The 63,839-nt window shown below is 39.4% G+C and overlaps 2 pseudogenes; both read left to right on the top strand.

Moving 5' to 3' along the window:
* The first annotated feature begins 17,551 nt into the window (after positions 1-17,551).
* On the top strand, positions 17,552-17,915 carry LOC115300440 (annotated as a pseudogene).
* Positions 17,916-54,223: 36,308 nt separating this feature from the next.
* Positions 54,224-54,595, top strand: LOC115300453 (annotated as a pseudogene).
* The last annotated feature ends 9,244 nt before the right edge of the window (positions 54,596-63,839 follow it).

Consider the following 63,839-nt stretch of genomic DNA (forward strand, 5'->3'; position numbering starts at 1 on the left):
TAAGGCTAATAAAGATTCATAATGCTATCAAATAACTTCATCAATTGTCAACATAATACACAAATTTTATTTCATTCACATATAGTACATTCACCAGGAAGAGCCATATGCTGGCACTCAAATATCAACAAGTTTAAAAGAATTAGTATCATGCAATGAAGTTTCTGACTAGAATTAAAAATAAACCAAAAGTATATTTAAATTTTCTAAATATTTAAAAACTAACACATTTCTAAGTAAGTCACAAGGCAGAAGTTAAAGGATTGTAAGAAAAGCTAGAAAATAATAAAATCTTTAAGTTAAAATTATTTTAATAATAATAAAACCACTTATACTTAATAGTAAACTCAAAAATACAAAATTTGTGGAATGTACCCAAGCAGTACTTCAAGCATCATGTATATTTTTAGACACTTCTATTTAAAAGAAGGCCTAAAATCAACTAAGCTACCACCTTAAAAAAAGGAGCTAACTAAACCCAAAATAAGAAGAAGAAAGAAAAGAAAACAGAAAAGAAATCAGAGATACACAAAACAAAAACAACAGAACAGGGGGGCCTGGTTGGCTCAGGCAAGTAAGTGTCCAACTTGAGCTTAAGTCATGATCTTATGATTTATGAGTTCTAATTCTGTGTCAGGCTCTGTGCTGACAGCTTGGAACCTGGAGCCTGCTTCAGATTCTGTGTCTCCCTCTCTCTCTCTGCCCCTCCACCCCAGTCATGCTCTATGTCTGTGTCTCAAAACTAATAAATGTTAAAAAAAAAAAAAGGGGGGGGGCAGAACAAAGCTGGTTCTCTTAAAAGATCAATAAAATTGCAAACCTTTAGTCAGACTCATCTGGGGGGAAAAGCAAAGGAGGCACAAATTTTCAAATTGGATAAAAGATAGGACATCATCAAGGCTACAGAGTTTTACTAGTTAATAAAGAAATATTTTGAACTTTTTGACAACAAATTCAACAATGATAATACAAATTCCTTCAAGACACCTAAATAAAACATGGGCAGGGCTTGAACAGACACTCCACCAAGAGAAACCTCCAAATGGCTAATAACTACATGAAAAGTTTCTCTGTGTTATTAGTCTTCAGAGAACGTTGTATTTAAATTAAACCACTTCACACCCACTAAAATAATTAAAATTACAAAGAATGAAGATAACGAGTAGTGAGGAAGTGGACAGAATTGAAAAACTCATACTTGGCAAACTGGCAGAATGACTTTGGACCACAGTTAATTTGCTAGGTTCTTATAAAGTTAAAAATACCAAATGACCCTGCAACTCCATTCCTTAGGCATTTATCCAAGAATATAAAGTCATGTCTATACAAGGACCAGGACCAGAATATTCACATCGGATACATTCCTAAAGCTAGTAACTGGACACAATCCAAATGTCCATCGACAGGTGAACTGCGGTAAAGCTGTTACTCAGCAGTGAAAGAAACCAAATAAAGTAAGAAGGAACAAACTACTGATGTATGCCACAACTTGGATAAATCTCAGAAACCTTATGTTTAACAAAGGAGGCCACACACAAGACTCATACTGTCGGAGTCCAAATACACTAAATTCTAGAATAGGTAAAGTGAAATGAAACTGACATAAAACAACTCAGTAGCTGCCCGGGGCTGGTGATAAAGTTCAAAGTAACATGAAGGAACTTTCTTAAGGGGCAGGAAATGTTCTCTACCTTGACTGTGGTGGTGATTACCCAGATATATACAATTGTCAGAATTAATTGAGCTATACCCTTAAAATTGGTGTTTTAATATATGCAAATCATGCTTTAATAAAGTTGACATATAAAAACACTTAAAACTAAGCTCATGAATGCTCAAATTCTATAGAACTCTTATAAACTCCAATGTAGTATGTTTAGTTCCAGTAAATACCGTATTTCAACATTACCCATTATAGAAATTTTAACCTTATTCTTTAAAGACCACAAATGTATTAAAATGTTAGTAACTCTCATATACCTACATATCATAGATACATTTCTATAGATAGAGAAATAGATCTTAATCTACATTTATAGATAGATTTGTATCCCCTAGCCTAACTAAAGAGAAAGGACAATTATATCTCTCAGTGAATAGAAAGAGTTCTTTCCATGGTGTTCAAATGAGTCCACACAGAGTCCTCTCTTCTGTCTCCACTACAGGAGACCTGATGTCCCTTCAAATAATTTACAGACTGAAAAAGAGTCCAGGAGGAAAGGTTGCAGGGGTCACAACTGGGGATGAGGAAGTGAAATAAGAGTGTGAAATGGTACACTGAAAACTGTGACAATTAACATCCACGTACTCTTTCATCACTGTTAGAATTTACAAACATATTGAAAAGTCCCCATCAATTGAGGAAATATTTAGGAGAGAGCATTACAGATTACCCAAAAGGACTAGTACTCAGCAGTAACAACAAAGAAATTTAGAAGTTTTAACATTAATAAGCGGTCTCAGAATACCTACCTTTGGTGTATTTAAACATAGGCTGGAAAACAGAGCATGAAGTGAAGGAACCAACACCTGCTGCCTCTGTATGTTTCCATGAGGACCAGGCAAATGGAGTCCCATTTAAGTTTTATGTTTTTCTGACTCACATTAACCTAAGTACCTTCTCAAAACTAGAGTCTGAGATAACAGCCTGAGTGCAAGGAGTTTAGTTTGTAATTAATTCCTCAGAATAAGAGTGAGGTCTTAGAAGACTGACGCAGGGAAATAACTTCAAAGGTACATTACATGACTTAGCACCACCGGGGGTAACTGAGGCTCTATCCCAGTGGGAAACTGAAGAGTTCATGTACAATGAGTCATTTGTGTAGAATTCTCTGAGAAATTTCCACACAAGAGATCTATGTTTACCAGTTCTATCTACCATTGGTCAAGAGTAGACAGCCATACACAACAATTCTCAACCCTGGCTGCTTATCAGAATGACTGGGGGAGTTTTTGAATACCCTGATTCTGGTTGCAAAGTAAAGCGATTAAGTCAAAGTATCTGCAGCTGGTACCTAAGACTCTAGTTTTCAATTATCCCCAGATGATTCCAATGTTAGTCATTCTTGAGAACCATTGCTTTAGAGGATAATGCCATTATACTTCCAGATGTCTGCATGCATGTCAGGAGGTTCCCTGCAAGTGTTCCACACCAGAGCATCAGAGGGGGCCCAGGGCATTCAGGGAAAAAGTAACCTTGGTGCAGCTAAGGTGAAGTGCTTTCAGACTGCACCTGTAAAAAATGGGCACTGCAAATGAGTCAGGGCACAAGATGGTTGACACACTGGCCCCACTGTGGCTGTCTACCCACTTCTAGTTCCCAAATGTAACAGACAGTTGGGTTGAGAAAAAAAGATAATAGGCAACACTCTAAAAAAGGCAAATGTGAGCTGTTAAGAGCTCAGAACCATCCTTCATTTTCCTTGATGACTTTATGACTCCTATCAGTCGTATGCATTGCACACAATTGATACTGCATGAATGTTTGTTCAATGGAACTAAAGAATTCTTAAAGATGCCAGTGATGCAGCCTCAAGGCAGGAAGGAATACATATCTGGAGCCACCTGTTAATTCTGCCACCTACCCAACATCAACACATTGGTGTTACTTATGTGCAGTATCCCATAATATATCCCATAACCCCCAAAATACCTCAGTATTGTGAATAAGTCTTGGGTTAAATGAAAAACTTTATTTTGCAATGATATTTGATGGGAATATTTTAATACAGTATCACTAGCACTGGATTCCACAAAGCCTGGGGGGGTTTCCTAGTGACCTGGGGAGAAGAGAGATTGCCACCATCACCCCTCTCCCATTTATTTCCAGAAGAAATGTCAGTAATACCTTTCTGGAAACAAAGGAAGGCTAAAGAACTTGGCTTCAATGCCTCTGACATGCTGTGTGACCTTGCTGTAGGTATGAATATTCTATATTCTTTATCTTCAAATTAAAGCACTGGATTATATAATCTTAAATAATCTTTCCATCTGAAAAATTATATTCTAAATTTCCTTTAAGTATTAATCTAAGGAAAGAGTTACTGTTACTCTTAAACATCTCAATTAGTAAAGTCTTTCCAAAATAAGTTTGGCCAATACACAGATTGCTCTCATGTATTTTTAATTTACTCCTCACTGGGAGTTTTTACAAACTTTATAGTCTGTCCAAGTCTAGCCCATGCTTTATACATAGAGTTCTTTTTACCAATTAGTCTGAAAACTACTTGAACATAAAGCTGTGTCTCAAACATATTTCCTATCCTATAGAACATCCTTTCTACTCTGGAGGTATTTATTACTACTAAATTGAAGAGCATTTAAAATGACTTTCCCAAAACATACAGCAAATTGATGCAAAAAGAGAACAGAACAGTAAGCCTATCAAGTTTTCCTCTTGCACTATTCAATTCCATATTCCAGTCAACAAATTTACTAATCAAAGTTGGATACAGGGCATCAAAAAGTATTTACCACCAGAGTTTGTAAACTGTGTGAAAGAAACATAACAAATGTGGCATTAGAATTATAAGCTTCAATATTCTTAAATACTTATTTAGGGGGAAAGAGCACCGAGGGGGAAAGAGAGAGTGAGAGAGAATCCCAAGAAGGTTCCACACTGCCAATACAGTGTCCAATGTCAGGTTCAATTTCACAAACCCTGAGATCATGACCTCAGCTGAAATCAGGAGTCAGACACTTAACTGAGCCTCCCAGGCACCCCTCAGTATTTTTTAATGTCTTGAGTTAAATGACAAAACTACAAGTTGCAATTATATTTGATGGGAAAACTAAAAAGTAATTATATTGATCATAATACATTGAGAATTCAAGAGATGTGCCAATCCTAATTCTTCGCAGCAACATTAAAGAAGGTTGAAGATTCTGTTTGGGTAGTCTAAGACAAAAAACAATTATTAGAGATCAACCAGAGAAGAAGTGCTTCAAGTTTAAAACTATGCATGCTGTATTTTCTTGTTAGAATTTTTTTTAATTTTTAATGTTTATTTATTTTTGAGAGACAGAGAGTGAGCAGGAGAAGGGCAGAGGAGGAGACACAAAATCTGAAGTAAGCTCCAGGCTCTGAGCTGTCAGTATAGAGCCCAACATGGGGTTCAAACCCACAAACTGTGAGCCGAAGTCTGACACTGATTGAGCCACCCAGGTGCCCCCCACCCCATCTTGTTACAATTCTTCTTTATGATTACTCTCATTCAAGGAGAAATGAGTGTGGCTTGGTTTATTACAAATGTACTGTTTTCTTTCTTTTTCTTTATTGTTGTTGTTGTTTTTACCTCCCAGGAAAGCACTCAAATAATAGTTAAGCATGAAATTGGCCCCATGAGATATAGCTCGGTAATAACTACAAAGTTTAGAAAAGATGTTTGTGATGGGAAACAGTATTTGCTCATTGGGCTTTAGAATATGGTAAGGAATTCAACTTTCTCACTCATGGCATTAATCAGTTTATCAGCTTTGCTGCAACTGACACTCTTTAAGCAAATTCACCAACTTTGTGCTAACTAATTTGTCCCAATCTTTTTTCATAGTGAATTTTTTTTGGCCCAGGTTTATCCTTGAAGAGCTACTTAAAATAAAGGTTACCTGGAGCTTATCCTGATTCAAATAAAACATAAAGGGGTTTTTTTCTTCTATAGAAAGAGTGGCCCCAAATTTTGTAATTGAGGTTCATACTAGAGTCTTCTTCCAAAGCAAATAAAATGTCTCCTTCAGGTGATTTTAATAAAAACAGTATTTTTAATGTTTTTTTATGTTTTTTATTTATTTTTGAGAGACAGAGACAGCATGAACAGGGGAGGTCACAGAGAGAGGGAGACACCGTATCCGAAGTAGGCTCCAGGCTCTGAGCTAGCAGGCAGCACATAGCCTGACATGGGGCTCAAACCCTCGAACCGTGAGATCATAACCTGAGCCGAAGCCGGAAGCCGGACACTTAACCAACTGAGCCACCCAGGCGCCCCCAAACAGTATTTTTTTTACCTTGAAGTCTTCAAAGTGCTTTCAAGTTCATTATCTTATTTGACTTATATTCATATTATGAGCTAAGTATTTCCCAATTTTATAAATGTAGAAACAACGAAGAGGGTAATGACTTGCCAAAGTTTGTTCAACTTGCAAATCAGGTCTTCCGTGTTCAGAACCTGATTCTGAACTTGCCTCCAGGATCCAGAGAGGCTCAGGGCTGCATATGCTGATCATCTGTATCTTACATGCTGCCCACGATGACACCTTAAATCCCCCTTCTCCTTAGTCCAATTTCTAACCTTGGTCTCCTTTGTCCACTTTACCTGGTGCTTTCCCAGCCAGCCAAGCAAAATGGAAAAAAAATCATCTAAATGAATAGTAATTTATGATTTAACAGCCCACATTCATTCAGTAAATATTTGAGCATCATCCACTGTATCAGGCCAATTTCTAGGAGCTCCTGATATAGGTGTTACCAAGACAGACAACATTCTTAGAAGTCCGTGAAAGTATTGATTCTTACCTCTCTACCATTTCAATGATTTTCTTTCTTTCTTTTACTCAAACCTCGCAAATCCTTTCCAAGGCAGAGTTGTAGGGAAGATATAATTTGAGGGGCACCTGGGTGGCTCAAGGAGTTAAGCGTCTGACTTTAGATCAGCTTGCAGTTCGTGAGTTCAAGCTCCGTGTGGGGCTCTGTGCTGACAGCTCAGAGCCTGGAGCCTGCTTCAGATTCTGTGTCTCCCTCTCTGTCTGACCTTCCTCTGCTCATGCTGTCTGTCTCTTTGTCCCTCTTTCTCTCTCTCTCTCTCTCTCTTGCTCTCAAAAATAAGTAAAAACATTAAAAAAATTTTTTTAAAAAGAAAAAATATTGATAGGGATGGCAATCTACAGGATTCTGGCTTTTCTATTTATACCACTTTGATTGGCAGTATAATACTTAAAAGAGGTAAGGAGGCTTGGAAAAAAATCACAAGTGGCCTTTTTGCTTAAATAAAACTGTATCCAAAACAAACAAAAATCCCAGACTTTTTTGTAATCGTCTCCTACTGTGGAAATCTGTCAATATACATTTTACATGTTCTTTGGTTATTTGGTTGGTTAGATTTCCACTACTTAACATGCTTTTCTCCCCTCAAATCTTGCGGTAGGTGGAGGTTTCCCTTGCAAATGCCTTCTATCCCTTTGTTACCAAATTCCCAAATAGAAGGATTCCATTTCTCTCCCTGGCAACCTCCAGATTTTATTGATGTTTCTTTCAGTATATATCAGTAATGTAACACAGGGTCCCTGATGTGCTCAGCTGTTTTCATCTTAACATGTCTAGCCACTGCCAAGCATAAATGGGAATAAACAATTATCTGTTGAATTGATATATCCCAGATACAAGTTACTTGATGTTTTTATTAACCCTCAGAATGGCAATGTTATTCAGTCCCCAAGCCCAGTGAATACTCCATGTAAAACTCAGCTACTACATTTACACAATCACCATTTTAAAACTAAAGGGAAAAAATTAAAATGTCTCTTTGGCCAAAGACACCTTTTAACAAGCCCCTTTTTAAGATTCTGTCATAAAATATAGATCTAAAACAAATTTTAGTTCACGTACGGAGGAAGAAAGCTGTTTTAAAATCTGATGCCAAATAGAAGTGATTAGAGATAAATCTAGCCAACTTAATCAAAATGAAATTCTATAGGAATTAGGCATGATGAGTATCCAAATAGAAACCTTCGCTTACTCTGTATAGAAATACCCTATAAATATACTGGATGGGAACAATCCTGTTTCAGCCTTTCTCAAGAGCACACTGAAACCATTCATGTTGCTCATCATTTCAAGTACAAACAAAAATATACTCCCAAAACTGTGTGAATCAGAGCGGGCACAGCAAATTTTCAATCTTGACTTTACCAGCCACTCTCTGGCTACCATTACTGAAATGTCTCCGCCAGCAGCTAGAACAGCCTAAGGTACCAGGAGGCAGTGGACAGATACTGGTTGGACAGCTCAAATTACACCCCCACCTAGCACCTAACCAAATGCTGCCAGAGCAAGTCCCCTTCCATCATCTTCCTTGCTTTGTGCAGTCCTGCTGCCCAAGTGACCTCTCCACCCCTCTGCTCTCGAGCCTTACTGCTTCCTCAAGCCTCTCCCAGGCCAGCCGCCACCTTCCCAGCCTAGAACCAGCCTTATCCTGGTAGAGGTCAGGGCAGTAGCAGATGAAGCAGGATACGGCAGATGAGGTCCAGGACTTGGATCAGAGCATAACCACAGATGACTTGCCTGGTGTTTTAACATGTTGAAAACATGATGTCTGACCACTCAGGGAGAAAACCTAGCACCTATGGATCTTCTGCGCACAGAGTCTAAGCACAGCCATCAAACTGAGGGCGTGATCCATTATTTGGCCACTGGATGCTAGCTTCCCCTCCCCCACCCCATAATGCAGCATGTCATCTCGGGTCTTTCCTCACTACCCTCATGCTGTCCTATCACTCCTTCCTAGTTCTCAAGATAGACTATGTCTCTCCAAAGAGAAAAATAAAGTCTTAACTGACCCTGCATCTTGCTTTTTATCAGTGGTTCTCAAACAGACACAGGAGGGAAGAGACTGCTGCTGGCATTAGGGGTAGAAGCCAGGGACGCTGCTAAACATCCGGCAATGCACAGGGCAGCCCCCGCGGCACTGTCATGTGGCCCAAGATGTGCACAGTGTTGGAGTTGGGAAGTCTTGCTTCGGGCACCCCTCTACACTTGACGGCTCAACTTCCTGCCATGTCATCTACCGTGAGCAGTTTCTACCATCCCCCTTCCAACTCACTGCTGAACCCACGAGAACTTGCTCTCTGCCTTCTCTGTTCCACTCACACCGCTCCTGCAAAGGTCACAAACAATTCTCCTAGAGAAAAACTCAGCAGATATTTTAGTCTCTCTTTCTCTTCTTTACTCTGCTTTTCAACCAAGATGACCTTTTCAAAACTGTTCTCTTCTGGTTTCTGCAACCCCCTCACTTCATGGGCTTCTCCACTGGTCCTGGCAGGAGGAAATCTGAATCCCTCTGCCTGGCTGCCACATCTAGCATTGAATCCCATGGGTCTCCCATTCATATCTGGCTTTCCAGCCATGCCAACAACTATTGTGGGTTCCCAAAGAGGCCTCTACCCTCTTCTTTCCTGCACATGACACTTACTTTGCCCATACGTCCTTCCCACTGACCTACCTACTGAGTCCTTACCCAGCCTTCACAATTCAGAAAGAAATCTGTGCTGTGTGGGTGCCTCCTGCTTGCATGAGATTAACTCAAAGTATTATAACCTCTAGATCTAGTTGCTCACGTCTCTCATTCCTACTCCCCAAGAAAACAGGAGCCCCTGAATCCAGGTTCTCTGTATTTTTGTATAACACCTGGCAAATGGCTGGTGCTAAATAATAGAAGTTTATAAAATGAGTAAGTCATTTCAAAGCAAACAACCTAATTGTCATCTCAGCAAATCCTCTAGCTATATCCCACTACCTTTAACCTCTCTCTGTTCTTCCCTCTCTTCCCCGCCCCTTGCCAGTGCAAAGATCCATGATCTCTAAACCATCCTGTCAAGGCCTGGGGTGGCCAGGAGTTAATTTAAAGAATCAGCTTGTTCCAGAGATGAAGGAGCTGAGACACAGAGATGCTAAAGGACAGAGCCTTGTGCCCAGAGCGGACTCTTATGAGATCCTTGGAAGACAGTGAGTGGGGAAGCCAGCTCCATTACAGCAGGAAAAAAAGAAGCAGGAGCAATGCCGCCTTAAGCTATTTACCCAAACTGACTTTAGTTGGTTTCTGCTCTTGCGTTTTTCGACGAGGGCTGTTGACTAATAGGCATCACTGAACGTGACCTGGCTCTACTCTCTACAAGTAACCCCGTCAAATGTTCCCTAGTGTGCAATGGCACAGCTGACCCGACACTGTCCCCAAACACAATTCCCTGGTTTTTCTTAATTTTTCCTGACAGATCTGCCTCTGACAACCTTCCCAATTAGGCAAGGTCATTCTTGAGGCGGAATTCCCAGCTCAAAAGTGAAGAAAAGACAAAACCCCAAGTTGGTCTAATTCAAAATTAAATTCCTGCTAAGGTATCTGTGTTGGTTAGAACACTAAATGTTTTCAACTAAACCAGCTCAATGGAAAACAAAAGGGCAAAGTAGTCCAAATTTGTTTGTCCAAAGGGCTGTATCATGTCTTAAGGGTAAATTCTAGTCAAAAGGTACAGTTTACATAAAATTCCAACAAAACAAAATGGCATTCTGCTTGAAAAAGCAGTTTCTATAAAATAATGTATACTGATACATAAAACATATTATATATCATACTTCAAAATATATACAGTCTGTGTATCAATATTTTACAAGGAGTGCTATGCTGACATGGTGTAATTTTGTTGTAATTTTGAAAATCACAACAGTATGTTTGAACAATTTGTTTCAACATTATGTTTAAAATGTGGAACTAAACAGCAATTGAAGCATTAATGCCATTTTCTCTCCCCAAAACAAACATTTAGCATTTGATATTTATATATATATATATATATATATATATATATCCCCAAGTAAATGAACTTGGTTTCTCACTTGCCAGCAGTTTCTTAGAAAAATAAACCTAAAAGAAATAACTTCTGTTTAAACATGTTTGATCTTAGAGGCGCCTGGGTGGCTTAAGTCCGTTAAGCGTTAAGTGGTTCAAGTCAGTTAAGTGTCTGACTTCAGCTTAGGTCATGCTCTTGCAGTCCGTCATTTCGAGCCCCGCACTGGGCCCTGTGCTAAGAGCTCAGAGACAGCTCAGAGCCTGGAGCCTGCTTTGATTCTGTGTCTCCCCCTCTCTCTGCCTCTCTCCCACTCACGCTGTCTGTCTCTCTGTGTCTCTCTCTGTAAGACAAAAAAAATTTTTAAGATGTTTCAAAAACTTCAGACAACTTATCTAATGTAAAAGAAATTACCATAATCTATAAAGATAAATTAGCGTGTGAATGTTGAATTCTACTTTTAATGACTACTAAAAATTAACTTCCTTTACCATTTTTCTTAAACTAAAAATCAATTAATAACAATGGTTAATATTGTAGCTCTCTTTTGGGTATACCCAGGGGGCTATGTGAATTCTTCTTAACGGAGTTGTATAAGCACAGTATAAAGTTCCTCTGAGAAATAATTAGGCTTTTGAAACTGAGTTGTTGTTATATTAGGTCAGAGAGATCTACAGCTAAGTTTATCCTTTTCATATGTCTCTTTTCATATGCTAAATATAATTACCTTGTTATTTGCCTTTTTTAACCATAAAATTCAGTGAACAAATAAAAACTCAATGCAGCTCAACACATAAAAGTTGTTTTTACAGTGATTCAAAATCAAAGCCATGCTTTCCCATCCTGGTCTCACTGAAAATGGTTTCAGTTAAAGTAAAAAGGTGCTGATGGGTAATAGCCAATCTGCAGTGAAAGAAACCCCGATGATGATGAGCTAGAAGGCACCCGTGTTCAAAGCCTAATTGCCCAGATGTCACAAGTACAAAATTACATGCTTTTATAATGTTAAAATAAGTAAAAAAAAGCTCACAAAGTTTTTCCCAGTGAGTTTTAAAATTGAGTTAATCCCAGTGGTCTGTAAAAGAACCTTATTTCAGTGGCACTTTCCTTAATGTCCTAAAAATGCACATTGAGACCCCAGACCTCTACCTCTGAGCAGAGATGGGCAAGACTCAATACTACAAACTTGGTTTTGGGGGAAGCAGGAGAGGGGACAGAAAATACTCACCTGCTGCATGTTTACCACTGTGCTGGGTATTTTCATAGACATTTAGCCTCATACTTGAACCCTTTTGGGCGCAGGTAAGGATGTGAGGACCCAGAGTCTGACATAACTTGACCAAGCCAGTGGCAAGGCTGGGAGTTTTACCAACGACTATTGATCTACAAGACATTTTCTCAAAACTTCATTATACAAATCAAATTTAAAGATATGGACACAGAAAGGACACAGATGAACACATCGATTCTGGTCACATCCTCTTAACTATGTATTTGAATAATTCAACTGAAAAGGAGCAATATTATATTAATAACTAACACATTACATTAGCTGTCTTGGAAGAAGCTTCCCCCCGCCCCATTATATTCCTAATGACAAATGGTTTCAAGCATTTATTCAAAATGCCCAACATGCCATCATTAAAAACATGTGCTAAAATTTTAACAATCACCCTCTCATATTAATCCTCCCCACATGAAGACTGGCCCATCCTACAAAATGTATTGTCACCAGCTATAAATAAAACAGTCATTAGAGCTGACATAAAGTTGTAACAGCTAGGATTCAATCATTCCCTGTCATGATTTCAAGTTTTTCCAAAGTGAGCGAGTCTAAGTACATAAAGGCACTTCACTGGATCACATTTTGTCTTTCAGACTCCAAAGTTTCATAGAAGAAAACCCAGTTGAACTTAGTTCACTGTATCACACACAGGACCACACAGCCCTTGTCACAGAATCAAAGAAGTGGGTGTGGCAGTGAGTCTGGAGGTTTTTCCAAGAGCATGAACGTGGGTATTTCTCAAGGACTGAGAGAGGAAGTGAGAGAGAGAGCACAATGTGGAGTTCAGGAAGAGCCCCCGTGACACCGTCAGCTCTTGCTCAATCCTCAACACTTCAGGGATTAGAGTTGTGCAGCTAGTGTGCTGGCCACTGACCACATGGGCATACTGACCACTGGAAATGGGCTAGTTCATTAAGATATGCTAGAAATACAGAATATACCGGAGATTTCAGACTTAGTATGAAAAAAAGAATGTAAAATATTAAAAATTATATATACTGATCTACATTGTTATTAGGATTCTGTTTTTCTTTTTCAATGTGGCTATTAAGAATTTAAAAAAAAAAAAAACTCCTACTAACCCTCCAGAAGAAGTGAAAGCGGGATCTCAGAGCATTATTTGCGTACCAGAGTTTGTAACAGCATGATGTAGAATAGCCAAAGGTGGCAATTACCCAGATAGCCATCAAAAGATAAAAACAAGATATGACGTAGCTATATAATGGAAACTTATTAAGTCATAAAAAAAATAAAGTACTATTCCATCTTACAACATGGTTAAACCTTAAGAACATTATGTTAAGGCACAGCCAGTCGCAAAGGCTACATAGTAAACAATTCCAATCATACAAATGTCCATCATAGAGAAACATAAAGAGACACAAAGTAGATTCCTGGATGCTCAGCTCTGGAAGCAAGTGGATGGGGGACTAAAGGGTAATAGTTAAAGAGTACAAATGTTTCCTTTAAAGTTATGAAAACATCCTGAAATAGACTGTGGTGAGGTATACACATATTTGTGAATACGCTAAAAACTATTGTATGTATGTGAATTAAATTTCAATAAAGCTATTTAAAAAAAAAGAAAACAGTAAGGGAAAAAGCCATTTTAAAAAAATGGAATCTAGGTGGAGAGAAGAAGAGAATTCCATGTAGAGGGCGTGGCACCTGCCAAGAGACAAAGTTAACAAGATGGGTTCTCTCCCCTCGACGATTACCCCACATCCTTCCAGATTCAATCCAGAGTTTCCAATGGCCCCATGGCACCAGAGCAGAATCCTTACCAGGCAAAGCTCTCCAGGTCTGCCCTGACCACAGCATGCCTGACCGCTGCCCTAAATGTGTGACTGTGCATTCAACCCCACTGAAACTTCTCCACTTCCTATACAGACATGGCCAGGCATAAAGACTGCACAGCAGGGAAAGGGGGGGGCGATGCTCACATTATCCATTAACCATTTACTTGTTGGCAAAGCTATATAATCAGCATTGTTGCTAAGAGTCAGAGTAGTTGCTGTCAGACACAGGGACAATGTAACTTCTCAAAATAAGAAAGAATGGATGCATTTATAAAAATGAAAACCATGGAAGAGGTTTTTTCCTTCTAAATTGCATTAAGTATGTTGTATTTGAAACAAAGGAAAACGTTTCTCCCCAACACAATTTTAAAAGCCAGAAATACGACTAATGCCATTTCATTAAAGTGCTGAGACATTTTGCATTATTGCTTAACAGTCCTCTGTAAAGCTGTATCCTCACAACTAAATAAAAATAAATAAAAAGAGATGGCAAAACTGCTACAGTGAAATGGAACTTTTGACCTGTGTTTCATTTAACTGGCAGAATGTTCCAAGTGCTGACCTGCTTAGCCTGCAGATGAAGGAAGGAAGTCCAGGCCCTTCTATAAAAAGGAAACTGTTTAGCAGCCCATTCGCTCTGTATTTCCAACAGGATGAAGACAACAGGATTCACCCCAAAATTAAGCAAACACTAATGCTATTTTCCCAAATAGAAGCAGAAGGCTACATGACACATATGGTGCCTGTCACATCACGCAAAAAACATGAAGAGAATTGTATGGGATTTTCAATCATTTTTTAAGTCACCTATCTGTGGATTCATAACTAAGCTTTGTTAACTAATCTCTCCAGTAGTAAGAAATTCATGAAAAAATCTGAACTTAATTATACAGCCTTGGGGTGCCTGAGTGGCTCAGTCGGTTAAGCCTCCGACTTCGGCTCAGGTCAGATCTCACGTTCGTGGGTTCGAGCCCCGCATCAGGCTCTGTGCTGACAGCTAGCTCAGAGCCTGGAGCCTGCTTCCAGTTCTGTGCCTCCTTCTCTCTCTGCACCTCCCCCTCTCATGCTCTGTCTCTCTCTGTATCAAAAATAAATAAAAAACATTAAAAAAAATTTTTTTTAAATAAATAAATAAAATTATACAGCCTTTTCTTTACTTTCAAAATGTATATGAGGGCTGGTCTGGGTGGCTCAGTCAGTTAAGCATGTGACTTTTGATTTCAGCTCAGGTCATGATCTGACAATTCATGAGACTGAGCCCCATGTTGGGGCTCTGTGCTGACAGTGCAGAGCCTGCTCAGGATTCTCTCCCTCTCTCGCTACTCCCTCCTTGGCTCATCCTCACACACACTCTTTCTTAGAATAAATAAACTTAAAAAAAAAAGTATTATCTTAGTCCTGGCCAGAAATACTTTTAGTTTCTAAATGCTGACACAGGTGATCCCATTAAGTGGTATAAGAACAGCATGCAATTAGCATCAGTTCCAAACCAGAACTGAGGACCCACAGTGTACTATTTAGGACCCTGAAAGGGAGAACTTACTTCTCTTTCATATCACTTTCCAGTGATGTGAATCAAACAGAGATAAACAATGTACCTGTTAAGAGTTCAAAGTAAGGGTCATAAAGGTGTTCATGGACGAAGAATGGAGAAGAATGGAGAAACACAGTGAGAGCATCAGAAGAGATAAAATATAAGACAGTACCAATCAGAGTTGAAAAACACAATAACTGAAATGATAGATACACTAGAAGGAATCAACAGCAAACTGTAATATGCAGAAGAACTGGGGCACCTGGGTGGCTCAGTGGGTTAAGCATCTGACTTCGGCTCAGGTTATGATCTCACTGTCCATGGGCTTGAGCCCCACATCTGTCTCTGTGCAGGCAGCTCAGAGCCTAGAGCCTACTTAAAATTCTGTGTCTTCCTCTCTCTCTAGCCCTGTCTGACTCACACGGTGTTTCTGTCTCTCAAAAATGAATAATCATTTGAAAATTTTTAAAAAGGAGTATGCAGAAGAATAAATCAGTGATCTGGAAGAGAGGGTGGTGGGAATCACCCAAGCTGAACATCGAAGAAAAAAATTAAAGTGGAGACAGTTTAAGAGAAACTTCAGACAACATGAAGTGTGCTAACATTCACATTACAAGGCACCTAGAAGAAGAAGAGGGAGAGAAAAAGGCAGAAAAACTATTTGAAATAATGGCTAAAAACTTCCCTAAGCTGGGGAAGGAAACCAGATCCAGGAAACACAGAAAGCCCCAAACAAGAGGAATCCAAAGAGATCCACACTGAGACATATTATAATTAAAATGGCAAACAGTAAAGATAAAAAGAGAGAATCTTAAAAGCAGAAAAAACCAAAATAAATAGTTAAGTAACAAGGGGACCACCTAATTTTTCAATAGAAATTTTGCAAGCCTGAACAAAGTGGCAGAATATATTTAAAGGGCTGAAAGAACTAACTTTCTCAAAGAATATTCTACCTAGCAAGGTTATCCTATAGAAGACAAAGAGTTAAAATTTCCCACAGGGGAAAAAAAAACCAAAAGGACTTCATTACCACTGAATTGGCTTTATAAGAAATATTAAATGATCACTATTAGTGGAAGAAAAAAAGGCCATAACTAGAAATAAGAAAAGACATGAAAGAAAATATTTTGTTCTCGTAAAGACAGTAAAGCAGCTGCTTAAAAAGCTAGTATCAAAGTCAAAAGACAAAAGTAGTAAAATCAACTAAAAGTAATTAAGAAGATGAGGGATGCACAAAATAATAAATGGACATCAAAAGCATAAAAAGGGGGGAATAAAAATGTAGTACTTTTAGCATGTATTTGAACTTGAGCAATTACCAGCTTAAAAGGGAGAGATCTCTATCAGTGGATATATATGAACCTCATGGTAACTACAAACCCAAAACTATGATAGACACACACACAAAAAAAATAAATATAAAGAGAAAGGAACCCAAGCATAATGCTAAAGAAAACCACCAAACCACAAGAGAAGAGATGAAGAAAGGAAAGAACTACAAAAACAACCACAAAATAATTAACAAAAGGTCAGTTTAAGTACATACCTAATAATAATTATTTTGCATGGGTGGTTCAGTGGTAGAATTCTCACCTGCCTAATAATAATTATTTTAAGCTTAAAAGAACTAAATGCTTCAGTAAAAAGTCTAAGGTCAATGAATGGATTAAGAAAAAAGAAGACCCATCTATACGCTGCCTACAAGAGACTCACTTCAGACCAAAACATACTGAGAGATTGAAAGTGAAAGGTATCAAAAGATATTCCATACCAATGAAAATATAAAGAAATCTGGGGTAGCTATCCCTATATTAAAATGAAATGTACTTTCAAACACAGAGTGTAACCACAGGGAAGTATATTATATAATGATAAGAAGTCAATCCAAGAAGATCTTACATTAACAAATATTTATCCACACAACATAGGAGCATCTAAATATCTAAAATTTAAACAGACATAAAGACATTTAAAGCAATGCCATGGTAGTTGGAGACTTTAATGTGCCATTCCATTAATAATCATTCAGAGAGAAAATCAATAAACAAGCACTGGACTTAAACAACACATCAGACCAGATGGACTGAAGAGAAACATACACAACATTCCACCCCAAAACTGCAGAACACATTCTTTTACAGAGCACTTTAAACATTCGCCAGGACAGATCACATGTCTCAATAAATTCAAGATGACTAAAATCCTATCAAACATCTTTTCTAACCACAATGGTGTGAAACTATAAAACAATAAGAAGAATAAAACTGAGGGGGGAGGACACAAAACTCAAACACACAGAGATTAGACAACATGCTATTCAACAACCAATGAATCCACGAAGATAGCAAAGAGAAAATTAAAAAGTACCATGAGACAGTGCGTGTAGACGGCGTCACCTGGAACTTGAGTTGCTGTACAAGGTTTTCGAAGACAATGGCCAAGAGCAAACCAAGAGGACAGAGGTCCAGAAATGTATTTCATATAGCCAGCCAAAAACACTCCAAGACTGAAAGCAAAGCAAAACCAGTTACCACTAATCTTAAGAAGATAAACATTTTGAATGATGAAAAAGTTAACAAAGTGAATACAGCTTTTGTAGGAACTTGCTCATTTCTCCAAAGGACATGCCCTTGAACCTCTGCAGAAACAGCTGATTCCTCAGCAGTGTCATGAAAATGAACCAGCTGATGTTGATGAAGCAACAAGATTAATGGCTCAATTTAATACATCAAAAAGACCAATAAATTAAATGTTTTATACGGTTTTATTTAAAAAAAATAAAAAAACAAAAAGTACCATGAGGCAAATGAAAATGGAAAGACAACTTTCTAAAATCTACGGGAGGCAGCAAAGGCAGTTCTAAGGGTAAGTTCAGGGCAATACAAGCTACCTCAATAAACACTAAAAATCTCAAATAAGCAATCTAATTTTACACCAAAAGTAACTAGATAAAGACCTAACTTAGTAGAATAATAAAGATCTGAGCAAAAACAGAAGAAAGAGACTAAAAACATAATAGAAAAGATGAAGCTAAAAGCTGGTTCCTTGAAAAAATAAGCAATCCCAATGAAGCTCTAGCCAGACTCATCAAGAAAAAAAGAGCTCAAACAAAATCAGAAATGAAAGAGAAGTTACAATTTACACCACAGAAAAACAGAGGATCATAACGGACTATTAAAAACAACTACATGGACCAAATTAGACAACGTCGAAGAAATGAATTCCCAGAAATACAATCTTCCAATATTGAATCACAAAGAAAAAGAAAATCTGAACAGACTGATTACAAGTAATGAAACTAAATCAGTAATGTAAGAACTCCCAACAAACCAAAGTCCAGGACAAGACGGCTTCACAAGTGAAGTCTACCAAACAGTTCAAGAGTTGGCAGTTATCCTTCTCAAATTATGCCCCCTTAAAAAAATACTGAAGAGAAATTAATACTTCTAGACCCATTTTAAGAAAGCCAAGAGATGGGTACTTGGAGGGGTTAGTGTGGTTACCTTGGTTCAACAAATCATTTTCATGCTTCTTAAAGCAGAAGTCTGGATACTCTGAAACTGCGATTTATGGAACTATTTGACAGGTAGCTGTTTTTTTAAGTCATCCCCTAACTTTTCTATATTTTCTATAATTTCCCACCCACACTCATCCTGCCTTTAGAAGTGTACTATCTACACCAGCTCTCTAAATTCTCTCTTGGCTCAAGTTCCACTCTGAAAATTCCCTCCACTGCCTACCCATCGGTGAAGACTACTTTTCCCAGAATTCCTTCTCAATATGATAAAGATTTCTCTTCCTCCACCTATCAAATAAGCAATGGTCTGCAAGCTGCACAGACACCCTCCTTGCTCCCATTAATAGGCATAAACTATTTCTCCTTCAGAAGCCACAGATCCTGTGAAGCACATGTCACTGGTCTAGACCACCCTGTGATCATCTTCAGACCCCCATGCTCTTTCCTGTATCCACCAGAGAATTTAGCACCTGCTTCTGTCTCTCCTGTTACACTACTCTTGTTATCATTTTCTGTGACTTAAGCTTCCATATGGATAATGCCCCAAGCAGTGAATTCCCAAATCCTTAGCCTCCTCACTTGCAACTCTTCCCTTGGTACGCCACGGGGCCACTGCCATGATCATGCGTTAGGTCTTGTCATAGAACAATTAATGCACTGCCCCCAAGATAGCAATTTTAACATCTGACTCCACTCTCTTACTCATCCTATTTATCTTCCCAGCACATTTACTTTAGCTTACTACTCCAACAGCTTTCCAACAATGTAAACCACAAACCCACTGATCTTATGTTTTCATCATCCATCATCTATTCCTGTTCTTACTTCGCTCTTTCCCACCATAGAGTACAGAGCCCATCATTATATGATATTATTCAATCATATAAATTATGACCATCAGTATTTGCTCCATTATATTCACACAGCAAAGCAATATTGCTGGTTAGACCAAACTCTTCCTACTTAGCACCGACACTGAGTAGCTGCAGAAAATCACACATCTGCAATGACTGTTCACACTGTAAGTTCATGGCTGGAGATCTAAAACACAAACTTCTTACTGCCAAGCTGTTCGGCTACATGTCCTCTCTAAACAATATCGCAATATCCATGACCTCTAAGGATGTCACCCCGCCCAGCTGTGGAATAAAAACGCTCCTGGGACACCTGGGTGGCTCAGTCAGTTGAGGGTCTGACTTCAACCCAGGTCATGGTCTCATCGTTCATGAGTTCAAGCCACACATTGGGCTCACTGACATCAGCCTGTCAGTGCAGAGACCACTTGGGATACTCTGTTCCCCCCTCTCTCTACCCCTCCTTGACTTATGCCATCTCTCTCAAAAAATACAACATGAACAAATTTTTTAAAAAGCAATGTTGCAGAACTCCCTCATCTTTCAACCACCAACTCCCATCTACCAGTGGCTTTGCATTTATGAGCAGTCCTCTTCCAACAGCATCGAGATGTCCCTGTTTCTATCTTAAAGCAATAATTTTACTTGCACTCTGGACTGCATCTCTCACCAGCTTAAGGACTTGGCCTCAGCAGTCACCCCCTCTCACTGCATCATCTTATCTACTAGATAATTCCTAGTAGCATACGAACCAACTGAAGATATGCTGAAAACCCCTTCCCTGACCCACTGCCTCTCTCCAGCTCTTTCCCTCACAATCTACTCCCTTGCTCTGTACTCTCTCTTCCCCTCATTCCAGTCCAGCCCCTTCGCTTCCATAAAGCTCTTTTATCAACCTCACTAACCACCTCCATATTTCCCAATACAGTGATTGCTTTTCATTCTACATCTCACTCTACTACCCAGCAGGGTTTGACGGATCTGACATTCTTGTTGAAACTTTTCCTTCAGGTGGCTTCCATGACAATGTATTCTGTTGGTTTTCCTCCCCTCTGGCTACTCTGCAGTTTTTCTGGATGACCTCTCTTCCTCTACCAGGGTTCTAAACCCCTGAGCCTTCTTCCCTCATCTACCTCTCCTCTCTTCTTTTCAGGACAACTCAGGTCCATGCTATTAAGTACTATCGCTAAGGTAAGGATTCCACATTTACATTTCCTAGTCCTGAGATCCATACTGATATGTCTAGCTGCCCTCTCAATATTTCCACTTAAAAGTCTAATAAGCCTCTGAAACTTACATACAAGACAAGACTCTTGACTTTCAATCCAAGTAAATGGTACTGTCCACCCAGGTCTACAGGCCAAAAGTCTGGAAGTGCCATCCCTTTCACCTTATTCCCCACAATCAGCCTGCCAGCAGAATACTCCGTGTTGTGTTCTCCCTAATGTAATTACACCATCCTAAGCCTGTGCATTATCAATTGTCCAACTATTGGAATGACCTCATAACCCATCTCCTGTTTTAATTCTTGCATCTTATATAATCCCTTATCCACAAAGGGATAGCAATCATCTTCTTTTTAATGTGTATTTTGAGAGAGAAAGAGAGAGTGAGTTCAGAATTTAGAAAATAGTTTGATTCGAACATGATGTACTGTTTTATTATGATTTGTACATAAATACTCTTGTATATGGTTCAGAATGAAAACATTTAACAAATTCTTCTATATAAGCAACTTTTCTAATTTATGTAAGTGAAGCTAATTTTCTTTATCATAAAAATTTCTCAAAGAAATATATTCTAGTAATGGGAGATGGGCAATAAAAAAGGGATGTATGGGTAATAATGTCTGATAATGATAAAGTGCTGTAAAAATTTAACAGTGTAAAGTGACATCCAATGGTTGGGGAGTGGACCTGATTTAGACAGCAGAGCAAGGAGGATTCCTTGAGAGGACACTGGAAGTAAGTTCTTAAGTACAGATAACTGTGTTGTAAAATGATATATTCAAATCTTCAAGTGACTTGAATACCTGATATTTATTCACCATATAATTAGTAGTAAGCTTGGGGGGAAAAAATAAGAATTTAAATGAGACCATGTAAGAATAAAAGATAACCCTACCTCAAGCCATCCTTAAAATACAATTGTGAATATTTAAATAATTTAAACTAAATAAAAATAAATTCTTATGGTCAGGAAAAAAATACATGATTGTGAAGACTTCTCTATTCAAAGAAGTACAAAGTTCCTTTGATTAATACATTTTTTAACACCCGCATAAAACAGAGTAGCCATCCCATAGAGAAGCCTCCTCATTTAGTTTCTGCTGCTTCTCATATTATTCCAACACCACTGTCCTGGACCTTAGAGGAGCAGCATCTTTCCTCCGAGACAAGGACCATTCATCTTTGTCTTCCAATAGCCCTGCACAGCATATCATAGCCATTCAATAACCATTTAATCAACTCCATCAGTCAATCTTCTTATCCTCCCATATCAAGCTAACCCAGTTCCTAACATACAGGAGGCACTAAATCAATCTGTTTGTTGAAGTAACATGTCACCAATACATCATTCATCTAAATCCCTGAGGTTGGGTACCAGCAAAATAAAAAAAATTGGCTTCAGAAAAAGACAGGTCTAGAGTCCATGGAGCCCAGCCCCCTCCTCAGTATCTATCTGAACTTAGACAAGCTGAGTAACCTTTTTGGACTGTAGAGCCTTCATCTGTTAGAAAAAGATAATAGCTTGCAAGGTGCTATAAGGATTAAAAGAACAATGTGTAAGGTTCCTGCTAGAGTTTCTAACCCAAAGTAAGCTCTGTAACAGTAAGCATAGAGATCACCATGGTTTTATCATTGTCTTACTAAGAACACAGTCATGCCTTGGGTACCCACAGATACAATTAACAACTATTTTCATCACTGTGGGCACCAGAAGTATTTCTGAGGCTTTTACCCAAAGAGAGCAGAAAACAAAGAACAAACCATAATACTCCAAGCACACTCAGTCTCGGGACTGAGCAGAGCGAGACCTGAGAGTCCCAGCCCTCTTTCCGGAGATGTGTCTCTGCTGGAATCAAGCAGATGGAACGCACATGCAGTAAGGCCTCTACCAGAGAATCAGACATTGTAAATGGTTTTTATATGAGGTTATTTTTCTCGGACCAGAAGAGTCACTCCGTTGGCATTTCCAAAGTATAGTATGAAATTATAATACAAAGACAGGGGTGGCTGTTATACATAATATTTTCTTCTTCTAACTTCTGTTTGTTAAGAATTTCTACTAATGCACGACTCAGACCAAAAACCTTATCATCCTCAAATCTTCTCTCACATCCCATGTCCAATCCCTCAGGAAACCCTGCTGGCCCTCTTTCAACACACAACCAGCATCTGACATTTCTCACCACCTCCAGAGCTGCAAGTTGGTTCAGGCAGCCATCATTTTCACCTGGATATTCCTGAAGTTTCCACTCTAGCTGCTTCTACCATTGACTCCTTCAATCCCTTCTGGGCATGACAGTCAGAAGTATCCTTTTAAAAGGAATGTTTTACGTTGTCACTCCTCCGCTCAACACTCTGCATGGCTCCCCACTACACTCTGTAAAAACCAACATCCTCAGTGTGACCTTTGAGGCCGTCCTTGGTTTGGTCCCTTACCTGTCCAACCTCCTCTCCTACAACCACACCCTCACTCACTGGTGCAACCACACTGGCCTCCTTGCTTGCTCAGGAATGAAAAGTCGGTGTTTACATTATGATCTTTGTTCTACCTGCTCCCTCTACCTAGAAAGCTCTTGTCCCAAAGACCCTTTGTATATTCTCTCATTTTTTAAAGCCTTTGCTCAAGTCTTATCTCAATGAAGCTTGCCCTGAGCACCCTACTTAATAGTAAAACCCCCGTCTCCATCGATCTCTCTCCCGTGCGCGCGCACACACATGCACACACAGTACAGTACTCACCATTCCCCACTACTCTACTTCTTTAATGTTCAGTAAATATATAACCAATGACTATAAACCAAGAAAACTAAAATGCCTCATCATTAGTAGAAAAATGACTTTTATTGCAGGAGGCAAGCAAATCTTTGCATGTGAAAAACTCAGGGTCCTTCTTCCTGGTTTCGAGCCACCATTTCTGCTCCTTTATGGCTGCATCAACAGGACATGAGCTAATATTTAGTAGAGAATATAATCACTTTAGTTCTCAGAACTGGTAATATTCAAAGATTCTACTCATGTGAAACTTGAGATGTTGAGCTTAAGAGTTAGAGAATTTAGACAAAATCAACATAAAGGACACAGAAAAAAATTTAAATCAGCAATTAGTACCTATCCTCATTTTTCTATCTGTAAAACAAGACATATTAAAAGAAATTTTTCTTTTAAGTTATGAAAGTTGTTACTCTTATGGTAGAATTATTTTATATCCTAGGTGTCTTTTACTAAAGTAGACACCTTATAATCTGTCATTATTTCTAGTATTCCTACCTTTCCATTTTGGGAATTGTGGGGAATAAACTTAGGAATTCCTAGGGCTTACACCAGTGGGTTAGCAAGGCATGAATTTACAAAGCCATGGGATGCTCACACACAAGTTTGGGTACACAAGATTAGGTAAGTGAGTCTGGAGAAGTCAGGCTAGAGACCCCAGGAACAAAGGTCCCCAGGATACAGTAGGGGGTTGAGGCCCCTAGAACAGAGGGGGGCAAAGGCCCCCTGATACATAGGTATATGAAATAAACAAGATTAGGCATTCAGGGCAAAAGCGCCCCCCAATTTAGTACTACAGCAGAAAGCTACTTTCACAAGAAGGAAAGACCAAATTAGGTAAACAGGTAAATTGGGCTATAGCCCGCTGTGCAGCAGGTGAAGCTGCCCAGAGGGGAGATGACTAACAAAAGAAAAGGTGCCTTGTTAACCCTGAGGTCAAGTGTCCTACCTGTCTTATCCCCTAGACTAGCTTAAAGAGGTGGTGTCTCGTCTTCACTGTAAACAACCTTCCACGTGCCAGGATTTTGTTTTATATTAACCCAAACCCCTAACACTGAATATCTTCAAGATCCCCTTTCCCTCACATCCATTAGTTAATGTTCACAGTTTCACTGTCTCCTTGTGCATGTCCACCACCATGTTTGCAAGCCTGCTGATCCTAATAAAAACAGGGCAAGGACCCTAATTCAGGGGCTCTTGTCTTTTCCCAGACATTAGCCATCTCTTGCTTTTAATCATGCCTTCACTCTCTTGCTGGTCAAGAGAGAACTTTAGACTTAGAGTCTATGACAGGGAATAACATGTTTAACGTTGTTTTTTTTTTCAATTTCACCTCAAAGCCTTTCTCTAGGTAGTTGCAAATCCCAAGATTAAACAAGGGAGAATAACTAAACAAAAGGTTATACTACACTGGAAAACTAGTGCCTGATGGCCCAATTTGGTCCACTTGTGTTTTAAATAGTTGCTGAAAGAGCCATGCCCATTCATTTGTAACTTGTTTATGGCTGCTTTCATACAGTATCAACAGAGATGAGTCGTTGTGAAAGAGGCTGTGTGTCCCACAAAGCCTGAACCCTTCACTACTTAGCCTTTTACAGAAAAAGGTTTGCTGACCCGTGTTAGGTGATTTACCTTTCTACCGACTTTCAGATCGCTGTTAACACCATATGAGATCATTTACTGAGCACCAACTAATTGTCATGTCTATCTTAGTCTAATATAGGAGGGAAACACGGACAAACAATGAGGCCACCAAACGTAGCCATGAACAAGTATAGCTCCCTTCTTTCCATTTTAGAGAGAAAGTAGCAAGGAGACAAAGGAAAACTTGTTTGTATCCAAAGAGTAGATGTCCTTCCCTAAAGGGTACTGCTTACTCCTTGACTTTTAAGAACATAAACACAGAAAGGTTAAGTACACAGAAAACAGGCATGAGGAACAGATTCTTATTTGTGCTAGCAACTCATCTCACAAGTGGCCAAAGCTGACCCACATCACTGCATCACAACACAGGACAAGACAAAGTTGAAACTTGTTAGTGACCTCAAGCCACTGAATGATTCTACCTGCTGACCCAGGGCAGCCAGAAAATGCTAGGGCTTCATTCTAGCCCCCCTGCTGCTGGACGCTGACATATCATCATCTTCATGTCCCCAACACTGCCAAAACAAGGCCCATGGGAAGTGAATGCTGACTATGACCCAGGCTTCCGTTCACAAACGTGACATATCAGCTACTACCCCAGACTCCAGCATCTCACAGCCAGCATTTTGCCAGTGAAAACCAGTCAAATGGAAATTAGATTAGCATCCTAAAGTTCCATTTGAATCTACATTTTCTCCAATGTTCTGGTCAACAGACCGCTCAACAGTAGTTGGGAAAACATTCCTTAGGCCGGGCCCACTAATAATCCACTACTTGAAGTTATGTACTATTCCACAAGAATATTTTATAAAGCACTGATCCTAAGAATTTCCATTTGTGGTAGTTCATGATATACTAGGAGTTATAAAAAGAAAACAGGATATTATATGGACTATGAATAAGGGTTTTTTTCCCCAACTAATTTTTATTGTGGTAAAGTATACATAATATTTTAATCATTTTTAAGTAAACAATTCAATGGCATTAAGTAAATTCATTTTATGGCGTAAACTTCACACGTCTCCAGAACTTCATCATCCCATACTAAAACCCTGTGTCCATTAAACAGTAACTTCTCATGCCTCCCTCCATTATTTCCTTAATTTCCATTTCAAACTGTTCATTATTAGTATATAGAAATGCTAATTTATGTATGTTGACTTCATATGATTTTACTTAGCTGAATTTGTTTAATTCTAACATATTTTGCAAAATCATTAGGATTTTCTTCATATAATATCAGATCATCTGCAAAGATATTGTATTTCTCCTTTCCAGACTAGATTCTTGTTTGTTTTTTGCCTCCTTACTGTCTATAGCTTCCAATACTATGTTGAACTCAAATACCACACGTAAGCATCTGTGTCTTAGTCTTTTTTTTTTAAGTTTAATTATTTTGAGAGAGATTAAAAAAAACAAGCATGTGCAGGGGAGGAGCAAAGAATGAAGGAGAGAAAGAATCCCAGGCAGGCTCCATGCTGACAGTGTAGAGCCCAGTGTGGGGCTCTGTCCCACAATTCATGGGATTGTGACCTGAATGGAAACCAAAAATCATACACGCAACCCACTGAGCCACCCAGGCACCCCTGTCTTATTCTTGATCTTAGAAAAAAAGCTTCCATTCTTACCATGGAGTACAAGGTTAGCTGTGGGGTTTTGATTTATGGCTTTTATTATGTTGACCTAGCTTTCTGCTAGTCTAGGTTTGTTGAATGTTTCTATAATGAAGGAGTGTTAAATTTTATCAAATGCTTTCTTCTCCATCAATTGAGATGATCACAGGCTACTTCCTACTCATTACGTTAATGTACTATATTACATTGATCAATCCTGTGAGTTGGACCATTCTTGCATTCCAGAAATAAATCCTACTTGGTCATTGTATGGCCTTCTAATATGCTGCTGAATTCTCTTTGCTAGTATTTGGTTAGTAACTTGTACATCAGTATCCATCAGGGATATTTGTCTGTAGTTTTATTGGAGTGTCTTTGACTTTGGTATCAGGGTTATGCTGTTCTCACAGACTGAGTTTCAAAGCGTTCTCTCTTTAATTTTATGGAGGAGTTTGAAAAGGATTACTGTCTAAGCCCAGAGATTTGATTTTTTTTATTTTTTTATTTTCACTTATTTTTGAGAGCATGAGAGAGCACGCACGAGCAGGGAAGATGCAGAGAGAGAGGGAGACACAGAATCTGAAGCAGGCTCCAGACTTTGTACTGTTGGCACAAAGCCAGATGCGGGGTTTGAACTCACAAAGTGTGAGATCATGACCTGAGCAGAAGTCAAACACTTAACCGACTGAGCCCTCCAGCTGCCCCCCAATATTTTCTTTATTGAGAGGTTTTCAGTTGTTGACTCAATGTCCTTACTAATTACAGATTTATTTAGGCTTTCTGTGTCTTTGTGATTCAGTCTTTGTAGGTTTTGATTATCTAGGAATTTGTCCATTTCATCTAAGTTATTGATTCCTTGGCACACAATTCTTCATAGTACTTACTCTCCTATAATCTTTATTGCTGAAGAGTAGATAGTACTATCACTACTTTAATTTCAAATTTTAGTAAACCTTTAGATTAAGAAAAATAGATTTATCAATTTTGTTAATCTTTTTGAAAAACTAACTTTAATATCCATTGATTTTCTCTATTGTTTTTCTATTCTCTATTTCACTTATCTGTGCCCTCACCTTTTATATTGCCTTCCCTTTGCAAGCTTTGGGTTTAGTTTGTTCTTATGAATACATTCATCTTTAAATTCTGCTTACTGTCATCCCTGAGCTTCCCCTCCTCCAAAAACCGCAGCACTTTCTTACGGTACCTTTTCCTACTAGGTACCATTGTTGTTGATGCAGTTTCATTCTTCCCCTTCCAAACTGTAAGCTCAACAAGCTCATGTCTGATTAATTTTTCTATCAGTACTTCCATCACACTGACAAAGGTGAGAGTCATTTAGTGCATACTCCTGGGTGTGCTACACCAAGTGCTTTCCATACATGGTCTCAGCTCCTCATCATCCTACAGCATTTTCATTTTACAGAGAAGACTTAGGCTCAAAGAAAAAATAATCTGCCAAACTCATATGGCTACCACCTAACAAACAGGTGGTAAATCCAGGTCTATGTGACCTGAATGACCAGACTTTCTTATCAAACTACACCCCTCCTACTCACTCATTTATTCAATTGATATGTATTCATCATCTATGTGCCAGGAACTGTTCTGTGTTCTGGCATTGAGGATACATTAATGGACAAAACCAACAAAGATCTCAGTTCGATGAATCTTCTGTTCTATTGTGGGAGAAAACACCAAAGGGTCCGGTGGTATGCAGTATTAAATAGGGTGGTTAGGGAAGGCAAAGACTTGAATCCAGAGGGAAGAGTTAGAACAAAGGCCATTTGCAGGATGATGCTTTGGGTTCATGCACAGACAAGGAGTCAGGGTGGCTAGAGCAGAGTAGGAAAGGAAGAGGTCATGAACAGAATAGGGTCAAGAGAGCAATGGGATAAATTTAAATAAATGACATTTTAGGATTATGTAATATTCCTTACATTTTAAGTATATTTAATATGTCTATTTTTTTAAAGGACCTTAAAATGAACTCATTTGTACCCATCTCACCATGAGAACAATGTGTGTGGCATTGTCCCCATCCAGAGAAAACAATTTTCCTCATTTTATTCTCATCCATTATTTAATTTAGCATGGTTTGGATGGTCATACTAATTAAATCAAACTATATGCATTTTTCTAGTCATTGCTTGCTTTCCATCTCTGGTTTCTGAGATCCATCCTCATTTTTATTTGCAGCTGTAACTCGTTTACAGTTGTGTATCATATTAATACACTATGAAAATAAACTTATCCATCATATTGTGAATGGATACATGGATTTTTCTTCTAGGATTTTGCTATTACAATGTAGCTATCAAGAGTCTTGTAGGTGTTTCCTGTGAAAATGTGTAAGAGGTTATTTTTTAAGTATCAGAGTGAAATCAGTGGGTCATGGAGAATGCACAGGCTCAATTTTGCAGGGTAATGCTTACAGTTCTCCAAGGTGATTTACATTCTTAAGAATTCTGAACACATAGACACATACAATATTTGAAAAGGGAACTTTTCAAATGTTCTATTTAACCTTCAAATAATAAATTTACAGGAAGTTGTAATGATAGTGTAAAGAAATTCCCTATACCCTCCATCCAGCTTCCACAAATGTTAGCATCTTATATAACCATGGTACATTTATCCAAACTAGGCAATTAACAATGGTCCAAGGGTATTGGCTAAACTACGTATTACAGTAGAGTTTCACCAGTTTTTCTAATGTTGTCCCTTTTCTTTTTGAGAATCCAAAATATCACATTTAATCTAGCTATCATGTCTCCTTAGTCTCTTCCAAGCTGAAACAGTTGGTCTCTCCTTGTTATTTGTAACCTTGACACTTCCAGAAAATACAAGTAAGATATTGTGTGGAACGCTTGTCAACTTACGTTTACTGATATTTTCTCATGTGGATTTGGATAGAATATACCCCAGCAGTGATTACCCTTTTCACTGTATCATATCAGCAGTAAAAGTTGTTAATATGATCTATTACTAGTGATGCTAAACTTACCACTGTAAGTTTCTATCTACTAGGTTTTTCCATTATTAAGTTACTATGTTTCCCATTCTCATTTTCCAGTCATTACAAGCAAGTCACTCAACTCCAGCCCCCTGTCACAGGGAAGGAAATGAACATCCACCTCGGGGATGAGTATCAAATAATTTATGGACAGACGTGGTAAGTTCACCACAGAAATTAGAAAAATTTTAGTGGAAGATATTTAAGCAAATCTCTTGTTGCTCCTAAATATTTCAGCCACTAATTTTGATATTTGCCAATGAATATCACCTGCAACTATTATTACTGTTTTATTCCAATGGTCTTTCTCCATTTTCTCTCATTGCTTCTGTATTTACTACCTGGAAGATTGAATACGTAAGTGGTGGTGAAGTGACCAATCATTTATTCATATCAATACAAACTCAATGTGTATTTGTCCTATTCTTTGGCTTGCAATTCAGTAGAATTTTGTTGCTTGAATTATTCCAGCTTTGACCATCAGGAGCTCTTACAAGTCAGCCATGTTCTTCTGAGATGCCCTCTTCCCTTCTCACCTCCACCTCCTCTGGCACCGCAAAATGCTCCATGCTAACTGTGAATTTTCCCTGCCCTGATTCCCTAGAAGCCACCAATTCTCCCAGAAACTCTAGTTAAGAAGATACAACTTTTAAAGTTAATTTCCATGTGTTATCATTGCAATCCCTAGATTATTTCTATGCTATAATTAATGCTATAATTAACTATAGATTTTCTATAATTAAACCATGTATAGCATAGTCCCCAAGCTACTAGACCATGTTCAAGTGGAACATAAATCCATCAAAATACCCTTCTCTCTTATAGCTCTTACCTACATGATCTCTTTGGGCCCCACACACCATACAATTTTGTGATTCTACATGAAAAAGCAAAAGATGTTCCCATAAGGAACTTTTCCTTGGGTCAACTGTATCATTTTGCTAAAAATCTAGTTAACCTCAGTTGACCTCTATTTCATCTTTTCTAGCCCTCCTATGGTTTAGCCTTATTTCTTCCATTTTATTATCCTCTTTGAAATAATGTTTTAAGTTTGTTTTGCTGTATTAAATTACTGAATAAGGTAATAAAGATTTGGAACAATGAATTCTGCTTAGACTAAAACCTATTCTTTTTGACATTAACCTAATAAGACCTACTGCTGTCTAAAGCATTTTCAACACTAGAACAGGGGCACCTGGGTGGCTCAGTTGGTTAAGAGTCCTACTTTGGCTCAGGTCATGATTTTGCATGATTTCTGAGTTCAAGTTCTGCATCACACTCTGTACTGACAGCTCAGTCAAGAGCCAGCTTTGGATTCTGTGTCTCCCTCTCTCTCTCTGCCCCTTCGTCACTTGCTCGCTCCCAAAAATGATTAAATATTTTTTTTAAAAACTTGAATAAAAAAATAAACATTAAAAACTGGTTCTCAATGGAACTGGTCCCCAACAAGGGCCATCTGGAAATATCTGGAGATAGTTTTGTGACACATGGAAAGAATGTTACTGGCACCTAGTGGGTAGAGCCCTAGAATGCTACTAAATCCTGCACAAGACACCTTCACAACAAAGAAGTCCCCAGTCCAAAATTTGACAGTTCCAAGGTTGAAAAATACTTCAGTAAAGAAACTTCCTATTTTAAAACTAATCAAATAGTTAAATAACAGGTATTTTCCTCCAAAACTCTTGAAGAAAATACCTGCAAATACCAATGACTATCTCCATGAAAAAGTTGAGTACAGTAAAAGATTTTTTGGAAGAATCAGATGGCAGAATATGAAGGATCCCCAACAGCCACCAAACAAGAAAACAGGAACACTTGGGTGGCTCAGTCAGTTAAGCATCCAACTCTTGACTCAAGCTCAGATCATGACCTCATGGCTCATGAGTTCACGACCCACATGGGGCTCTGCCCTGGCAGTATGGAGCCTGCTTCAGACTGTTTCCCACTCTCGCTCTGTCCCTCCCCCGCTTACATTTGAGCACTCTTTCTCAATATAAATAAAAATATACCTTAAAGGGAAAAAAAAGGGCACTTGTGATGAGCACTGAGCGTTATATAAGTGATGAATCACTAAATTCTAAAACGGAAACTATGTTTACCACATGTATTAACTAACCAGAGTTCAAATAAAAGCTTCAAGTACAAAAAAAGAAAGCAAAGGCAGAGTTAAAAGCTCATGCTTCATTTTAACGGATTCTGATTTGACTGAGTTATTCATCTAACATTGCCATTGCCCAAGTAGATCAGAAAAATACATTGTTAAATATGTGGACTATCAGTGAGTTTGCATTTTAAACCACAACACGAACGGTCTTCTGTCTAACAAGATATGACTCTAGTGTGATGAAGGTAATAGAATCTGAGATAGAAGATTGAAGTCTAAATAAGGTTCCATTTTTGCTGACTGTTTGATCCTGGACAAGTCACATAGCTTTCCTGGGCTCTCCAGTTCCCCCATCCAGAAACTTCTCTCCTAAAGTTGATAAAATATGAATGCAATGCCTGCCTTATCTATATCTCAGTGCTATTTTGGGAACTGTGGGGGGGGGGCGAGGGGTAATGTACTACTTTCTTTTTTACTTATTTGGGCATTGGTATCGTCTCATATCTAACCCTTCATATGTAAGACTTTGTAAACCACAATCTTTGAGTAGTGTACTGGATGTTGAAAAATACACAATCAGGTATTTTCTTAAAACAGCAGTTAAAAGCATCTTTTAACCGACTGAGCCACCCAGGCACCCTAAAAGCATCTTTTAAAAGTATAAATAATTAAACTTGTCAGAGTGAGGGTGGGTAGGGCCACTTGTTGGAAGATGTTGTGGATTTGCATACTCTCCTGTCCTTTCTCTCTGCTCCAACTTTCATATCAGCATCAAACTTACTGCAAAAATAAAAAAATTCAAACAAGTTCATTAAGAACAAACATGTTTGCTTTTTATACAGTCCCTGTAAGATAATTTATTTCCTCCCCCAAGTTCTACTCCAGAACATAGCTTTCTGACCCACAAAAATTCCCCCCTCAGCTAGGTTCAAGTTTTCCCCTGCTGAGTAATCACCAGAGATGCTGTTTCCAATCTGACTAGTTTTGAATGCTCCAAGGCACCTAAAACTGAACTGCTTGCATAAGAGAGAAGGTCATGAAGGCATGCATTCTAAAGCAAATCTTGAAAACACCTAAAACATTGAACTAAAAAAAAAAAAAAAAAAGAAAAGAAAAAACATCTTATTCCTTTTCCCCATGCTAGTACAAATGACCTAACTCTACATAAGATCCCAATTAAATCAAACAACTACTGTACTACTGTACTACTAATTGCTGATCACTCTGTGGTCGAAATTCAATTGCATTTCCTTGGAGCATCACGGTCTTCCCAACACTTCAAAACACCACTAGACTTCCTAGACTTCTTTGTAGATGCACTTTAGGCTCCTTGGGAATGGCCCACAGGAGCCAAAGTGACCATGGGAAAGGCACCTCAAATACAGGGCGCGTGCTGAGGCAGCCTGCACGCTCTGCAGTTTAATTCTGCCATCAGGTTATTGAAATTGAAGATGGAAAACCCATATTGAGTCACTTGGCTCTCTCCCTTGAGGGTATTAGATTATGGTGGACAGTATATTATTTAACACTTTGGCTAGCTCTCTTCTCAATAGCCCATCCTTGGAGGCTATTAACTCAAACCTGGCAAGGATTTTATTACAAACAGAGGGCTTTCTACTGGTTGATCATTTCTTCCACAAAACGCATTCTCCTGCAGAGATATTAAAAAAATAATAATAAAACTTGCCAAACAACATGAAAACAGTGTAGTATTATAGAAAGAGTGTGCAACACTAAGCAAACTGTCGCAAAGTGGTCCCAGATGCTCACTCTGACCTGCCCGGACAACAGCTTGCCAAGACTTCTTTCCTACGTTCTCCCTGCAAGGAGAGGCTGTCTCCAAGCTCAGCTTCCCACAGGACTCCTGGCCTCATCTCCCCTTCCTTACAGATAGATCATCCCACAGACCGCAACACATCCAGGTGCAGGGAACGTTCCCAGGCAGCACTCCTAAACCGCCGACACCCACATCCAGACTGCCTGGCGCTCCAAGAGGCTGATTTTTCCCCACCTTCCAGTTTGCTTTCAGGCTTATCCTATTAGAAGGGCAAAATGCCCCACTAGAAAGCAAACATGCTACTTGTTAACAAAGCACTGTAGCCCTAGTATGGTCTCCACGGGGAGAAACAGGAGGGTAGGAGACTCCTGCCTTTTCTCCTCTATGGCTTTTGAAATGTCTGCTTTCCCTGAACACAAAGATGCCCTAAGCAATGTTGTGCTCTAACCTGGTCCATGACCCAGAATTACCCAGATCAGATCCTCCTTGAACAACAAAAATTGAGGACTTCAGAGCCAAACTCTGAGCCAAATGTGTGCTCTGATGCTCATTAGTTACAGGAGCCTCAGTTTCTCCATCTGCCATCGAGAAATAATACTGATCCCAGATTCTAAGAACCGATGATAATGTATCCTAAGTAAATGGTTACAGTTGGCACATTAAGGAAACTCAGTAAATGGTAGCTCCCATTATCAGTGTAATTATTCTCAGCAGTAGACTTTTCAATAGTTTTTTAAATGTAACCTAAAATGTACAGTTGGGTGTATTACACAGAAGTAAAGCTTTTTATTTTTAAGTTTCCTTAGAGAGAGAGAGCAGGGGAGGGGCAGAGAGAGGGGGAGAGAGAATCTCAAGCAGGCTCTGCACTATCACTGCAGAGCTAGAGCTCAGTCCCCCAAACCATGAGATCATGAGCTGAGCTGAAATCAGGAGTCAGACACTTAATGGACTGAGCCACCTGGGCACCCCAGGAATACAGCTTTTTAATCCACACCATCGAAGATAATGATAAAGCCCTTCTTACTGGTTCTATGAATGAGGAAGTAAGTTAGGAAATGATCATCTTGCTCTAGGCACATTAGCACATCTATCCCTGCCTTGTCAAGACGCAAACCCACATGCATGACATTCACCGAAGCATCAGCTCCAAAATCACTCCACTTCTCTCCAAATCTGGGATTTGATCTCCTGCTCAGCAGGCTACCGAGGAAGCATCCATCACCCCTAAAGGCGAAGTTTTAAATGCCGTGGCACCGTAAAGTGTTAAATATGAGCGTATATGGGATATGACAGTGTGGAGGGAGTAGGACAGTACACGGGAAGCATCCATCACCCCTAACGTGAGTGTGGGAGCATGACAGTACAAGAGCAAGAACATTCAGGAACATGAAGTGGAAGGGACAATCATGCAGACGAAATGAGGACCCTCTTTGTCAACACCCTGAAGGGTCTAAGCGGAGTTCAGAGACACCCTGGCTCCATTCATAAATCTCTTATCACCATCCCAGGTCCCTAACCATAAAACTATGACAGAAGATAGACAATAAAGGATCATGATCTTGAACAGCTTAAAACAAATTGGCTTTAGGTGTTCAAGACCTAGAATCCACTGCCATATTTGCAGCATCGCAAGTTGAATTAAAATGAAATCCAACAATAACACAGTGAGACACTGCCTTCTAGAAACACAAAGGAAGCTACAAGAAAAGGCACCCAGTTAAGAGATGGGTACATTTTAACTAATCTAACAAATAAAAGTTTGGCAATATTACTTCAGGCAACATAGTATCCAAAGCATTTTAAACTGAACAAGCACTGGATTATGTTAAACTGATAACCTAATAATAAAGTTGACATTTATAAATTCTAAGATACCAACTAAAAGAGTATGTAAATCAAAGTGTATAAATAAAACCATATAGATGTACGACAAAAATTGGTTTCTAATCTGCTATCAACGTATAACAGACCCCAAATTCAAAAATCAAACAAGGACCAAAAAAAAAAAAAGGAATATAACTAATGAGGTAGAACTAATAGAATATGCAAACTTCTTCATCTTGAAAGTAGAAATCTCATCCTACTTCATACTCTTGGTCCATATACAATCACCAACTGTGAGAATAAAATTATCAGTCTATTTCAAGGACTTATTATGGCAAAGAGCTGGTAAAAATATTTACCCAAATGACCTGTTAGATGACTAAGTGATGGGGATGTACATGATGATTTAACTGCTGCGTGCATGCCTCACTAGGCCCCCTAATTCAGATATTTGTGTTTTAACTTTTACAACCTTCTGGGCTGCCATAATCATTTTATAGTTTGCTGTGGAACTGTACCAAATCCATAAAATCTGCAAAAGCCCTCAAAACTCTCCATATGTGGATTGTCACTGGCCCTAAGAATGGCTCTCCATGTTTTGCACCAAATTCTTAACAAATTAAACATAAATACACCACGTGCACAGAGACATGAATGAATAGGACCCATCGAAAGACTGTTGAGCTGACACTCAGCACCTCCCGTGATTTTGCAGGTGAGTCCTTCATAGACAGGTTCTGCCTTTCGGTTCCCCAATCAACACATTAAATAGGCATCCCTTTCAAAAATTATTTTCTGTATACCTTATGAATCTAAATACCAAAACTATTTCACCAGAAGGGCGGCAATCTTTTCCATGTATGCCATGAATGACAAAAATCACACAGCTCAAGTGAACCATGAGCGTGCAAATCTAGGGGAACACGAGGAACAGCAGGATCCCGAATGTGCAGACAGGACCATAAAACTCACACAGCCGTTAATTGTTCCTGCAAAGCAAACTGCTCAGGAGATCAGTAGCCATTTTTTTTCTTCTCTCTTCTTGTTGACATTTGAACCGCTACTGCCGCCACCACCCTCCCCACTAATGAATCAGGTCATTGCATGAACTGAGAGAGACATCTTGTCACCAGTTTCCTTTTTATCCAGAAGTGACCTGCCAGAGTAGCAGAGCTCAGGAAGCTGGCTTCACCATAAAGGTTATTTTGAGAACCGGAGGGGAAGGGAGTGGTCTGGTAAGTGAAACAGGTGATGGGGATCAAAGTGTAAACTTATCATGATGAGTACTGAGCAACATACAGAATTACCCAGTCACTGTATTGTACACTGTATGTTCACTATACTGTAATTAAAATTAAACAAAAAAATTTAAAGGTTCCTTTGCGGACATTTTTCTCTGACGTACTCGTGTGGTTTGTGTGTTTTAATGAGGCTAATTAAGGACCCCTGTGGGTCACAGACTTCTCTAATAGTCAAGGATTGCTCCAAAGAACACAAAAGCATTGATTTATGAATCCCTTCAGAAAACTAGTATTATTTTTGTTTGCTCTATAGAGTAAATTTTCAGGGAGGTCCACAAACATATTCTCCGCAAAGATATATATGCAAATACCGACGAATACAAGCTGTGTGCTGTGGCAATAGGAATAAAAAGCAAGCATAAGAGGAACTGAATTTACCCTCTCCATCTCCAAGCTTCTCTCTCTGAAAATAATTCCAAAAAATAATCAGATTTAATTATCTCCTATAAAATCAGTCTCAAAACGTTAGACGCAGACCCTGTAACTTCCTAGATTTAACTCATTATGAAATCATCCAATAAGCTATCTACGTAAATCATAACCTTTGGACTCCCAAATGCATCTAGGTCCTTAGGTTACCTTGTGAGAAAAATTCTGAACGGTGGATTTCTTTTATGTTTCAAGGCATGTGAAATGACTGTGCAGAGGAACATAAGATAACAATTTATTCTTGTTATAAATCCATTCCTATAACCCTGCAGGTTCTGGTTCAACATGGCGACAGTAGGAAGACCGTGAACTTGCCCTCCCATGGATACACCTCATCTACAGCTACATATTGAAAAGCTTCCTTTGAAAAAAACCTAAAGGCTGTCTAAGCAACCAGCAAACAACACAAAGCCCACAGAGACGCAGGTAGGAGAGTCTAGGGCTCAAGTTCATCAACCACCCCGGCTGTGGCAGCCCCCAGTCAGGAGGGAAGTCAAAACCCAGAGTTTCTGTGAATGCTTTCTGAGAAGCGAAGGGTTTAGACCCTGCCTCGCACACCGTAACTGTTAAACCCTGCACCTGGGAGATGAGCCCCCCAAACATGTAGCTTTGCAAACCGACGGGGCTCGTGTCCGCAAGGCTAAAACACGTGAGAATCGGCTCCGAAGGGACTCGCGCCCTCCAACTCACCTGCCCCCTGGACTCCGTGCTGAAGCAGCTGACTGAGAGGGACTTGGAAACTTGGTGCGAATAAGCTTCATTTACTATTTGTTAATTTATTTATTTGGGAGAGAGGAAGAGAGAGAGGAAGAGAGAGCAAGAGAGCGAGAGAAGGAGGGAGGGAGGGAGGGAGGGAGGGAGGGAGAGAGAGAGAGAGAGAGAGAGAGAGAAGGAGGGAGGGAGAGGAGAGAGAGAGAGAGAGAGAGAGAGAGAGAGAGAGAGAGAGAGAGAGAGAGAAGGAGGGAGAGAGAAGGAGGGAGGGAGTGAGAAGGAGGGAGGGAGAGAGAAGGAGGGAGAGAGAGAGAAGGAGGGAGAGTGGCAAGGAGGCGCGGGGACGAGAGGATGCGCGTGCGCTTGCGCGCCGACAAGTGAAGGGGGAGGGGCGGAAGGAGCAGGAGAAGGAGAATCCCAAGAAGGTTCCGCGCTCTGGGCGCATCACAAGGCGGGGCTTGATTTCAGGCCCTGAGCTGAAATCAATTAACCGACTGAGCCACCCAGGAGCCCCTCGTTTGCTAATTTTAAAGCATCCACCTGAAAGGCAGGCATCTAATTTAGCACACATCTAACAGGCTGCTGGGTGCCAGGCACCAGCTTTTTCTTACTAGTGTCCTCGGATACCTCCCTCTTTGCCTGGGTCCAGCTGACAGGTATCATCTTCTTTCCCCCACCCCCACCCTGCTTTTTTTTTTCTTTCTCCTGCCCGCCACCGTCTACATTCTTTCCCTTTACCTTATTGCATTCAACGGGTGCCATCTTTGTCGTCTCCCTCTGCCGCACTCCAGAGTGCCATTATCTCCCAGAAGGGATCTTCCACCTTCTTCTGGTGCCTGGTATCTGCAACTGCTGCCTAGGGGACTCCCTATTGATCACGTGGGGCCAGTGGGGCATAATTAACCCTTTTTAATTGGCCTAATGAACCTTTCCAGAATAGTTGGAGTGTGGGCACTATCTTTACACTCTCCAAAGCTCCAGAGTGCCAGTACCTGCCAGATGGAAGCCTTTACATACATCTGATGCTCCAGGTGTGATGTCCACTGTCTTGGTTTCTGTGGCTGCTGCCTAGGTGATGCCCCTTGATCATCTGGCCTGGATGCCAGGGAAGGACGGTGAGCTTCTGTTCCTAGGTCCCATGGGATTGCAAGAAGTTCTTGGCAGGCTAACCCCCAGGGCACTCCACAGACAGCAGAAAGAACACACCCTCAATCTACCTGTGAAAGAGGCCTATTTGCTTGTCCAGAAGCTTCAGCCTTAGGGGCAGGTTTCAGGTCTGGCATACTTATAAGGGGCCTACAGAAACTCTCTTAGAAATTGAAGGCTAGTGGATACCATGTTTGTGTTCTCTGCCGCACTACAGCCTGCTCTTATCTCCCAGGTACGAGTTTATGCCCTCTCCTGGGGCCCCAGTTGTTGCTGCCGCTCCCCAGGGGATCTCCAGATCACCTGCCTCTGGTAGACAGCAGAGTTGACACTTGTGGTGCTAAGGACTGTATAGATCTTCATACTCTAAAAGCTGCTACCTGAGGTTCTGGCTTCAGTCTGACTCTCGGTGCTGAGTGTCATCCTTCCCTTTGGGACATTGAATGGGCTTGGCACACTCTCAGCTACAGGGTTGAGGGTATATTAAAGATATGATAGGTTTCTTAGACAATCACAAATGTTTGAGATAATACCTAGAGCTACGGCAAGCTGAAATGATGAGGTCCATCTCCTACACAAGCCACTCCTTTAAGACCGAAAGATGACTATTTCATCTTATCTAATGCATAGAAACCAACACAGAGAATCAAGAAAAATGAAGAAACAGGGGGATATGTGACAAAAGGAAAGAATAAGATAGAAAGCCCAGGGGAAAACCTTAATTAATGGAGATAAGTAATTTACCTGATTCAAAAAAAAGATCAAAGAAATTGTCATAAAGATCGTCACTGAACTCAGGAGAAGAATGAATGAACACAATGAGAACTCAAACAGAGAGAAATATAAGTACCAAATAGAATCACAGAGCTGAAGAACACAATAACTGAACTGAACAATAAATTCATTCCTGCTTAAATCCCAGAAAGATGGGACCATGTAATGGAAAGCCCTGTAAAGTATATATCCTATTTGTATGGAAATCTTACACAAATAGTGTCCTTGTAAAGAATGTACTCTTGGGGTGCCTGGGAGGCTCCTTTGGTTAGGCATCTGACTTTTGGTTTGGCTCAGATCATGATCTCACGGTTTGTGGGTTTGAGCCTCACATTGGATTCTGGGCAGAGTGGAGCCTGCTTGGGACTCTTTCTCTCTCTCTCTCTCTCCCTCTCTGCCCCTCCACCACTTGCATGTTCATGGTGTACTCTCTCTCTCAAAATAAACAAACAAATTTTAAAAAATGGGGGCGCCTGGGTGGCTCAGTCAGTTAAGCATCCAACTTGGCTCATGTCATGGTCTCACGGTTTGTGAATTTGAGCCCCACACTGGGCTCTGTTGACAGCTCAGAGCCTGGAGCCTCCTTCAGATTCTGTGTCTCCCCTTCTCTCTGCCCCTCCCATGCTCATGGTCTGTCTCTGTCTCTCAATAATAAATAAAAATATTAAAAAAGAAAAAATGTACTCTTATTGAGGAAAAACCCTCCTATTTTGGGGGTGCCTGGGTGGCTCATTCCAGCTACCACTAAGTCATGATCTCATGATGCATGAGTTTGAGCCCCACATTGGGCTCTGTGTTGATAGCTCAGGGCCTTGAGCCTGCTTTAGATTCTGTGTCTCCTTCTCACTGCCCCTCCCCCACTCATACTCTTTCAAAAACAGATAAAACTTTAAAAAAAAAAACCCTCCTAGTTTTTAATTAGTAGTTGCAGCTTGTTTGTATAAATACTAATAAGTATCTTAAGTCAGAAAAAAATAAGGCTATATTATCAAACAATTTAAATAATAATGTGAAGATAATTTGCAATTATGTGTAAAAAAAATCATGATTGGGTTACCTTTAGTCAGGCAGTTTCCTGCTTGTAGAGAGACTTCTAGAGCTGGTGATTTTTGAGGACAAACAGCCCTGTGATAAAGCAAGGGCATGAAGCTTGAAGATGGACCTAGAAGTTCCAGTGCCTCTAGATGCCATCTCTTAGCCCTTGGGGGAATGTCTTAGCAACTCTGTGGTGCCTAAGGTTAGATTATTGAGAAAGAATTCACTTCATGGCTTTTCCCCATGGTCTAAAACTCTCCTGGGAGTCCATGCAGAAGGTAATAACTAAGATTCAGAAGAGGCAAGATGGTACCAAACTTCCCGCTTTGGGACAATCTGTGATGAAACTGATTATGCCAGTGGGCAGTTACCACCCCTGCTCCCTCTCTCAGAGCAAGCCGAATCCTTTATTTACCACTGTCATAGCAGACAGGACTATCCACGATGTTTCTAGGATGTCTTAGGAGTTCAGGGCCACTGTGCTCTTCACAGCAGACTTCATGTTCCTGATTTGGGATGTCTGAGATACTCTGAGAGGCAAATAATTTACCGGGTGAAGTTAATGGACTGTACCTGAGGAGAATGAGCTGGAAGGTCAGAGCAACAGGTGTGGGCTATCTTGCACTCAATAGGTTATGGTCCCTTAGGCAATGTCTCAACATTGGAACGTAAATTTCTGAACACTGGACATGATAAAGGAAAGCTCATAGCTTTTTGTTTGTTGAAGGAGAGAAATAGATCATGAAAATGTTTTTTTTTCTACAAGTGTCTCTAATTCTTCCAATCATCCTGACACACAGAAGGAAGGAAAGCAGGATGGTGAAGACTGTAGGCAAAAGGAGAGCACGGTCTTCTGTTCTTTGTTGACTTCCTGTGCGTCTTTAGCTACTTTTCTACTTAAGGAAAGGTATTAAGCAGGCTGTGTTGTAGCTTATGGGCAAGTAATAAATTGTATCATTTATCTTAAATGTATCATAGATAAGCTGCTATATAACGACTGCCACTTCAGATAGCTGTGAAATTAGGTGATTAACTAGTTGTTACTTAACCTTCTAATTTCTGTGTAAGTCTAATTACATGAAATAGAAGTTGGTGTTTTGATTTTTTACTTTGCTTTTCTGTTTGGAGTGTCATTGTAACTACTGTATTGTAAATGATGGAAAATAATTGCATATGTAAAAAAAATAAATTGTGTTATATTCAAAAAAATAAAATAAAAAAATAAAATCTAAAAATAAATAAATAAAAATAAATAAATAAAACAACCACCTTTACTGGAGATGAAGGCATCCATATATTACGGTGGAGATCCATTGATTTTTATTTTATCCTTGATGCTTTTCTGCATTTTCCCAATTTTTTAGAGTGTAAAGAAAAGTTGTCATGGAAACTGTAACTACCTTTTGAAAATATATACATTTAATAATATGAAATTACTAGTGTATGGAACATTCTAGAAAAAAATATAAAAGTCCCAGCACATCACCAGTTTTCTATTCTGTATGTCAAAACCACTTAGAAGGTGCTCAGTAAACAAGTGCTCTAGATCTCCTCAGACAGCAGTTAAATTAAAAAATTTGAATTCACTAGTAACAATGGTAAAAACTGAATTATAGAACAATTGATAATTTGTCTAAAATGGACACGTACTCTTGGGCACTCCTGGGGTTGGAAGCAGGGGAAAGAACCATATGTAACTCCTATTATTTTGACCACTCCACATTTTGCTCCAGAACCTTCTACATCACCATTAGAAAGGGCATAATATGGAACCATTCTGAAAAAGTCTTAACTTCCCCATCAGTTTTCCTTCCTTTTGCTTAACAATTTGAAGTTTGCCTTCATCTCAACTATGTGACCAATGGAAAAACTTTTTAAAAGCTATGTGATAAAAAGAGTTGCTGCTTTTGTTCTACAAAACACCAAATAATGAGTCTATTATTTTCATTGAACTGGCAATTGGAATGACTTGTTTCCATATTGGCCTTTTTTGTACTTTGACATAATGTAGAAACAACTTTAATCTTGTAGCTGGACAGGAAACTCAAAAATTGATACCGGATGAAAAAGATTCATACATGTCTATAAGAATAGGTAACACTTAGCGTTTAGGATGTGCCGAGTAGTGTTAGCTCTTTCCATGTATTCCTTTACTCCCTATAAAAATCTGAGGGAAATGCATATAATCCTTATTTTATTTCTTTTTAAATGTTTATTTATTTATTTTGAGAGAGAGAGAGACAGAAAGAGAGAGCAGGGGAGGGGCAGAGAGAGGGAGACAGAGAGAAAGAGAGAGCAGGGGAGGGGCAGAGAGAGAGGGAGACAGAGAGAAAGAGAGAGCAGGGGAGGGGCAGAGAGAGAGGGAGACAGAGAATCTGAAGCAGGCTCCACGCTGTCAGCACAGAGCCTGATGCGGGGCTCAAGCTCATAAACCATCAGATCATGACCTGAGCCGAAATCAAGAGTTGGATGCTTAGGAGCCACCCAGGCACCTCTCATTATCCTCATTATAAAGAGAAAGACACTGAGTCACAGAGCAATTAAATAATAGCTAACTAGTAAAGCAGCAAAGAATTGATCTGAGGCAGGCTTGGTCTCAGACCTGCATTCTTGACCCATAAGCTGAAATTGTACCACCACCCTGCAAACATTGCTCCGGTTTATCAATCCCGTTAGACTAACGTAGAGATCAGGACCACGAGCGGTGGTGTCAGACTCCGGCATTGATGCCTAGCCTGCCACTTACTAGCTGAGCATCCTTAAACAAATGGCTTTACTAAGCAAATATCTTTGCCTCAATTTCATACCTGACTTACATGATTGTCACGAGGGTTAAATTAGATAATGTTTGCAAAGCACTCAGCCAGTGCAACCACACACTGAGGCTCCTGTAAATGGTCCCTATTATATCTACTTGCTAACCTAAAGTTTGTCCTCAAGGATAATAGAATACATTTAGAATGTTTACAGCCAGATGAGAAACTTTCAAGGAAGAAGGCAGATTCCTTGCTTCAGAACTGAAGAAGAGTCAAAAGCCAAGATTTAACTATAGTTGGAAAGTTTTGCAGATCTCAAGTGAGTAGCACTTTCATCTAGTTCTTTTATTGCAGGGTACAGGAAATACCCTTGCTGGAGGGCTTTCAAACTCTTTTTTTGCTGCCAAAAGGCAGAAACACAAACAATGCACTGCTTGTAATCCTTGCCTCAAGAGATCTGTGAACAAAATGAAGAAACAAAGAACTGGCAAGGAGGACTGTGCTGGAGCAGTTCAATACTACCCTGTTTTTGGAGTGGGGGAAAAAAGAGTAATTTCTTCCATGGGAACAGCCAATGCATATTATCCTAGTGAAAGTACTTAAACACACAGAATAGAGACAGAACATAAAAAAACAGCAAATGGTCTTAAGCAAAGAATGAACTCCTATGGGAAAAAGATGCTCTCCTTTCCTTTTGTTCCAGGAGAGAAGAGATTAATGCTGAGAGGGAATGTCTAGCTCAAGGTCTGGAATGGAATAGATAAGGAGGTCATTTAACATTTACTAGATCAGGAAGAGAAGAATTTTCCACACTACAACCAAAGCCTTCTTTCAGGAAAGACAAGTGTGTATTCGCTTTGATTTGCTTTTGGACGTATGTCTCATTCAACTACAATCACAAAGAGAGGAAGTTTGTTTCTAGAAATCTATTGCCAACATTTTAAACTATTTTCTCTATTAATATGTATTTCAGGGCACCTGGATAGTTCAGTCAGCTGGGTGACTGACTTCTGCTCAGGTCATGATCTCGCGGTTCATGGGTTCAAGCCCTGCATCAGGCTCTGTGCGGACAGCTTGGAGCCTGAAGCCTGCTTCAGACTTTGTGTCCCCCTCTCTCTCTGCCCCTTTCTGAGTCATTTGCACTCTCATACTCTCTCTCTCTCAAAAATAAATAAATATTTAAAATTTAAAAAATATACATATTTCAAAGCTTCAAAATTCATGGAGAAGAAAATTATTTTCTCTTTTGAAATTAGTAAACTTTGCATCTTTGCTGAATAATTCTTAAGACTGCTGAGTGTGCAGAGAGATCAGCAGAGATGATGGGTACTAAGTAGATCAGATATGTTTTGCTCCCTAATGAACCAATCTAAATATGGTGCTTAGGATGCCTAGATGGCTCAGGTGGTTGAGTGTCAGTCTCCTGATTTCAGTTCAGGTCATGATTCCAGGGTTTGTGGGACCAAGCCTCACATGGAGCCTGCTTAAGAGGCTCTCTCTCTATCTCTCTCTTTCCCTCTGTTCACATGCGTGCTCTATCAAATCAAAATAAATTTAAAATTTTAAACCTGGTGATTGTGATGGTCACTTTTATGTGTCAACATGGCTAAGCAGTGGACCCAGATATTAGATGAAACACCAGCCTGTCACTGTGAAGCTATATTTTAGATAAGATTAATATTAACATTAATCTGTAGACACCGAGCAAAGCAGATTACCTTCCATAAATTTGTGGGCATCAACCAATCAACTGAAGGCTGACAAAAAGACTGACACCTAAAGAAGAGGGAATTCTGCCTCTATATACACCACCTTTGAGCATCAGCTCTTCCCTGGGTCTCCAGCCTACCAGCCTGTTCTGCAGATTTCAAACTTGCTACCCACCAATCACATGAGCCATTTCCCTAAAATAAACAAATCCCTCTCTCTTTCAAATATATATGAAATAAGATATATCAGAACAAACTACATATATGTTATATATGTGCATACATATACACACACATATATACACATACATACATGTACAAATACACACACACATAAATATACACTACACACCCCATTGGCTCTGTTTCTATGAAGAACCCTGATTTCTACAACAACCTTTAATCAGCTTACAATTTGTGAGTCAGCTATCTGAGCCACCTTCGTCAGGGTAGGTCTCACAACCCTGGCCGGACATAGCTGATTTGGCTGATCACGCATACAAGTGGTTGGGGGGGTGGGGGGTGGGGGCAGCCCACTGGGCTAGGACGGCTTACCCAGGATGACTCATAGTTGTTCCACATGGGCTCTCTACCTCCGGCATGCTCCCCAGAGCTTATTCACACAGCGGCTGGGCAGTCTTCCTAGAGAAAACAGAAGCATGCAAAGCCTCTAAAGGCCATAGCCTGGAATTTGCACAAGTCACTTCTGCTGCATTGTGTTGTAGGAAGCAGATATGAGGTTAGACCAGATCTAGGAGGGAGCAAAGTATGCTCTACTTTTGATAACAGGAAGTGCAAAGAGATCGTGGTAATTTGCAATCTACCACACAGGCGAGTTGAAGCCCATGGGGTGGAGGGGAGGGGGGAGACCATTGCTGCAGCGGTTAATTTGCCAGATAGACTATAAAAGGTGAATAAGATGCTATGCTTGACCTAAAGGAGCTTACAATCAGTGAAAACAAGCAATAATGGGAAACAGTGGTACATGCAATAAGTGAAATCATGAAAGCCCTAAAATGGGAAATTTAAATTGGGTCAAGTGGACAATAAGACTTCCTGGGAGACCTAACATTTGGATGATGATCGTTAGAGAAGTCCGTGATAAACCAACATGTATACCTGGAAGAATACCAAAATTTCATTTAGGTAATTAGGATAGAAAATACGTTTTTAAGTTTACTTATTTATTTTGAGAGAGAGAGAGAGAGAGAGAGAGAGTGGGGTATGGACAGAGAGACAGGGAGAGAGAAAAAGAATCCTAACCAGAATCCATACTGTCAGCACAGAGCCGGACACGGGGTTAAAACCCATGAACTGTGAGATCATGAACTGAGCCAAAGTCAAGAGTTGGATGCCCACCTGACTGAGCCACCCAGGAGCCCCAGAAAATATTTCATTAGTAATTTTAGGTAGGGATGAATACAATTGGTCTTTGAATTAAAAAGAACTGTGTTGGATGGTTGGCTTTGCCACTTCCTAGCTAACAGAAACTTGGGTAAATTCCTTATCATAAGATGGAAATGAAAATAACACCTACATTCTGATTAAGGTTGTGTGTGTTAAGTGAAGTGTTATCAAAGTTTGACAACAGTTTCTGGAGCATAGTAAGCCTGTAATAAATCATATGATTGTTATACTTTTTCTTTTAAATACCCAGTATTGCATATTTTGTTTTTTAAACTCCAACAAAAATAATTATCAAACGCTTTTTAGGGTCAGAGTTGCAAAAGTTGAACAATTGTCTCTCTTGATCTTCAAAAACAAAAACAGAAACAACAACAAAACCTCTTTCTTGAAGGGAAGAGATAGACTATGGCTGCTCTTCAGGACAGCAGTGCTCGGTGTGGGGTCCACCAACCCGTGGATGTCCACAAGACCCTTTCAGGGTTAAGCAAGTACTGTTATTTTGTACTTAGGTATATTTGCTTTTTCCACTGTGTTGACAATTTTTTTATAATAGTTTATTGTCAAATTAGTTTCCATATAGCACCCAGTGCTTCTCCCCACAAGTGCCCCCCACCATGACCATCCCCCTCCCCCCTCCCCCTCCCCCTTCAGTCCATGGTTCGTCTCCAGTATTCAGTAGTCTCCCTTGATCTGTGTCCCTCACTCTTCCCTGCTCTCTTTTTTTAATGTTTATTTATTTTTGAGAGAGACAGAGAGACTGTGAGTGGGGGTGGGGCAGAGAGAGAGGGAGACACAGAATCTGAAGCAGGATCCAGGCTCTGAGCTGTAAGCACAGAGCCCAATGTGGGGCTCAAACTCACAAACCATGAGATCATGACCTGAGCCATAGTTGGATGCTTAACCAACTGAGCCACCCAGGTGCCCCCCGCTGTGCTCACATTTACACTGGTGTTACAATAATAAGGACAGGTAAACTGGTGAGTAACTTAGCACAAATCAAGGCAGAGGCAGCAAACTGCTAATAGTCACTGTATTTTTCACCTCCAACCACTCATAATGGGAAACATGTTCAGTAGACTTAGGGATTACCTTGAAGAAGCAAGATACATTATTGATTTTACCAAATTCTGTCCTTGATGAAATGAGAAGCATGTACAAAGCACTTCTGCTGTACATTGAAATCAGATCGTTGCTTTGAAGAAAATCACATGCGTGATTGTTTGAGTTGTGAGCCTAGCTAGCCAGTGTTTTCCAGGGAAACATTATTTTCAGTTGAAAGAATGGCAGACCAAGTATGATTGTTCAGACTTGGGCATTTCACACACGTGTTCACAAAAATCGAATGATGTGGGTCTATCAGTTCAAGGAAAGTGTTTATTGCCAACAGTAAATTTCCAGTATGAAAGCTTCCCAATACTTCAAGAATTTTCTTTTTTTTTTAATGTTTATTTACTTTTTTTTTGAAAGAGAGAGAGAACAGGGGAAGGGGCAGAGAGAGAGAGGGAGACAGAATCACAAGCAGGTAGTAAGCCATAGGACAGAGCCCAGTGCAGGGCTTGAACCCAAGAACTGTGAGATCATGAACTGAGCTAAGACCAAGAGTCAGATGCTTAACAGACTGAGCCATCCAGGCACCTCTCTCAAGAATCTTCTAAAGAGTTAAGTCATGATAGAAATGAATGTGATTTTGGAGTATTATATTTTAAAGTTGGACAATATTTGGAAGACATGCCTAAGTTACAAAACAATATTTTTTAAATGGCCAATGTATAATATTACAATATCATGTATGTATGACAATTCCATTCAAAGTTCAAGATAGAACACAACAGTATGAAAGCTTATTGCTAAATCTTCAGATTCCACATTGCAACTAACTTTAAAGAAGCTTCCACTAGTCAAGTTTTGGTGAATTATCAAAGCGCAATGTCCAAAGTTAGGTGAAAAGTTTATTAAAATACTCTTCTTTTTCTAATTATATGTCTATATGAGGCCTACTTTTTTCTTATACAACCAAAACTATTTATCACAATGCACTGTGTACAGAAACAGAGACCAGACCAGCTGCCATCTGTTCATCAGATGCCAAAAAACTCTACAAAAATGGAAAACAATATAATTTTTCTCACTAATATTTTTTGGGTTCTGGAAAATATCATTATTTTTATAAAAATATTATTTGTTTAAAGGGTATTGGACTTATATTTTTAATGAGTTATTAAATACTTTTTAAATTTCTCTGCCTAATTTCTAATATCATGAATATAGATAGATGTAACCAATAAGTGTAAAAGCTCTTAAGGGTCCTCAATAATTTTAAGGTATGTAAAGGAATCCTGCAAACAAGTTCATGAACCATTGCTTCACAAAACATGTCACTATCATCTAAAAGTGGTTACTAGGGATTACAGCTTTCAGTGTCAGCCTCTGTCTACTAGAATATAAATTCTATGTGGGCAAGGATTATTCCCTTTTGTATGGCAAACACCTAAACGTTGCCCAACACATTGTAAGTGCTCCATGAACTCTTGATGAATATGTTAATTAATAAGAGGTCCATTGAGAGTTATGTACAAAGATATTCACTGCAGCATTGCTTACAATAGCTTAATAGTCTACTGATAGGAAACTGGTTAAGAAAATAAAGGTACCACCACACAATGGAAAAATATGTGACCATTAGAATGTAAGTTATTAAGACAATCTAAGGCTATGAGAAAATGTTCACAATATATTAAAAAGTTAAGAAAGTACCAGAAAAGTATATAGACAGTCACATGTTAACTTTATTAAGAAATAATGATTATGTCTACCTAGTGAGATTATAGTCATTTTTATTTTATTTTCTATGTTTTCCACATTTCCTACAAGCACATGAATAAAATTCTGAACTAGCCACACTCCCCAAACTTCTCAGTATTTTTCATTACACAGACTAATGTAATAGTAACATCTGTACTAATAAAATGAGGTGATTTTATAAATATTAAATTGTTCTCAGTATCCTCTATTTATGAAGAAGGAAAATTGGTGTGATGGAAACATGGATTTGATTAGTCTTTATACTTTTCAGTACTTTTTTCTCCAAATTCAGGAGGTGGGCAATGCAATTCTTAATGCTTTCCATTCAAACAAGTTAAAATTTTTAAAAGTTAAGGTTTTTTAAGGGGTAACTTTCAATTGCCTGACAAAGTCACTAATATGTTCCTATACCACTGGTTAAATAAAACATGACTGCACATATTACAGGGAGAAAGAGCAGTTTCAGCAGTGCAGTTTAATACTGTATGTTGCTAACTGCTCACGTTGATCGTATCATTTAAATGGCAAAACTATGAAAAATCAATCCTCCCTTAGAATCAGTATATTGTATCAATTAACATTAACATACCTAAAAGTTGTATGACTCTCTTAAGTCTTACAACAAATTTCCAAAATGCAGCATAAGGGAAACAGAGGCACGGAGAGTTTGCATGGCGGTTCAGGCTTACATAAGACAGCATGCCTACGGTGACGCATCCAACAAGAGACTTACAGAGACGGGAGCTGAGTCAAGGGTTCCTCTGAAGCCATTACGGCGGGTTCAGAACAACGTGACAACATAATGAATTGTGTTTTCCGTCATCAATACACTCTATTAACTGCACTTTTTAAAGCTTAGTGAGAAGTGACCGAATTTAAACTAGCAGTTACAGGAATAGAAACAATATCCTCCCTCCCATTCATCTTCTAATCTTCATCAAAGAAAGTTAACTTCACCCTGACTTCAGCATGGCTCTACCTCTGGGTGTTTTCTTGGGCCTCGGAGCCCAGACAGATATGGTCAGAAGCTGATCCCATAAATGGCACTAAACTCCAGTGCATACTGTTGATTTGATATGGTTGTTATATTCAGATTCTGACTGTCTGGCTCCTGCATCTCACCAGTCTGTGTGTGTGCCCAGGGGTATTATTCTACAAGGAAGTGCTTAATTTGAAGAAGTACCAGGCTCAGAATAAATAATCCAAATAAAGTATGTCATGATGTTGATATTTGGCTCTATCTGCCGAGCATCGATTAATAGCCCTTTGGCTCTTTTGATTCTTCATCTGAACATGTTTATTTAAATATGTTCCCTCTTCCTTCTTTCACCTCAAGGAATCATTTCTTTCACTATCTCCTGCATGCATACTTTTATTCATTTTAATGCAACAATTACAAAGAACTAATCCTAATTCCTAGTCTGTCCATGGTTATAGAAATACTAGATAGGCACATTGGTAAAATAATAGATACAATATCTTTAAATCTTTTTAAAGTACATTTAGGACCTGGAAAGAAAGTAAGAAATATTAAATATTATAAATCTAAGTCAAACCAGAGACCTGGAAAGTAAGCAGACCACTAAAACCAAATTGTGACCATTGAACTTTTGCCAAACTCAATGAACCTTAGCTACAATTTTTATAGCCTGGTAGGTAGCTGGGAAGAAAAAAAGATGAAGGCCAAGGCTGGCTCAAGAGCCCACCCAGCTTTTCAAAGAATAGGACTATTGAAGTTCAGAGAAAAAAATTAATCAAAATAAATAAATAAATAAATAAATAAAATAAAATAAAATAAAACGGTGCCCCACATTTTCTATTTGGAACATTTCCCATCACAGAAGACAAAGAAAAAACAGATGTCTAACCTCTTTGCTCCCGGGAAGCTAGAGCAGAGGCATATAACCGAGGCTGGACTATCAGAGCTCCTTCCCAGGTCTAGGATCTTAAGAAAGTGATATAAAGCTCAGAGGATGGTAGAAATTCTGTAAAGCCATCGTAACAGTGACATTAATAGCCCAGGAGCACCAAGGAAGTTGCCCAGTTTCACTTGGTTTCTGCATATCTTGAGTATGGTTCTCAAGACTTATAGTTGATATAAATATACTTCTAATGAATACTTCTTGTAATAAATGTATACTTAAATTAGTCAGAGTTGATTTCTGATGTTTGCAAATGCACACCTCATTGATGTGCTCTTCCTCCAAACTCATAATACCCAGGCCAGAGAATTCTATCTGGATGAGAGGTCACTCAGGAAAGCCTAAATCTAAATAAAATCTAAATAAAAGAAGGTTTTTTCACAATTACAGTTGCTGTAGGTCAGAGATCTACCCAATGTCCTCACCTCCATTTTAACTCTATGACCTTGAAAGTTTTGATTGTGACCCTAATCTTCCTGCTTTTTATCTTCCTAAACTCTCAGCCATATGACTATGACTCATGAACATTCCAGTAAACTCTCTTGAATCTTCATGGTCCAGTCACACTGACTGATTCACATCAGGAAGAATTATGACATTCATTTTACAAATCATAAAACTGAAATTAGTTTAGTAGCTTGACAGAGATATTAGTGAGGAACAGAAAGCCTGTATCGTAGTCTTTCACAGTGTACAGGGCCTGATGATACTAATAATTTGTTTCATTTTGTTTTCATAGATGGGTTTTCATTTATTTTTAAATAAATACATATTCAGCACCTATAATTATCCCAACACTTTGCTATGTGTTCTAGTTGATATTTAAAAAATGGTCTTCCATCAGGCAGGCCTACATTAGAAATATCTTAATTTGAACGCCAGTTTATTTAATCACTCTTTGAATTTGGACAGATTTCCTATGCTTTAAGCCTCAATTTTCTTATCTAACAGGGGTGTTATTCATTTGCCCTGTCTGCCTAACAGGGTTGCTATGAAGGCCAAATTGTAAGTGTTGCCAACGAAACAATGAAATGTTCTTCTAAACACTTAGAAATGATAAAATTAAGATCACTCTCCAAGAATATTGTATAATATTGTATTCCTTATGTGTGGAATCTCACAAAACTGACCTGGTAAAAACAGAGACTAGAATGATGGTGAGGGAATTGGAGAGATGTTGTTTATGGGTACAAACTTACAGCCAGTAGATAGATGATAAATGAGTCCTGGAGATCTAATGTATACCATATAAGCTTCAAAGTTCTTATGACTTCATGGGTTTAGAAAGATTACTGATCAGGCAGTGATGTGAATAACTAAAGAGAAGAAACCAGTGAAGAAGTTATTATAAGAATCCAGTTGCAGAGTGATTCAGGACTTGACTAAGTCCATTTGTTTTCTGCCCAGTGCTTCTTCTTTCTTCTAGGAATCAGGTATCACTTCATGTGGAGAACTATTTCTCCTGCCTCTCCATCCTGTATGCCAGTAGGATGTTTTAGTGGTACTCCATCCCTGGTTTCTGCTCATTGGTCAAGAATTGGGCATATGATCCTGATCAAGGCATTCAGAGTCCTTCAGTGGGATTTTCCAAATGATTGCTACCTGAAATATAGCCAGTCATCTTCTAGTGATAGTGGAATGGGGCAGCTTAATGATATGGCAAAATTATCTCAGTAATAGTGCTGAATTCTAATCCTCCATTGTATGAGCTGTTTTTTTACCTGTTTGCTGTTTGCTTCAGTTACTATGCACATCATTACACAACTCCCACCTCCTTGCCTCATCTTAATACAAGAAATCCCAATTATTTCCAATTCTCAACTGGCAGGTCACAACTTCCAACTACTCATCCTCACTCATTTGAGAGATGATAGTTCCAAATATTCATTTCCCGCCGGAGTCCAGCTCCAGCAGGTCCAGGGCTCCCTGAAGGATGGTTGGTGAGAGCCTCAAGTTTCTTTCTGATCACCAGGCAGGCATCTCTGCACTGACCAGAGAGTCAGCTTTATTTATGGTAAAAATGTATGGGGTGAGTATAGAAGTGGCATTTGCCTTAGACAATGATTTTTGATGACAGATTTCTTTAGTATATAAAAATTTCCCAAAATATAGATTGGTAGAAGACTCGGGTATAATCTTTATCAATAGTGATTGATGTAGGTGACTTAGATGCTACCATATGGGGAAGGAAGGAATCTTTAGCATTTAAATACAAGACAATGTTTTTAGCATAGCAAAGGCAAAAGTTAGTTTTTTGTGAGTAGGGGTCAATAGCCTGTTTTCTTAAGGGGAAGTAAAACACATTTCTCAGGAGATGTAATATTTGCTCCCATAATCACAAAAGAAGAAATTCCTATAATAACTTCCTTCACAAGGTGCAATCAGCATATTTTAGAATAAGGGTATGAGTCACTCCTGATACCAGTCAACAAGGGGCCTTGGGGGTTGGTGCTCAAGCAAAAATAATTGAGCAGGGATGGATATCAGTCACCATCTGATGGCAAGAGGCCTGCAAACCTGCCTTACCTCACAAGGAGTTTTCTCAACTTAGTGAGTTCAGAAATGGCTTCCAACAATTTCCAGTTTCAGTTAAGTCTACTACAAATTGATATTTCATTATAAAATCCTTCCAGACAAGGAAAGCCACTGTTGCCACAGTCGGAGTCTCTGCCACCACCGCCTTTTGGGACAGCTGGGACCTTCCGCCTCTCCTCCCATTCCATGCAGACAGAGAAGACCTTCAAGCAGCACTGAACTTTCAAACAAAGGGTAGAAGATGTCCGACTTATCCAAGAGCAGCATCCTATGAAAATCCAGTGATAATAGAACGGTACAAGGGTGAGAAGCAACTTCCTTTACTGGACAAAACCAAGTTCCATGTACCTGATCAGGTCAACATGAGTGAGCTCATCAAGATCATTAGGAGGCACTAACAGCTCAACACTAACCAGGCATTCTTCCTTTAGTGAACGGACACAGCAGGGTGAGTGTGTCCACGCCAATTTCTGAAGTAAATGAAAATGAGAAGGATGAAGATGGATTCCTGTAATGGTATATGCCTCTCAGGAGACATTTGAATCAAAGTGTCTGTGAAAGACTAGAAAAATGCACCTGTTCTAGAATTTTTTAAGCCCTTACCAAGGAGAAAAAAAGGGATATTACCAACTGAAACTGATCTGTCCATCTAATCACAGGCCATCAAAACAGCAGTGCTCCTGCCTAGGAGATGTAGGAAGTTGTTCTGCATTGCAAGCAGAAAGATGGGGCTCCGAATGAGCACATTCAGCATTGGGAAAACTATTATTTAACCTAGGCTGTTTGGTTTTCAAGTTTGGAAGTTTAAAACTAAAATACTTTGCACTCTAAGTTGCCAGTAAAATAGAACTTCACGTTATTTTAATGCTCTTTCCCCATGAGGAAGTTGCAATTTACACATTCAGAGAGAAAGCTCTTCTAAGCTCACAGAACCGGCCAACCTTTTGTAGAAGGGTTTCTAGTCAACTAGAGAACTCTCCTTAAGAGGATCTTGGAAGCAGAAGTTGTCAAGCATAACCCCCTTCCTGCCCACCCACGTTGGCCATTATAGTGCGCAAAAAGCAGGAAAAATTGGGGTGTATAAGAAAACTCTAAACTGCTGCCCAAGGTTCCTGACTCCTAGTGTTAAGTGTGCCCCAAGTCCATGGCCTTGCAGTGCCATGGGCGGTGGGGCGAGGGGTGGGGGGTTCATTTGCTTCTCTAGACAGGAAAGCACAACTGCTCAGCAAGAACCTTGAATAACTTGAAATTTTGGTCTAGTTTCTCAAAGGGCCCAGGGGAGAGAAATGTGACATTTTTTCTGGTGTGTATATTTTTTCTGGTTTGTGTATTCTGAGAGGTCAACCTGCTGTCTGCTTGGTAGAGAAACAAGCTGTCCAAGCAGTTCGTTCCTTAGGACCGTGGTAGAAACCACAGAACACAAATGAAAACATTAACATTCAGATGCACTCCCTCTACCTTTTGGCCTAAAGCTGTAGATGATCCATGTTTTATGTTAAGTGTGTGACTGTTATTAGAAAGTTCCCACATTTTTAACAGTATTTCAGTTGTCACCGCAGGTCAGACAGCCATCCCGGTTCCCCCACCCTAAGCTCATGTCAGTTGTGAAAAAAAACAAAAGGAGACATACACTCTTCATGGACATTCATGTCAAAAGTTAAGCATTTTCCGAGTTCAACTAGAATAACCAACGCTTTCTACTACCTGCATGGGGCTATCTACTATTTTTGCAGGAGTAACACAGATCACAGACCAAGTTCAACTGTACATGTAGCAAGCAGGTCACGCTTCACCTTTGTGTATTTAGACGTGTGTGGAATACCTGTACCTGTTAGTGGAAGTTACTTATGTGGGGGGGGGGGGAGCAATATTACTGAGTATGGGCACTTGACTTCCCAGCGTTCTGACTATTCCCACCGCATGCCTCTGTCCACATGGCTAACTTTTAATATGTGTATTTTTACATTATGTAAATTCTTATCAGCCTGTCTTGTTTAGATTGTGCACATCATTATACCTGACATTCTTGTAATTCTGTGTGATCAGTAAGATTCCTAAAAGAAATCCAGCTTTCTAAAAAAATGCCACATGGAAAGGGTGACTTCTGTCCACGTCAGTGGGTGGGCACTATGGGATCTCTAAACCAAGTATATTTTTTATGACCTAAGGTGAATAAAGGCACAACTAAAAACTGTAAAAAAAAAAAAAATCTTCCCAGTGGCTAAATATTCTAATTATTACACCAACCACATCTGGAGAAATACATGGATAGAGATATTCCAGGACTTCAAAATTCCGAGTTCCAGCATTCCACACAGGAAGTTTCTGAACCCATGACAAACTATGGTATGGAGGTGTCTACTCATCACAAACATTTTGGACAAAAGCCCATTATCCACAAAGGTTAAGTACTTTTGAAGAGCTTTTGACTATTTGATTTATACTTATTGTACTTACCATATTAAAAATTAAAATTAAAAATTAAAGCCAAGGATGCCTGGATGGCTCGGTCAGTTGAGCATCCAACTTTTGATTTCAGCTCAGATCATGATCATTGGATCAAGCTCCATGTCAGTCTCCACAATCAGCATGGAGCCTGCTTAAGATCCTCTAACTCCCTCTCCCCCCCCCAAAAATAATAAAAATAAGTAAATAAAACAAAGAATTTTTGAAATAGTTGTTCAGTTTATAACAATAATAAATTCATTACATACTAACATAAGCAACATATTTTTATGAAAAATATATTCCAAAACAAAAGGAGTGTAGTGAGATGAGCCCTTTATTTTCACATTTTTCACATTTCTTTAGTGTCTTCCTTAGCAGAAGACATCTAGGCCCTCCTATCTCCTTCTCCATTGAGTCTGTTATAATACCACTCCACTGTATACTTGGAAGAGAACCAGAGTTAAAAAAAAAAAAAGAGGCAAATAAACTTTAGATATTATTGTGAAATTTTTGACTTATTCTGTCCACTGACAGGGTATCAAGAATTTCCAAGGTTCTTCACCTTTGAGAACAGCCAATCAACAGAATGTGTGGACAACGACATATACCAGACCTAAAGCATCTACTTAAGCATAACCAAATTCTCAAAGAAGAAACGTTTTCTTTCAGTTCACATTCCTAACCATGACTTTAGCACTTCAGATACCTGGTATCCAGGGTCCTCATGCTATCTTCTGATCCTTATCCCACTGTGACACCAACGTGGGACTTCTCTTTCTGTAGTACCCCATGTTCTTGACTTGTCAATTTCTTTAACTCAAAATATATTCAATTCTCTGATTATTCCCTGAGGGTCTAAACAGGTAAGGTGTTAGTTGTTAATTAGCGGTAATCATATAATGGCTTAGCCATCCTTCATAAACTATCATATTTAAACTCAAGCCTTCAGTATCTTGATCCAGAGAAGTTACTTTTATGTCAAGATATCTGGTGGGAGGCCTTTGGTGTCACTTTCTCCAGATTCCATCACCTCTTTCCTTGTGCTTCATACTGACCTTGAGCACAGGTGTGCTATGAATATTATCAGGCATATATGACAGCTATTTGGATAAATGCTTAGATTATTTTTGCATCCGTTTGTAAGTTGCTTCTTTCAGTCACAGAAAGTAGACAAAACCTAGACAAAGAGCAAAAGATACCAGCTTTATAAAGCAGGACAGCAACAAAAATACAAATTCAGATGTAGAAAGAAATGCTGCAGCTCTGACATACAGAGACAAAGAACAATAGTACCAGATACTTCAACACTTAACAATTTTCAACTTAACCTTTTCTTAAGAATAAAAATCAATTGCAGCCAAAAAAATATTTACAATATAAGAGCTCTTAAGATTACAAACAAGATACAACCACTGGTTGGGAGAATGTACTGCTTTGACATCTCATCTATCCAAAAAGAGGAGAAAATAGATCCGGACTGGTTTTACTGAGTCACTTGAAACCCACAAAAAGATAAAATTGAGCTATTGACTTATGGTGTTAATAAGCATCAGTTCACACATTACCTCAGGATAATGAGGCTCCATTCTCAGGGTGTAGGATGGATAATTAATGCTTCCAATTATCATGAATTTTCAGAGGAAACAATGGTTAGGAGCTGCCACTAGCTATGCTTTACAGTTCGGAGCAACCAAGGGGGAAAACCTCTCAGAAAATTTTATACCATTTTCTGTGCTGGAAGACACAAACCAAGCTATTCAGAAAAATATTTTTATTACATAGAAAACAAAATCTTTTTTTCTAGCGTACCAAACTTATAGCATCTACTCCAGTGTAACTAAGGTTTCACAAACTCTCTACCCCCACGTGGTGGGTCTGTTCTCAGTAACTCGATCCATTTGTAACTCCAGACTCTTTCCATGCATTGGCTTCTAATTGTGTAAAGTCCAAATGCACGGCGATATGAAAATTCAGAGCAGGCTCACAAGGATTGCACTTCACTTACTGAAAGGGATGTTGCCTTGTTAATCTCAAAGGATTGGCAGACCGGTTTTATCACATTTTCTGAAAAAATCCATACAGATTTAAGGTCGTGTTCTGGATTTAATTGAAGTAACCTTTTGTACAATCTAGCTTTAATGAAGTGCAATGAAGTTAAACTCCATGGGGGCCATTAATCTGAAACACTCCATTTAAAAACTACAAGGGGAGTTTTTAATAAACAGTGTGAACTAATGCCCATGTGGAAAGGTAATTGAGAGGGGACCGGTGTCTGGGCCAGATTGTTATTAAACCCTTATCACAGGTAAAGCTGAAACCCCCAATGGCAAGCGGCCCTGTGATTTATATTGCCTTTCTCATCCCAACTTTAAAGGAAAAGCTACGTTTAATAATGAAAAAATCCTGTGACTAAGCTATCAAATAACTGAGCAATTACTTAGAATAATTTATACGGTGCAATACACTGACCTTGCTTTAAGCATAAAATCTACAAAATAACTTTGGCAATAAAACTGTGAACTACTAAAAGGACTAAAGGTTTTAACCATTTTTATTGTGTGGCGCCTGCAGGGAAACATAAATACATATTACACTCTAATCACAGGGCTTAAGAAAATTCATAATTTTTTTCTCTTAAAATGGCTTTTCAGAGAAAAGTTTGCTCCATTTGGCCAATTGCAAACCAAGAATTCTGATGTCCTTGCTTTAAAAAAATTACAGATAATTTCTATAATATTTTTTCTCCGTATGCGCACTCTGCCCAACTCTCTCTTTTAACTCTTAGCCATGACCCACGAAGGAGAACTGGCAATAACTTTTCCTTATTATCTATTTAAATATTTACTCTTTCAAAACTAAGAAAAAGAAAGCAATCGGGCTCTATTGCAGTACTAAGGATTGATGCTATCTCTCCAACCCATTGAAGCAAGGACGCTGCTATTTCTGGGTAAGAAAATAACGCTCCACCCCTCAGCAATCCACATTCAATGTTTCCACTTTCCACGGTGGCTTTCAACAACAAAACTCAGCGTTTATTCCAAACTGGCATCAGAGCAGCACATAACCAACCATGACGTACCACGCCACCTTCCTTCCATTCCTCAATCGCCGTAGCTGAGCCAACACGTTTTCTCTGAATGCGTTGAATTCTTGAAACGATTCCGTATGATTGTCTTTCAATTGACTTCAAATTCCATGAAATCCAGCTGATTTCTGCAAGATTGGAATATTTGTACGTTGAACCCTCCAGAAACAAACTGTCCGAGCAGCATCTTCTCTTTGGAACACAAGAAGTGTGTACTGTTACCTTGCTTTAACGCCCAGTAGATTTAGTCAGGTTAGCTCCCAGTGAGAAAAAAGACACAAAAACGTTTTCACTAGGGCGGCTTTACACAAACAGATGCTAGGAAAAAGCCCTCAGTCAAAAATACTTCCTGAGTATCCTACCTTTATTACTCCTTGAGCTACAAGTGTCAGGGAGTTAGTGCTTGAAAGTAAAAAGGCTTTAAGGGATAATGAAGGCATTGCGCCATTATTAGTTTTTGACAAATACCTAGCAAAGTAGCTAATCCATCACCTGGAGGGGCAGTAAAGGACTGGGAAATATGAGAGTGGCATAGGCAAATGTCTGGGAGTTCTACCCCACTGAGGCCCTCTGGAAAATGAGCTGAGGACTCAGGGAGGCATGAACTCAACTCAGGTTATCTGAGACAGGGACTTACAGGGGTTGCATGTGGGCACAGAATAAAGGGTGGAATACTGAAAAAAAAGAGAGGAGACAGTTCCAAGGTTTGGGGCAGGGGCCCTATTGTTGGAACCTTTATCTTGTGCCCAGAAGGTACACTAAGCCTCAGAGAACAATAGAGCTATGAACAAATACCTGATTCTTCACCAACCGAAAGGCAGCCAAATCCCTATATGAACCCACATTCTGCAGGATGGAAGGGAGGTTTTCTAAGTGAAAGAAGAGGTAGACACCTCCTTTCAGGACTTGGAAACTGCCTTAGGAAAGAAACTAAGACTTCTACACATCTAATTTTGTTCTCTTGCAAAATTCCACTAACACATCATAACAGGAACTTTTCAGGGCTGAAACCCACAAGGATGGAGAGAATGGGCTAGGAAACCAGAGCTGCAAAGCAGAAAGACATGTGGTTATTGCTTGGTGGACCAAAGAAAGACAATTCCTTAGTCAGCAGTAAAAAAAAAAAAAAAAAAAAAGGCCAACAAATAATTTGATTAAAACTGCAATAACCTTAGGTGCTTGAGTGGCTCAGTCAATTAAATGCCAAACTTTAGCTCAGATCATGATTTCATGGTTCAGGGGTCCAAGCCCCACATTGGGCTCTGTGCTAACAGCTCAGAGCCTGGAGCTTGGTTCAGATTCTGTGTCTCCCTCTCTCTCTCTGCCCCTCCCCTGCTCATGCTCTGTCTCTATCTCTATCAAAAATAAATAAACATTTTTTAAAAGGGTCTTAGCCTTAAAAAAAAAAACTGCAATATCCTTAAATTTCCCATATACCTCTGAAGTGGAGGGAAGATGTTTGGAAGCCTATCTAAAAACAGATAGATATCTAGAGTCTCACCCAAACAAGAAAATGGTAATTCAGTCTTTTGAAAAAACCAAATATACAAATGGGATAGTAGGGGATTCAAGATGGCAGTATGGGAAATCCTAAACTCACCTCCTCCCACAGACACAACAAATTTATAGCTACATACAATAGTTTTCCTCTGAAAAGGATCTAAGAACTAGGTGAACATCCCTTCACAACAAAAGACAAAAAAGACTCATCAAGAGGAGTAGGAGAGGCACAGACACAGCCTTGCCCAGGACTCTACTCCAGATGTGGTGACCCCACAACTGAAAGGAATCTGAAAATACAGAACTTTCCCTTAACGAATAAAGAGATTGTGCTCCAATAAGGCACCTCCTGTTGGTGGCCAGCACTGAAAAGACAAGTGTCCAATATGTCTGGTTTTGAAAATCAATGAGATTAAGATCAGGAGAATCACAGGGAATGAAGACCCCATCCTTAAAGGGCTCAAACACAAACCCATTCACCCTGAAATTGCAACAGATTGAAAAACACCTAGATCCAAATCAAAGGAGACCCATTTACTTACTTTAAAGTGGCTTCTAAAGGGATAGGAACCTGCAGGGACTTTACATAGGGACAAAAGCACCAGTAGACATAATTTTTGCAATCTCATCCTAACTTGCTGGTGAGAGGGCAAATGAATGCCACTCTAACACGCTAGAGGGCAGGCATGCTCTGCACAGCCCATTCCATAACTGGGCTGGTTGGACACTCTGCATTGTTCCAAACGTACACAGTACCCAAGCCACAACCAGAACAGATGAGCGCTTCAAGCCAGGATACTAGCTGCAGTGCTATCACAGCCTTGTGAGCACATGAACCCACAGGACTCTTACAGAATGACTGGTTCTGGTGGCCAGGGAGATTGTGCACATATACAAGCTTCCACACAAGACTGCTCCTTCAAGACTGAGGGAGACTGGGGCACGTGGGTGGCTCAGTCGGTTGAGCGTCCGACTTCAGCTCAGGTCATGATCTTATGGTTAGTTGGTTTGAGCCCTGTGTGAGGCTCTGTGCTGACAGCTCAGATCCTGGAACCTGCTTCCTTTTCTGTGTCTCCCTCTCTCTCTCTGACTCTCCCATGCTAATGCTGTCTTTCTCTCAAAAGTAAATAAAAACATTTAAAAATAAAAAAAAAAGACTGAGGGAGATAGCTGCTTCACCTAATACATACACATATACAAACAGAGAGACACGCAAAATGAAGAAACAGAGGAATATGTTTAAGCCAAGGGACAGGCAAATCCCCAGAAAACAAACAAACAAAACCTTAATGAAATGAGATAAGCAACCAGCCTGAAAAAGAGTCAAAGTCGTGGTCATATAGATGCTTACTGATTTTGAAGAAGAATAGATGAACACAGCAAGAACTTCAACATAGAGGTAGAAATATAACAAAGTACCAAACAGAAATTATAATTTGACTGAAATATACACCGGAGGGGTCCAATAGCAGAATAGATGAAATAGAAGCACAACTCAGTGAGTTGGAAGACACAACAATGGAAAACACTCATAGTAGCAAAAGGAAAAAATAATTAAAAGAATTAAGAATATCTTAGGGGACCTTTGGGACAACAAGTGAACTAATATCCACATTATAGTGGCCCTAAAAAAAGAGAGAGAGAGAAAAGGCCAGAGAACTTATTACAAAAATAATGGTTGATCCTTTTCTAATCTGGAAAAGGAAACAAACATCTAGATCCAGGAATCCCAGAGAGTTCTAAAGATGATCCCAAAGAAAAGACACTAAAACACATTCTAATTAAAATGTTAAGAGGCACCTGGGTGGCTCAGTCAGTTAAATGTCCAACTCTTTATTTTGGCTCAGATCATGATCTCTGGGTCACGTGATTGAGCCCCACATCAGTCTCCATACTGGGCATAGAGCCTGCTTAAGATTTTCTCTCTACTGGACAGCAACATGTAGAAGAATGAAACTAGACCACTTTCTTACACCATTCACAAAAATAAACTCAAAATGGATAAAGGACCTGAATGTGGGACAGGAAACCATCAAAACCCTAGAGGAGAAAGCAGGAAATAGCCTCCTTGACCTCAATTGGAGCAACTTCCTCCTCAACACATCCCCAAAGGCAAGAGTATCAAGAACAAAAATAAACTATTGAAACCTCATCAAGATAAAAAGCTTCTGCACTGCAAAGGAAATTATCAAAAAAAACTAATAGGCAACTGACAGAATGGGAAAAGATAGTGGCAAATGGCATATAAGATAAAGGGCTAGTATCCAAAATCTACAAGGAATTCACTAAACTCCATACCCAAAAAACGAATAATCCAGTGAAGAAATGGGCAGAAGACCTGAACAGACACTTCTCCAAAGAGGACATCCAGATGGCCAGCAGATACATGAAATGATGCTCAGCATCACTCATCATCAGAGAAATATAAATCAAAACCACACTGAGATACCACCTCACACCAGTCAGAGTGGCTAAAATGAACAAATCAAGAGACTATAGATGCTGGTGAGGATGTGGAGAGACGGGCACCCTCCTACACTGTCGGTGGAAATGTAAACTGGTGCAGCCGCTATGGAAAACAGTGTGGAGGTTCCTCAAAAAACTATCGATAGAACTCACCTATGACCCAGCAATAGCACTGCTAGGGATTTATCCAAGGGATACAGAAGTGCTGATGCATAGGAGCACATGTACCCCAATGTTCATAGCAGCACTGTCAACAATAGCCAAAACATGGAAAGAGCCTAAAAGTCCATCAACTGATGAATG

This window comes from Suricata suricatta, chromosome 1 (genome assembly GCF_006229205.1).
Source record: "Suricata suricatta isolate VVHF042 chromosome 1, meerkat_22Aug2017_6uvM2_HiC, whole genome shotgun sequence".
In the NCBI taxonomy this organism is placed as follows: domain Eukaryota; kingdom Metazoa; phylum Chordata; class Mammalia; order Carnivora; family Herpestidae; genus Suricata; species Suricata suricatta.